Genomic DNA, 72,089 nt, shown 5'->3' on the forward strand with positions numbered 1-72,089 from the left:
AATGGCCAGAAATTGCCATCTGGCTGGGCAGAAACAGCTCTGTATTGTGTTAGGATCTCAGGCCCTTCAGCTTGTTTAGATCATTTTCATCTGTAAGACATTGTTCAGCTTTAAAAACAAACAAACAAAAAATCCAGACTCCATTAATTTTTTTTCTTGTCTCAGTTTCTGAGATAAAGTACTAGGAGGAAAGTAATGGTATTGCTATTGTGCAGTAAGGCATGCCCTGGATTATGAGATCTGTTAGGATACCAGCATATCTGTTTTAAATATGACAATTTATTTATAGTGTATCACAAAACATTTTCCTCAAAGCATCTCTTTGAGGTATGTAATTTAATATAATCATTATTATCTCCATTTTACAAGGAAGTAAACTGAGATACTGAGGCTCAGAACTAGAGAGGGACTTGCCTGGAGTCACAGTGACAGCTCCAGTCCTCCAGCCAAATCTTCTGACTCCATGGCCAAGGAGAGGTCTATAACAACACTAATTCTAGGCTTCCCAAATGTCATTCCGCTTTTAGCATATACTCCTAACTCCCTCAGGATTCATACGAATTTGGGAAATGGTGACCATTCTGTTTTTTTAAGCATTTTATTCCCTTAGTGTCATGCTAATAATGAAATATGGGCAAGTGGATGGCACAATAGTGAGGAAGACCTGAGTTCAAGTCCTTAGACACTTATTAGTGACCTTGGGCAAGTCACTTAATCCTGTTTGCCTCAGTTTCCTCCTCTGTAGAATGAGCTGAAGAAGGAAGTGACAAACCACTTCAGTATCTTTGCAAAAAAAAAAAAAAACCCAAACAAAAAACAAAAACCTAAATGGGATCACAAAAAGTTCGACATAACGGAAACAACTCAATAACAACAAATCATCAATGTATACTTGTAATTAATTGTGACTTTTCCCTCATTTTCTTTTTTCACACCACTAATCTTGTTTAAATGAGAAGTTTTTCAAGGGCAAGGAGCACGGATTGCTCTTCCTTCTGTATTCTCACACATATGATATGGTTTGAACCAGAGTTATTATCCAGAGTTTTTGGACATGGGGCAAGCACCATAGACTAGACCAAGGGCACCCTCAGTTGGGCTGAGGGAGACAGAAGCTACAGGACTTCTCCCAGCTATAGCCCTCCTGTAACAGAGACCCAAGGGCACTACAAGTCAACAACCGGAGAAGATACTTACCTTCCTTTCTATACTACCCCTACTTGATATACCCTGGAAAGAATCTCACTCAGTAGTTTATTTTAACAGCATTTCAGTATTTTTCTGAGTAACTAGGGGCTGAACTCAATTGTTTCTGCATTCTTCTGAGCAGCCCAACTGCTGGGGGTAGTGAAGAGTAATTACACCACTCAAAACTGAAAATGAAAGTCCACAAGCTTTGCAAACTCTATTAACTTCCCCTGTAATTTCTGATGGGTATGAGAAAAGGTCAGTGTTTGATGCAGATAGATAGATGCTGTAGCCTGGGGTTTCTTATACTTTTTCCATTTGTAACCCTTTTGTACCCAAGAGATTTTTATGTGACCCCAGGTATATGATATATAAAATAGGTATACAAATCACAAACTTACTGGCAATAAAGAATAATTTCATGACCTCCACATTCAGTTACAAGATCCCATACAGGATCACAACCCACAATTTAAGAAGTGACTTTAGGGATTGAAAGACAACTGGAAACTAATACCTACCAAACTTTTAGACTATTAAATTATAATTAGAAGGGACCCCAAGGATCAACTCCTTGATTTAATAGAGTAAGAAATTGAATCCTTTTTGAAGGATTAGGATCAACTAAGGGTATGAAGGAAGGCCTAACCTAGGTCCAGTGGACCAGTACTAGGGGCTAGTGAGGAAAAGAAGAAGGAAAGCAGCACACCTAAGATATTGAAAAAAGGCTCATTCAACTCTTATTGAAACTGAGATTGAACTGAGACAGAATCACATAGAGCCCACATAGATTGCTGGAGATAGAAGGAACCTTAGCGATAACCTTGTATTACCTCTCGTTGCACAGAAGAGGAAACAAAAGTCCAGACTTAGAGCAGGAACTCCTATATCACTATTTTTTCAGCCAATCTGTTGAAATTTGGCCTTCTTGGCAGGGATGTTGACTCTCAACATGCAATTAAGCAAAGAGGATGGTTCAATCCTTAGTGTATCTAAAAGTAACCTGGTCCATTTCTCACCCATCCTCCAAGGCCCTGATGGGCAAAAAAATAAATAACTCAATTGAGGATTCGGGAGGGCTAAATTTCAAGGGAAAAGAATCTTGCTCTAGTTGAGAGGCAGAAGCATTCCAAGATAATCCCAAGCAGGGATTTTGGTCCATTTTTCTTTTCAGTAGCAGTTTCCCTTAAACTTCCACTGTCTTTGTCCAACAAAATGGCTCATTATACTTTCAACCCTATCTTCTTGTTCTGTCCTAGGGCTTCAGGCTCTGGGAAGGGAATATAAAACTTATAGTGAGGGAAAATTCCATGGGAGAGAAAAGTAGAGATATTTCCATGAAGGCATGGCCTTCTAATAGAGATTCAGATACTTTTTTCCTTCCCTACCCTTGTCCTATCAGATGCCCTTATTGGTTTTGTTTGTAGGTACCAGTTCTGTGATATCCCTTTTCCTGGACAGTGAGATATTAAGTGAAAGAGCTCTTTGTTCCTCAATAATATTTTATCTTTCCAAATACATGTAAAGATAGTTTTCAACATTTATTTTTGTAAAATTTTGTGTTCCCTCCATTACCTCCTCCCTCCCCAAGACAATAAGCAATCTGATATAAGTTAAAAATATGCAATCCTTTGAAACATATTTTTATATGTCATGTTGTACAAGAAAAATCAGGCCAAAAGGGAAAAATCATGAGAAAACAAATAAACAAAAAGAAGAAAGTTTTTGTTTTTGTGGATTATTGATAGATATTTACCATGTTAGAAGTAAAAACTAATTTTGAATTTGTAGGCCTTCTGAAAGAGCTTCAGAGACCCTCCAGGATTCCCTGGATCCTACTTTGAGAATCATTGATCTAGAGGATAGAGTGTTAGGCCTGAAGTCAGGAAAACTCATCTTCCTGAGTTCAAATCTTGACTCTAGACATTAAATAGCTGTGTGACGCTGGAAAAGTCACTGTTTGCCTCAGTTTCCTCCTCTGTCAAATAACCCCAAATGAGATCACAAAGAGTCTTATACAACCAAAAATACCTGAAGAGTAACAAGGGGTGTGATCGGGTTTAAGCTAATTTCTGATTACTGCTCATTATTGGGGGAGGGAGGCCCCAAGTTTTTTTATCCAAGGCTGGACCCCTTTCCTACCAAATATCAGTTTCACAATGAACACACATTTCATGAATAGCAAAGAAGCCTATTTATCTGATTCATAGCAAAACAGATATCAGAGAAAGTATACACAGGAGAATATATACCAGATAATATGGAGTGATTGAGCTCTCCCATAGGGAGGGAGACAGCTCAGCTCAATCAAGAGAGTCCTGGATTGTACCCAAGGAGGAGTGATTCTATAATCTCTAGTGTAGCAAGTTGGGGATAGGGAGATGATGGAGACTCCCACCTCCTCTCCCACTAGTTTTTTTTCTCAGAGTCTTTTCCTTCAACAACTTGAAATGGGGCTGAGCTCTCCATCTTTCTTTTTAAAGTCAGAAATCAGAAATGCCCAGTGTAATGGCAGGATTTTAAGAGACTTAATTTGAACAGAACTCAAAGACTTTCTGAAGAATTGAAGATGCCTCCTTTCCAGCTTTCTCAGAATCTGCCTCCTTCACATCAAGGTAGGACATTCATCTCTACCCATGAGGAGAGAGTCCCATGCCTGCACTTTGGGAAATTTACTGTCTTGGAAAAAGCCTTCAGACTTGTCCTGTTTATGGGTGCTCTGAATAGGTGGTTGGAGCTGTGTCTCCACAGCATCAAAACAATGGATTGATTCAATTTAAAGAATTAATTTATGTTTATGTTGGTGAAAAAAATCAGCCAAAGTGGTTTATTTAATGTTACGTAAACAAATCAACTGATTGATTAGCTGAAATTTTTTATTTTTCAAACCAGCTGTGCTATGCAGATGGTGTAACCAGCTGGTCAGTAAGGAAGAACTAACAAAAATGATTATAGACTGGTTTGTGGATAAAATATGTTATATAAATACTTTTTTTGGCATTAAGGTCAGCCTTGGTTCAAGAGGAAGACGGAGGATGACTTCTGTGTTCCAGACCAAAAATTATTTCCTCTAGACTATTATACTGGATATTATGGAAAATCTTGTTATTACTTTCTTACCAGAGAGAAGTGTGTTGAGTGATACTAAGTATGTGAAATGATGCTGATATCTCTTTATATTAATAGATTCCCTGGAAGATCTTTTTAGGATTCTTTTAAGGATAGAAAACTCCATGGGGACTCCCTATACTCTCATACCCATTTTTTCAAGTCTGTATCCCATGCAGCACTGGGTTCACAGTCCCTGCCCTTTCTGTCCATCTCTCTGCTCTCATTCCCTTCCCCTTTACCTCTCTCAAGTCTGCTCCTTACTGGCATTTAATCTCTCTGACTTTCACTTCCCTCCTGTAAAATGGGTGAAGTGATTAAAAGATTTCTGTCTATTACATAGGGTTGTTATAAGGATAGAACGACATTAGAGATTACAAAGCTCTTTTACATGCATTCTAAATTGTTTTTATAGTAAGACACCAGTCTGTAGTCTTAGACTGGGTCTAGGAAGGCAAGTTAAGTGTTCAAGTAGCTGGGCTAGTTTTGTTCTAGTCATTTGTATATTTTTTTGTTATCTTCTTAGAACCATAATATCCTGTGCTCCTTTTCTCAAGGTGTGTCTTCTAAGGACGTTGTTGTCTATGTTACTCCAGAGCGAGGTACATAATGCTAGAGGACCAAGTTATACTTGCCCATATGATTCCAGGACTTTAGACTGGAAATACCATCTGAGCTCTGTAGAGCTTGTGTATTTTTAGATAGGTTCATACGACTGTGACCAATGTATGACTTCGCAGTTAACAACCTAATTTTCCCCTCAAATAATATTTTTTCCAATTTTTCCTTTATGCAACAGCTGATGTTGCCATGCAGATTGTGTTGCTATGAGATTTTAATGTTATTCTGCCCCATGATTGGCTAATAATTCTAACACTGTGTTGCTTTCATACTAGCCACTCATCCTGAGCTGTTACTATGGTGAATTGCACTATTTCTTTCAATTGGTGGATTTCAGAAATAGGCCACCAGGTGGATTTAATTATATTCAGGTAAGTAAAAAAAGAAAAAGAAAAAGCCATAAAGACCCCACAAGAAGTAAGACACTTAATGACATCAGGCATTGTCTCTCAATGACATAGAACATTCAAATACAATAGCAAGGATTTGCTTTTCAAACCTTCATTCATGATATAAAACATTTATTTTGAAAGGAAAAGTTTTCTTTCTTATTCTGGGTATGTAAAATTACAAAAATTTAGCTCTGTGTACATCTGTTTATATAAGTGGATCCCAAAAGCATGGAATCAATAGACTGAATAAAAGTTTGGATTGGATTCAAGCCCTAATTTTCTAGAGTTCAACTGTTTTGGGGAGAGGAGTTGGGTTTAGGATGTTAAGAAGATTCATTAGGCTGGATATGATAGAATTTCTTTCAGAGAGGAATTCTAAAAGCCAGGAGGCTTGGCGGGGGTTAAAACTCCTCTGATTAATTTTGTAACCTAGGACAAGGAGTTTCCTTGGTACCCAGGATGTAACAGAGCTGAGAATACTCCTCCAGAAATGACTACACCTGTGTGGTTATGCCTATATATAGTTCTGCCAAGGCCAGAATGTTAAAATCAGTTTGAGATCAACTAAATATTCCTCTTTGCATTCACCTTCTTATTCACCTCCTCCAGGACAAAAGTATACATATTTACCAGGAGTCACAGTGGGATGATGTCAGCCACCTGACTGATGTTCACTGACTCAGTTCATGTCAGCTCCCAGAACATGTACAAAGGCAGTAAGGAGGAGGTGAAGTGAGCAATGAGACTTCTAAATTTGCAATCCAGTTTCCTTTTCCATTTAAAAAAAACCAAGAAAGTGGAGGGAAAGATGGAAGAGAGGGAGAGAGGGGGAAGGATGATTTATCTTGAAGTTTGCAGTCCCATCATTCTATAATGAGTTAGTCATGGATAGATAGGGTGATGATGGCAGCAGCAGGGGATGATAAAAAGATATAAAGGGGGAGGTGGTGAAGAATAAGGGAATTACTCATAAGATGATGTCTGAGATGAGAGCTCAGAGTCTGGGGAGGTCAAGAGACACATGTTTAGCTAGTGGTGTAATTGTTTCTTACTGGATTTGGGATATATAATAGAAAGCTATTATTCATGGGATAGAAAGAACAACAGCCAAATATGGAGTCACAGCTAGGATTAGTCATTATGTTAGATCTCATGGCCCTAACTCAATAAAGTTTAGAATTTTTGGCTTTTTGTTTTGCTTTTTTTTATCTTCTAATGAAGACATTGGGCAGCTGGGGGGGGGGACAGTGATAGAAAGCTAGTGCTGGAGTCAAGAAAACTCATCTTCCTGAATTCAAATTCAGCTTCAGACACTTACTAGCTATGTAATCCTGAGCAAATCACTTCACCCTGTATGCCTCAGTTTATTCATCTGTAAAATGAGTGGGAGAAGGAAATGGAAAACCACTTGGTATCTTTGTCAAGAAAACTCCACATGAGGTCACAAAGAGTCAGACAATTGAAAAAGACAGAATAATAACAACAAAAATGAAAACATGTTCAATTTTCATCAGCCTTAGGCTTCTTCTCTTTCATAAAATATTTATATTCTCTATGGCTTTCTTGCCTTTTAACCTGAGCTACTGATCTACCCTCTCCAATTGCTCTGTGCCATTTGAGTCTTGGGCCACTTTTCTGTCAGGTCTTCTCTTCATTCTAATCTCTTTGACATTAGAAAGATTTAAAGATTAAAAGTGATTTCATCCTGTATTGAACTCAGTCCCAGCATTATATTTGATAATAAAAGAAAGGTTTGTTAAAGTAATGGAAGGTGGAATATTACACTGTGGATTCCATTATGAAAGGAGAGGTGTGCTAAGGTGGGTAAAGAATTGATTAAAGCCATTACAAACTTTCCCAAATTCATTTTTGTTGTTAGATATGGGGACATCTTAAACTTCCCATCTTTTACTTAATTCTACAAATAGAGGTACCCTTAGTAGTTGGAGGATTAAGCGTCCTACTCCAAGATGTCCTCTCTTCTAGATCTGCTGGGATGTCTGAATTTCTTCCATTAAGAGTTTATTCTTAAAGGTTAAACATAGCCCTTTTTAGAGTGCGGATATTGCTGATAGAGGTAAGCCACTGAATCACTGCCACTTTAGTGTAAATGAATTTATTCAATTATTTTCTTCTGTAAACCAGAGGTTTGTTGTCATAGAGAACTTGGGCGTCTGGGAAAGCCTACAAAATTCCTTCTTGGAATATCATTATTAAATGCATGAAATAAAATAAACAGGATTTCAAAGGAAATCAATCATAGTGAAATGCACCTATCAAAAAATTTTAAATACGTTTGCAAATTCCAAATAAAAATCTCTGCTATAAATTAGGAGACAGGAGGAAGATCTTGAGAAAGGAAAGAAGGATGGAGGAAAAAGTTGAAAAAAAAAAAACCAACACAATTTAAAAACTCTTTCCCACTGGCTTGTTGCTAAAGCCTGAAGTTCCACCATAAGACTTTTGTTGTATTAGATTAAGAGTTTCTTCAGTTAAAATGCAAGCAATCCTAAAAGGATAAATTTTAAAATTTACTTTATGCTTTAATATGAATTACTCTAACATATCCTTTGCAAGGGCAGTTACCTCCTGAAAGTAAGCTTTGGCAAAGGTGTTGGTTAAGAAAGCAGGAGACCCAGAGCACCTGGGGCAAGATTCTGAGGCACCTAGCACTGGAGAGGGTGGAGTAAACAGGGCAGAAAGCAGACAGATCTACCCTCACTTGCCTGAGTATAGCCCTGAAAGTGTGCCTTTGCCTAGGGGGTTTGGGTGGGAAAAGGGGGAGAAAGGAAGAAAAGAGAAAGAGGGAGGGAAAAGACCAGAGTGAAACAGCCTCACTCCTGGACAAATGACTCAAAAACAATGTGCCCTGCCGCTGCTGGCTTGTCGAGGATTTCGGGTATCAAGGAAAGCCTGTTATCATCTTGGCATCTTTCTTAAGAAACACAATTCCGGCCAGGGCTGGGGACAATGCGATACTCCTTCCACTTTGTGCCCAGCGAGCTGGAGGCTTCTAGACAGCAGTGACTTTACATGTCTCTGGGGAAAAGACTTAAAAATTGCTTCTTGCCTCTGCTTTAGGCTTGATAATGGCTCTGGCTCCACCCTTCTTAGGATAATGAGCTGAAGGTGGCAGCCCGCCAAGGTGGCTCCCACGCAGGGTGTGTGTGGGCAACTGAGAGGTTTTCAGTGTAGACTTAAAAACCAGGGAGGCTGCCAGCTAGAAGCCCCAGCTGAGATCATTGCTTTAAGAAAATCGGATTCAATAGGAGTCTTTGAAAATTGGTCTGGAGGTTCCAGGCATTGTTCAGTGCCAGCTCCCTTTGTTTGCCCGTGCCATTTTCTAGGCTCACAGGTCATTGCACACACAGCTGCTGTCCAAGGAATCAATCCTTCCTGCAAGTTGCAGAAACTGCACCTGCCAAGAGAGAGAATCAGAGGAGGGTGGGCAGAGCATCAGAGCCCGCATTCCCAGGGAGCACAAAGAGGAGGGGATGGGACCTGGGCTTAGCCATCAATCTGCTGTGCCTTTCAGTGCTTTTTCTCTTTGCCGCCATATGTAATCCAATAATGTTCATTAAGTGCCTGCCTGTGTATGGCACTGTACTGGCTGCAGGTATTTACTCTGTGCATACGAGTTGTGAATATCAAGTCCACAGGCTGGTTTCTTTTTTCTTTTCATGTGTGGCTTGTGAGAAAGCGGTCTCATTACTCAAGTTTTGTAGGTTTGCTGGTGCTGTATTCCTTTTACTTTTTAGTCAACTGTCAATCACCAACCAGCATTTATGAAATACTTACTCTGTGCCAGGCATTGTACTGAGAGCCTTTCATGGCCAAGGATGCCTGCTTCATACAATGAGTATATTTCAGAGATTGCATATGCTCACAATAGATGTATTCCCTCAAAGATGGGTATAACTGACTTTTTGTAAATAAAATCAAATTTTTAATGCCTTGGAAGAGTTAGTTATTTGAATCTAACCTTTGGAGAGGCATCTGGGTAGAGCACAGGAGGTAGAAAACTTGTATTGCTTCATGACCCTCAGTGCCCCCCGAAAGTTTCTGAAATTATCAGTTCCAGAGCATTGATTGAAAGAACTTTCTCCCTGGGAGTTCCCTATACCAATAAAATCATAGGTATGTTCCAAAAAGAAAATTAAAACAATAAAGATAAATAAAGATAATACTATGGTGAATCTTTTGGGAAGGCAAAAAAAAATCATTTTGTAAAATGAATAACCCCACCCTAATTTATCACTTTTATAAACCTGTTTTCTAGAAGTAGATTTCCAATTCACTGGCAGTAAATAGCATTTCCATTATTCCTTTGGGATGAAATGAAATGAGTCTCAGGAGATGAGGTCATAAAGGGTCAGACAGACAGGAAGACAAAGAGACAGGAACAGATTTTTTTTTACCAGGCCACCTGATCATTGAATGCAAAAACTGAGGCCTTTTTGTCCATCCACAGCTTGCAAGCTTGGAAATAACAGTACAGAAAGTACATTCCACTGGGGAGAGCAATGGTTAAAAAAAATGTTTCCTGGAAACAGTTCCTGGGGCATGGGAAGTGGTAGCCCTAATGATACTGGTGTTTCTGTGAACTGATTGAATTGCAGGAAGTGACCATCAAAGTCAGGGAACATGATAAGGGCTTTTCCTAATTTAACTTTTATTTCTTAAAGAATCAAATAAAATGATGCGTTCAGCTCTTCTGAAGCCAGAAATTCCTTTACTCCTTGGCTGGCTTTCCCCCCCCCCCATTTTTATGGGGGAAGATGTAAAAGTACCTTTCTCTTGTCAATAGGAGAAACTTTTTTAAAAAAATAACTAAACTAGATTCAGAAGTTAACTAATTAGCACTAATGGTTATTGGTCAGGCACTTTAATAAACTGTTGCTGAGATTAAAAAAAAAAAAAAAAGCAAACACTCAATACCTGGCTTGTTTCTGAAACTAATAGGAGACTTTGAAGGAGACATTCTGTATCACTAATCTCTTTGGGACTAGGTGGAAGGACTTAAGTAGAATCCAGTTAAATAAAGAAACCTTACAATACTCAAAACCCCTGAATGACTCTCTCAAATAAGGCCAATAATAGAAACTAAGAGTTCCTTTTCTAGACCTTTTCAAGGAGTCTGAATAAATCAATTAGCCATCAGTTACCCACTACTATGTGCAGGAATCAGTGTTAGTTCTTCAAACTTGATATGTGTGCTTGAACATGCTGGTCCTAATTGACCTGGATCAAAATTCTATAAACTACCCACTTGTCCAGTCTCAGGAGACCCCAGCAGACCTCCACAAAGATGACTTCCTTTACTTTCTCTCTTTTAATCTTGTGCTCCATGCTTTTTTGTGCTGATTGTGTGGACCTAATAAAACATCAAGAAATTAGGACTTATAGGATCCTGTTAGACACTAACATGTCTAACATGTTGAAAGCCAAACCTCACAAAATAAAGACACAATATTTAAGAACCAGAAGGAGCTACTGGGGACCTTGAACTACAAGGGTAACTGTGAACTCAGGAGTGACCAGTTGAGATCTAAGAAGGTGAGATGTATGAAGCACATGGCATATCTAACTCAGCAAGACTCTGAAGAACTATAAAGTATGACTCCTAAATAATTAAAATATAATTCTTAATGTGTATCCCAAAAATATAGGTCCACAGGTATTCCTGGGAAAAGAGTTAAAATGGATTCTTTCAACTGGTACTAGTCCCAGGCCCAGGAGGACCTGCCATACATGTCCACAAGTCTTTGACTTTCCCCATTTGCCAATATATTTCTGCCTACTCCATGTTTACTTTTACATTGAAATCAACAAATATCCAAATAGATGTTGATTTAATCTGAAGAATCTCATCAAGTCCTTCATGGAATTTCTCTACCTTTTTATCCTCTGCAACAGAGAAAGGGTCAATATTTAAGAAAGTCAATTCCTTCAGTAGTGTGCCCACTAAATAAAGATCTCAAATTTAGAGTGCAAAAATTGATCTAATTAAAAGAGATAAGGAAGGACACTATATCTTGCTAAAGGGTAGCATAGATAATAAAGCAATATCAATATTGACATATATGAACCAAGTGGTATAGCATCTAAATTCAAATTTAGAGTTCAATAATTCTAGTAAATTCTTAATAAGTGCTTATTAACTAATTGACAGTACCTGTTGATGCTAAATGCTTAATAAATATTTATTGATTGATTAGGAGCCATTTTACTAACATTTATAGACAGTCTAAAATGGTGTAATTGTTGGCACTTCCTCTCTCTACTTTTCTGAAGAAAGAAAGTATATTAAATACAGTTATTAAAATATTAAGAAAAAATCAAATATCACAGATTAAAAATGCTTGCTATAACCTGTGGGGCTGGAGAAAGCCACTTAATACCTGAGGTGGGAAAGGAGGGAAAAAATGTTGAGAAGAGCAGGGAGAATTGATGGGAGAAGGAAGGGAAGAATATAAGGAATCTCCCCCACTGTCCTGCTGCTGATGCTTAGAGTTCCAGCACTGGACTTTTATTTCATTAAATAAAGAGATTTTCCCCAGTTAAAATCCAAGCAATGCTAGGAAGACACATGTACTTTAGTGTGAGTTACTTCATCAGATCCTTTTCAAAGAAGGGCAGTTACTGCCTGAAGGCAAGTTTTGGCAATGGAACATTAATGCAAAAACAGATCAGGGCTGCCCCATACCTTCCCACTGAGGTTATTCTCCATTTGCTTTTGGATGTACAAAGCTCTTTGCACGTTGTGTTTCTAGCTTTCTATGAACTTCTTGAGAGCAGATTTTATATATTTGTCTTTGTATCCACAGTGCTTGGCACAGTATATGACACATAAGTGATTTCCTGAAACATAGTAGGTGCTTGATACATGCTTAGTGATGGATTGACTGTTTGGTGGCCATTTGACATTTTTCTTTGCTTTATGAATTGTCATGGCCAAAGAATTCATCATCAAGTGACTAGTCTCCTGGCAATGAGCCTCTTGGTATTTAGCTAAGCAGATCCCCAGAGAACAGTCATAAGCTGCTCTGGAACTGCACTGGAATGTATGCCCTCCTTCATTCAGACTACTGACCTTTCCTTTGCATCCCAAATAAAAATCCCATCTTTTATTGGAAGATTCCCCAGTCACTCTTAATTTTAGTTCCTTCTCCTGGTTAATTATTTCCTATTTATCACACACAGACACACACAGACACACACACACACACAGAGTTTTGTATATATTTATTTGTGTGTTTTCTTCTCCATTCAGTCATTGAGGTCAGGGACTTACATTTGCTTATTTTTGTACCCCCAATATTAGCACATTGCCTGACACTTAAATGATTGATTGGTTGGTTCTAGCATAGAAGAATTTGGTTAATCTTGGACTCAATGGCTTTTGAGAACAGTCTAAGCCAAGAAGAAGCATCAGAGTATGAATGACGAAGGAGTGAATGAATAAAACACTAATTAGGCAGTTACTATGTGCAAAGAACTGAGCTATGTACTAGAGGATGCTCACCCATTTTCCATCTTCTTCACTTCCTAGTTTCAACTTCATGGAAGAAGATGCTCCATTACTAAGTATCTCTCTCTTTCTCCAACCCCTTTTCCTCCTCCCCTTCCCCATCTTCTTTCATGTGTTATCTCCCCCCCCCCACCTCCTCCTATTAGATTGTGAACTTCTTGAGAGTAAGGACACTCTTTTTATTTTTTAAAATTTACTTTTATTTATAATTTTATCCCCAGTGCTTAGTACAGTGATTGGCACATAGTAAGCACTTAATTTTTTTGGACTCAGTTCATTTTATTGGATTGGATACAAAAAAGTAACATAATGTTTACTCTTAAGGAGCTTATATTCCAACAAAGACATGATACACACGGTACACGGTAGGATTCAAATGGGAGAGTCTCATGGATCTTAGGGTGCAGTGGCTAAGCTGATGTTACCATCACATTTCTTTAATGTCATTCCCACTGATACAATATCAGTTTGTGATGCAGAACCATTTGACAGTGCTAAGATGTAGCACCTGTAGAAGTAGATACTGCATTGCATCTTATACAGGTTGTTTTTCAAGCTGATGGTTGAGGGCACAGGGCTGAGAGAATTGCTTTCTCAAGGTTATCTTCTGAGCTATCTCCTCCAAGATCTGAGGGGAATAGTAGTAGTCAAGGTGGTGGTCTCACCCCTAAGACATGCTGACTCCTATCTCTCTGCAGGATACCTTGCTGCTTCAGCTTGGCTGTCTTGACAGCCCTATATGTATGGCAGTTGATTTTTGGTTGGTGGCTGGTCCCTTTTCCATAAGAGTTGCTTCCCTGGATGATGACTGTAAGAGCTTGTGTTGGAAGCAGGAAGGTTGGTCTGATAGGAACTGCTATTCCCAAGGCTCTTAGGCTCAGAGTCTTGGACCATTTTTATGAGGGTCCGAGAGGAAAGGGCCATCAAGGTGAGAGTGATAGTTTCAGTTGTCTGGTACATGCTGCCTCCTGTCCCTTTCTGTGATTTCAATTAGACTCACATCCCTGCCTGGTATGTGGCATTTGAGTAGGACTTTATGAAAGTAATGGCAAACATTTTTTAAAATAGAATTTTGAGCTACTTCTTTCCCACTTTAAACACAAAAATCCTGCCTAGGAAATAAATATGTGAGCATAACAAACGTGGCAATCCAGGAATGTTGAAGTAATGCCAGTTATCTGCTTGCTTTTTCATATGATCTCACATGCACATTTTAGGCAGATGTCTTATGTAATTAGAGATAATAATAGCTGATATTTACATAGTGCTTTAAGATTTGCAAAGGACTTTTACATGCATTATTATATTTAATCATCATAACATAATTCTAATATCTGTAGTTACTTACTATAAGTATTATCACCCCTTTTCACAGATAAGGAAATTGAGCCTAAACATTAAGTTATAAACGGTCACATGGCTGTAAATGCCAGAAGTAGAATTTGACCTAGGGTCTGTTGCGTTTCTAAGTACCAATATATTTTCCACTGTACCACCTTATTTTTTTAGACGCATTTTCCATTCTTTTATCAGTGCAGGATAATGAGTCCTACTCAGACCTGTCATCCTAGACAACTACTGATATTTTCTAATTATTTGGATTTGGAAAAGTTTATAGAAAAAAACCTTCTCTTTTCCAACCTAGCTTCAGCCAATGCTGGGGTGCCAAGTGGTTTTAGGCTAATAAAATAACTTTTTATTATAAATAAGTAAGCTGGGCAGCAGAGATAGCTAGAAATTTTAACACCAAGGATAAACAGCACCAACTAGGATAAGCACTGTTGAGAAAACCTCAAATCAAATTTATAATTAATGATGCAAATCAGTTTCTTACTTAAAATAGAGGGTTTTTTAAAATATAAGAAGTAATTTATATAAATTCAGTAGATTATGACAAGGAATTAATTGCTCTAGTGGCTTAAGGAATGGAATATCAGTACTGAAAGGAGACTCAGAGGTAACTCAGTCTTCCCTTCAAATTATCATTACTATTATTATATATATAATAATTATATCTGTATATTATATATTATTTATAACTTATATAATATTAACATACATTAATTTAATTATATATAATATATACATTATACAATCATATTATATATAAGAATTATATACAACATATATTATATTATAATATTACGTATTATTATTCAAGTTATTACTACTAATCTTTACTTGCTGCTTATGGAGGGAAGACAGGGGAGAGGCTGGTCAACCTGTAAAAAAATATAGAGAAGGGAAAGTTCTGTATTACAGACATCCTTCCAAGTTAATATAGAACTATTAGTAATTACTCTTTGAGTCTGGTCATTCAACTTGTTCTAAAAATCACTTGATTATAATGTTTAGTCTATATCTTTCCTTGAAGCCTGGAACACTAGATCTAATTTTGTTCTTTGGCCTTCTGATTAAAAATGTATATGAGGCTTGATGTGTACTCACCAAAAGTGTTTACCATCATCATAGAGGATGTTTAACATAGAACCTATATGGGAAAGGGATTCCCTATAAATGATGTAATTCCCTAGATGTCTTCATGACATCGTACTGACTGTATCAATCTCCAGAATATTGCAAACTCTCCTAAATGAGATCCATAATGACTCAAAAGAGTTCAATCTATCTAAATACACAGGAAAAAAACAAGTAGAAGGACTGTTATCCAGATTATGATAGTATATAAAGACATATACTATCATAATCTCTTTGGACAGATACCACTTTGGATAATGAACTTGGCCTGAAATTTATTAGGAGGATGGTGGGATGGATTGCTTTTGAAATATTACACTATGCTTTTAATAATTTTGATTTCCCTGAAGCAAAAAGATCCATTCAAAAAATATAGCCATATTTTTCAGGTGGTGCTATATAGTTTCTTCAAAGAATTAAAGTTGAGGGTCACCCAAAAGGCAATGGAGAGGTTCATGCTCGGCACATGCTCTCTCTCCTTGGCATAGCTTCGACCTTCTGCCCACTGAAAAGACATTCTCTTTTCAGTATTACTCCCTCTTTATTGCTCTCACCTATTTCCCTACAGACCTGTCGGGATTTCTCTGTTAGATCTTTACTTCTCTATTGGGACCTTGCCACTACGGAAGTCAGCCTGAAAAAGCTGACTTCTCAGTTCTAATAATAAACTTCTTTTGCCAGTCTAACTCTTTGGGTTCGTTATTTCATTTACAAAGGATCTGCGCCAACCAGAAGGAGGTTCCCACAACTTCTTGCCCTGTGCTGAACCCCATCATTTGGTTCCCTGACCAGGAATCGAGGGGAGCCGAACCTCATCACTGTGACTGCTACATTTCTACCTTTGCAACATTGAAGATATCTAGATGAAACCTATAGCATTTTGGATGGATATAATAGAATTATGGGAAGATACATGTAAGAGCTGTACAAGATGAAAAGATATAGATGTATTATGATCTGTATCATTGTAGAAAATATCAAATAAGTGAAATCACAATGCCACAAAAGCATTAAAAATACAGAAGTATTTTTCCTCAAGTTTTCTTGAGGATTTTTAAGATGATTTTAATTGTCTTATACAATGATTTCTTAATGCTTTTAAAGTTGTGTCATAGTTGTAGCATTAAGTCCTCCCAAAATCATTAGACAAGTTATTATCAAATTATATTTAACAATATGATATATATGGTAATCACTTATATTAAAATATATATCATATAAGTGCACAAAATTTTTATAAAATTATCAAATGCCTATTATCAAATAGTAGAACAGTGAGTGTATTTCACATCTAGAGACTTCTCTAAAGGAAAAATATGAACCTATACAATTATACTGTAAATTATATATAAGAAAACTATTTAATCTCTCCACCCAAAAGAAGTGCTTAACTCAAGAGACATTTCCATATTAGCAAAGATTTAACGAAGCAGTTGTAATAACCTACAATAAATCTTATACTTTCCTGAGAAGTCAATGTACAAAACATGATGGGAGGAGATTAAAAAAAGAAAAGAAATTGTTTCTTTTTAAAACTATAAACTTGACCTCCCTTTATTGCATCAAAGCCTAAAATATATTAGGATCACCTCAATGATGCTTTATCAAATATGTATAGCCAGCTAAACATTGAACAGAGTTACCTTTGTGGTTGTCTTTATCAAGGAATTTTGTATGATCTTAACATGTAGATGACAAATTTCTATCTAAAGAAAAGTGTTTAAGACTACATTTTTCCCCTATTGTCAAATTTCCCCCCTTGTAATCAACAGTAATAAATGAGAGCTTGAATTCTGAACACTTTTCAGTCAGTTGTGTGCTTTGAGCAGCTATAGGAAATCATCTGTAAAAGCCTGATCTCATTGTGTTTTCAGCAAGAATATCTTCACAAATATGAAAGATTAATATCATAAAAAATAAAATCAAGGCGTGAGAGAGAAATGTACTGGGAGAATGGGAAAGGGAGAGATGGAATGGAGTAAATTGTCTGCTATAAAAGAGGCAAGAAAAAGCTTTTCCAGTGGAGGGGGAAAGGAGGAGGTGAGGGGAAATAAGGGGAACCTTATTTTTATCAGAATTGACTCAGGGAAGAAATAACATGCACACTCGGTATCTTAACCTGTAGGAAAGCAGGAGTAAAAGGGGATAATGGAAAGGGAGAGGGTAATAGAAGAGAGGATCTATTGAGAGAGGGGGTGATCAGTATAAAAGAAGAAACAGGAGGCAAAATAACAGTTAGTAATAGTAATTGGGGAAATAATTTTGAAGCAGGTTTCTCTGATGAAGGCCTTATTTCTAAAATGTATAGGGGATCAAATCAAATTTATTCTTAAAAATAATGAGCCATTCCCCAAATAATAAATGTTCAAAGGATATGAATTATGTCCAAAAGACTATAAAATCATGCATATTCTTTGACCTAACAATACTACTATTAGGCATGGATTCCAAAAGAAATCTTTTAAAAAGGAAAAGAACTTATATGTACAAAAATACTTATATCAGTTCTCTTCTCAGGGCAAAGAATTGGAAATTGAAGGAATGCCCATCATTTGGGGAATGGCTTAATAAATTGTGGTATGTGATTATGTTGGAATGTTATTGTTCTATGGGAAAGGATGAGCAGGATGCTCTCAGAAAAATCTGGAAAGTCCTCTGTGAACTCAAGTAAAGTGAAATGTATTGTGTTCAAAGTAATAGGAATGTTGTGGGATAATCAGCTGTGACTTACTTTGCTATTATCAGCAACACAGTGATCCATGACTACTCTGAAGGACTCATGATGAAAAATGCTATCCATATACTGAGAAAGAACTGATTGTGTCTGAATACAGATTGAAGTATACTCTTTATTTTAAACTTTATTTTCTTGAAAGTTTTTTTCTTGGGGGTTCTGTAAGGGATAAGAGAAGGGAGATCTATATTTTCTTTTACAACATGACTTTTATGGAAATATTTTGCATAACTTTACATGTGTCTTCTTAAAGGGAGGATATGGGGAGGGAGAAAATCCAGAAATCAGTTTTAAAAACAAATGTAAAAAGTTATTTACATGTGAATACAAATATAAAAAATATCTTCACAATATGTGTTGATCATTCTTATAGATATTCGTATAGAAATAAAAAGTAAAATATGGGTTGGCCATTATTGGTATTCTCTTAATTGCTTAATTTAGTGATGTTGTTTGTGATTTTTTCCCATTCTTTTGATATCTTCCTCTCTCTGAGATGTCTTATAAAATGATTTCTTAATGCTTTTAAAGTTGTGTCATATTCATTCAACATATACTTTTTGATAAATTTTAGCATCAGCAGCAGCTCTCAAATTGTTATAACAAATCTTTATAGCCACCAAATAGCATACCTTGGTTCATCATTTTATAAATGTAAATCAGGATATTGTTTAGGATTGTTAGCGTGTAATTAAGTGGAAGTATGAAGGGGGGAATGAGAGATATATTTCTGAAATCTGTAACTCAAAACCTTGTTGATATATTAAATCTATGAAAAATTAGGGTCTAGGGCTTTGTGACCTTGGGTTGATAACCTTAATTCATCAAAAGAAAGTTAAATATTGCATTGTTGCTATTAAGACATTTACTTATAAATTAGAAAATGGGCAGCAAGAAATGGATAAAAGAGGAGCAAGTAGGAGAGAGAGACAGATTGTATATAGGACTGCAGAAAAAGAAAGAGAAGGATGTATTTATTTAATCATTATCACATCCTAAAACACTGCTCTTCTCCCTGCACAACTGCTTTTCTGAGCCTATGAAGCATTGCCTTAACAGTGGCCAGAAAGAAGTTTATATCCACTGTCCTCCCAAATCTGTGAAGATTTTTTTTTTCTTCCCTTCATGTTCTCACCAATATAGTTTTCCTTTGGTCTCTTAGATGAGAATTTAAGTTAGTAATATGAACTCATGGTCTTTCTCCTTAAACTCTCCTTCCAGTTACTGTCCAAGGTACCACCATTCTCCCAGACCCCAGGTTTACAATCTAGGTGACATCCTCAACACTCTCTCTCTCTCTCTCTCTCTCTCTCTCTCTCTCTCTCTCTCTCTCTCTCTCTCTCTCTCTCTCTCTCTCTCTCTCTCTCTCTCTCTCTCTCTCTCTCATTTTTCTCTTCTCCTCAAAATCCAATCTGTTGCCAGGAGCTATTGATTTTATCTTTGTAACATTGCTCAAATTTACTCCTTTCTCTCTAAAGTCTCTCCAACCACCCTGATGCAGATCCTCATCATCTCACATCTGGATTATTGCAATAACCTGCTGGTGAGTCAGTCACACTGACCCACTTCAATCAATTCAGCTACCAAAGTGATTTTTCCTAAAGCACAATAATGACCATATCAACTCTTATTTTACTCACTAAACTTCTGTGACTCCTTATCATCTCCAGAATCAAATACAAAATCTCTGTTTGGCATTCCAAGTCCTCCCTGATCTAGTCCTCCACCACCTTTCTGGTAATTTTACACCTTACTCCCTGCCACTTACTATTCCTGTATCAAGTGACACTGGTCTCCTTACTGGGCCATGACAAAACACTCCATCTTTTGACTCCAAACATTTCCTATGCCTGGAATGCTCTCCCTCAAACTTTCCACTTACTGGCTTCATTGGTTTCCTTCAAGTCCCAGCTAATACCTGTAACCTTCTATTGGAAGCCTTTTCAAGTCTCTCAATTCCAGCATCTTCCTTCTGCTAATTACTTACCCTGCTTATATTGGGTTATATTTGTTTGCTTGTTGTCTCCTTCATTAGATTGTGAGTTTTTTTGATAGTAAGGATTTTATTTTCTTTTCTTTGAATTTCCAGCACCTCACTCAGTACCTGACACAGGGTCGGTGCTTAATAAATGCTTATTAATTGATTGAGAATGAGTCAGAGTTGGATCATATCAAAGGACTCTGACTAAATTGAACTTTCCTTGATTTTGCAGATAAAAGGGGGTATTTTGCCATCTGTGGGGACTCTGTGAGAAGTTTGTCACCATGGAGAGGTCATTCTGAGAAACTAAATGGTCTTTTATAAAGGTACAGAAGGATGGTGATGACAGCATACTATAGAGGGAGAGACTTGGGGTCAAATGATGTGGACAAGATTATGTATACTTTTTGTGTGGAAGGGAGAAAATCCCTACTTCAGTTGTCTTTACCCCAACAACCTCAGTTTATCTGTTTGATAAATGGGTAGATACAACTATGGATTAAATTAGGCAGTGCTCCATCTAGAGCGTTGAACCTAGAGTCAGGGAGACCTGAGTTCAAATCTAGCTTATTTACTTACTTAGCTATATGACTCTGGGCAAGTCACTTAATCTCTGCCTGCTTCTGTTTTCTCAACTATAAAGTTCTCAACTATAAACTTTGATTAACACTCATTTTAACTTTTATAAATATCCAAATTAACTATAAAAAACATGTAAAGGAAGATACAATCTGCATACAGAGAAAGAATTGATGAATAGAAGTTTGTGTAGAATTATTACATACACACAGTTGTGTCTATTAGTAGCCATCTCTAGGGTAGGGGGGAAGGAAAAATTACATAACTTTATTATATATTTAATAAGAATAGCAAATTATACATAATAGATTTTCAGTTTGTGTGTAATTATATTTTTATTATATTATGCTATAGAAATGTTTTATTCCATAAATTAAAAGTGAAATAAAAAGAAATAGTTTTTTTTTTTAAAAAGAATTATCCTTCAGCAACCCAACTTGTGACCATGAAGATTATACAAAAGTAGAGATAGTAAAACAATATCATTGCTGGCTTTAGAAATTTGCACCTAACAAATATTTAGGAAAACATCACTTGGCTGGAATTATATATCAGAAGCTTACTCTTTCACATATTGACACAAAACAATTCTCCATACTGTAAATACGGATATCAAAATATTCCAAAAAAACCCAGTAAACTGCCCTGGAAGTGGATCATTATCATTAGATTGCCTATAATTTCGTGGACATAACAGTGACTCACAAAAACTTAATAACAAATGTTTTAATTAGATGTTTTCAGTCCTTGCAATGTTCAATCTGCAAAGGACAAAAAAAAGTTTTCAAAGCATAAAGACCCGATTGAAAAGATCAAAGCCATCTTCTAGAAATACAGTGAGGAACAAAGAATCCCTGTTGTCCTGTCTTTTCCTGGAGTTATTCCTGTGATGCTTTTAGTGAATTTATTAATAATGAGTTTACATTCTACCATCTTCATAATTTTATCCACCTGTACTATGATCCTGAGAACATTAACTATAAAGGAATGATGACAACAAAGTGGCTTGTCTCAAAATCATTTCTTCCTGAAAATCATCACAATGGATGAGAAAAATGTAATAATACTAATAATTTCATTAAAAATTCAGAATAAAATAGAAAATAATGATGACAGCTGGTACTTATATAAAGTGTTAAAATCTAAAAAGAACTTTAATGGGAATATCTCATTTGTACTTTACAACATACCCCATGAGATAGGACCTATAAATATTATTATTCTCATTTGACATCTGAGGAAATTGAGGGACAGAGTCTGAGTGACTTACCCATGATCATACCTCTATTGTGAGACAGGTTTAAATCTAAGTCTGCTTTGCTCCTAGCATAAGTACTCTACCTACCATCCTTTGCTGCCCTAGAGACTACACAGGAAAGTAGAACTCATTAATAATAAAAATAATATGAAAGCTAATATTCCTATATTTGTTTTAAAATATGATCCATCATTGAGAGCCTTTTTTTTCAAGGCTTTCTTTCTATGATTCATTATTACTTCATGCATTTCTCTTCAGACTAGTAGAAAATAGCCATTAAAATCTTGTATTAGAAGAAGGAACATTTTAACTCAGAATCCCCAGAGATTATACTACACTAAGGTAATGTGCCTACCTTATATGGCAGGGGCAGACACAAGTCCCTTGGATTAATTGAACTCAATTCTTGATTTTCCAGGTTAATGGAGGGACATACAGAATATTCCCCTGTCCCCCAAAAAAGTATAATATAAAATTTATATACTTGAATTTTGAAAATTTATATAATTTTATAGAGCTTGAGTTTTCAAATTATCATCTACTTATAATCAGCATTAAAATTCCTTGACAATCTCTGAGCACCACAAAGTGGATGGGTAGCAGATAAGCCAAACTAAGATAAAGACATGTTATGGAAAATTCACACAATATTTAATTTATATGTAAACAAACAAGAAAGGATACTATTTGGAAATATCTGTATAGTTACCTCATTTTTGGTGTACAATATATGAGGTTTTTTTGCTTAACATATAAGCAGAAGCTTTGTCTTTCCAGAAGTATGAGTTACTTCCCTAAATAGATTAAATGGTTTAAATCCTTTTAAAGAGTGAAAAAAATAATGGTTTCCCCTTAATAACAACAATAATAACTAACAGTTATGTAGTACTTTAAAGTTTGCAAAGCACTTAATAAATATTGTTTTATTTGATCCCTCTAAACAAACCTGCAGGCAGCTGGATGATACAATGGATAGAGCACTGGTCTGGGAATTGGGAAGATTCATCTTTTTGAGTTCAAATCTGGCTACAGAAACCTATTAGTTGTGTGACTCTGGGCAAGTCACTTAATCCTGTTTGCCTCAATTTCCTTATATATAAAATGAGCCGGAGAAGCAAATGGCAAATTACTCCAGAATCTTTGCCAAGAAAACCCCAAATGGGGTCATGAATAGTCAGACATGACTGAAAATGAGTGAACAACCACAAACAGGCCTGTAAGGTAGCTGCTGTTATTATCACCGTTTTATATGAGAGGAAATTGAGGTTAATATTTGCCTATGGTCACATAACTAACAAGTGACTAAGTCAATATTTGAATTCAACTCTTCTGATCTCTAAGGCTATCATTCTGCCTACTACACTACCAAGCTGTCTTACCTAATGCTTTAGCTAGTGATTCGTTTGGAACTAAGGAAAAACACATATTTATTTCCATTTTCTGTTATCTTTTCAAAAGTTTTGGACTCTGAATAAAGCTATGTGACAATACCATGTGACAAGTGCCCCAGTGTTCTAAGAAGAATTCTTAATATAAAGGTGTGTGGTGGTGATTTGTTGTAAGATATCTTTCACCAAAGATAAATCTCGCTGTTTGTGGGTATTTTGAATTGAATTAAGAAAAAAAGAGACTTCTTTCACATATATCTACACATTCATGCATGCACACATACACACAGACTTAACTGTGAGAGAGAGACAGAGACAGAGAGAGAGAGAGAGAGAGAGAGAGAGAGAGAGAGAGAGAGAGAGAGGGAGGGAGGGAGGGAGGGAGGGAGGGAGGGAGAGAGACAGAGACAGAGAGAGACAGAGACAGAGAAACAGAGAGAGATAGAGATAGTAAGAAAAGTAATGATAAAACATTTCCCCCTTGAGCCTGATACAAATTGGTGAGAGGAAGGAACCATACCTTAGGAATATACATGAAAGCACAATGCATATATGAATGCAATGTTAAGATCACACATAAGGCAGAAGAACTCATGCATATAATATTGTTATTATTGCTACTGAAGTCTTTCAAGGTTTTTCAGGTTCAATATTGGAATGAATTGAAGCACTCATAGACTATATAACATTTAATAAAAAAATATTTTCTTAAAAGCATGGAAAGGATTTAATCTATGGTATAGCAGTGATTCAATTGGCCATGATTCTCCTTGTCTCCAAAGGGAGATGGTCCTGGTCAGGAGAGTGTCTTGATTTTCATGACAACAAGGAGTGATTAGGAAGGAGTGATTAACTGTTTGAGTCTTAGACCCCTGGAACAATTAAGTCTCAAAAAGGATTTCGTTGCCTTTTATGAGGAAAAAACAGCCTAGCCTATAGTGACAAGAATATTGCCCTATTTAGCTCTTCATCTCTGACATGAAATCTTTAGCCCCCAGACATCAAGCTAATGCCCTTACCCTCAATCCTTTTTTTGGAAGAGAAAGGGGATGGTATTAGAGTGGTAGTGAAGTAAACAGCCTGTCATCTAGCGAACACTTAGTTTATTGACTGATCAATTGACTCACTGGTGTCTATTTAGGGGTCTCTCTGAGTCAACTCACTCTTGACTTATAGTAAGCATTTCCTGTGCCTAATAATTTTATGCTTTCAAGGCTAGACTATAAATCAAATAAAGGCTAGTTGTTTAATAATTAGCAAACAATTCTGGATTTCAGGGTTTGCCAGTTTTCCAAACTTTAGCCTTCTGCCATCTATGATATATAAGAGCGAATTGGGAAAGTAAACAAATACCAAGGGACAAGGTCATTGCTTCTACTTAACTACATTCCGAGCCTTTCATTTTGGATTTGTATATGTTCAGGGCTTATCTTGTGAAGGAGAGTAAATAAGTGTTTGCCTCTGCTAAAAATGGTGGAGAAAGGATAATGGAAGAAATAAGTTCTAAAGGAAGAAGGATTTTTCAATGTACAAGTCTCCAGCTGAGAAGGAACATGGGATCAATCAATCAGTTGGCATTTGTTAAGCACCTACTATGTGCAGGGACTATGTTAAGCACTAGAGACATAAAAAAGCAAAAACCAGTCCATGATCTCAAGGAACTCAGTCTAATGTGAAATGCAAACAACTACATGCAAATGTATATATATATGACAAATTAGAGACAATCAAGAGAAGGAAGGCATTAAAAAACAGTCAGGAAAGGTTTCCTATAGAAGATGATATTTTTAGCTGGGATTTGAAGAAAACCTGGGAAGCCAGGAAGCAGAAATGAAGAGGGAGAGCATGCTAAGCATAGAGAACAGCCAGTGAAAAATACCAGAGGTGGTAGATGGAGAGTCTTTTGCCAAGAACAGCAAGGAGGTCAGTATTACTGACATGTGATATATAATATAGCATATGGAAGAGAGTAAGATATAAGAAGGTTGGAAAGATAGGAAAAGAACATGTTGTAAAGGGCTTTGAGAGCCAGAGGGTTTTTCTATTTGGTCCTGATGGTGATAGGGAACTATGGAATCTGTCGAAAGGGAGGCGACATAATTAGATCTATGCTTTAGAAAGATCAGTTTGACTGTGAATAGGAAATGGATTGGTGCATAAGGTTTATAAAGCACTTCACAATCATTATTTTATCCTTCAGTATTTGAAAGGTTATCATATGGAAGAGAGAATGGACTTATGTTCTTTGTATGATGTAGTAAAAAGAAAGCTAGATTAGAAATCAGTGAATGTGAGTTCAAATCTTGGCTATGATCACTACCTCCCTGCACTGCAGTTCTTACATCTGAAAAAAAAAAGAAAGAAAAAGAAAAAAATTGGAATTGATGACCTCTAAATCTCTTCTAGTTCAAAGTCTATTATCCTATGTCCACCAAACTCAGAACTAGGAGTAACAGTGCTTGGATATATAGTAAGCACTTCATAAATGATTGTTGGGCAGAAATTGTAAAGAGGTAGATTTGTCTGATATGAGGAAAATCTTCTTAACAATTAGAGATATCCCAAGGCAAATTGGGCTATTTGGGAAGGTCAGAAAATATTTCTCCTCCCTAGAGATCTTAAAGGAAAAACTAATGGTTACTTTTGGGAAGAAGTTATAGAAGGGATTCATGCTTGTGAATGGGCTAAGCAAGAGAGTCTATAAGGTTTCTTATAACTCTGTGATTCTGTGGGATAGATCTCAGGAGGTAGGGAGGATTGAGGGGAGAATCCAGCTGAAGGATGGTTCTCAGTAATTCGTAGCCTTCTTTAAAAAGAATCATATAGATGGGTGACAGGGAGACTCTGTAGAAGGTAGATCAATTCAATGATGGACAGAAACAACTACACCCAGAGAAGGAAAACTGGGAAGTGAATGTAAATTGTTAGCACTACTGTCTATCTACCCAGGTTACTTATACCTTCAGAAGCTAATACTTAATGTGCAACAAGAAAATGGTATTTACACACATATATTGTATCTAGGTTATATTGTAACACATGTAGAATGTATGGGATTGCCTGTCATCAGGGGGAGGGAGTGGAGGGAGGGAGGGGATAATGTGGAAAAATGAATGCAAGGGATAATGTTATAAAAAAAATTACTCATGCATATGTACTGTCAAAAAATTATAAATAAAATTTAAAAAAAAGAAGGTAGATCAATGACATAAGAAAACACCTTTTCCTTCTGCCTTTAAAAAAATTAACTCCTTTATAGACTTCAGACAGATAGAGAGAGAGCACACTTTATGAAGTACTTACTATGTATCAGGCATTGTGCTAAATATTGAGAATTCAAACTGAAGAAAAAAAATTTTCCCCTCTCTCAAAGAACTTGCATTCTAATAGAGAAAGACAAAACATGAAGAACAGGGTGGAGCAAAGCAGCAGGTGTGACGGTGGAACAAATTGGAGAGTGAGCAGGTTTTTTGACTTGTCATATTCCTCTAAGAGACATATAATCCTTAAATTGTATTAATGCTTTGCTTCTAGAGCAACATGTTTTACTTATATGGAGATAGTGTTTTAACATTGTTGCTTTTTGCTCTTCTTCTTCCAAATTATCTTTCACTTCTGTATATTTGTATTCTCTATTGGTTATTTTCTCTTTTGATTTTTGGTAAAACTTAAACCATCAAGAAACCAGTAGCAGTGATGTGGTTCATGCCTCAGGAGCAGAGAAGATTCTCAGTTCTAACACATAGCTTAGCCTGCAGAGAAATAACCAATACAGGAATCCAGAACAAAGGGGAACTCACAATTCTGCTTTTCCAGCTAACTGATAGGAATGGAGTCCAGTAGCAAGCTATTCTTCCACACATTCAAATCCAGATCAGGAACGTACAGAGCTAAGACTCGGAGGCCAGCCATCAAACTTTGCACTATATCAGATTTCTTTTCCAAAAAAATTTCCTGTTCCTCAGTCTGTCTCTGAAACCCTGAAACTACATAACACGCAACACTTTCTATAAGCAGAAACAAGACCAAGCCAGACCCCTTCCCCACTCTAGAAGTGTCACAGAACTCAACCATATTATCAAGTATGAAGTCAGGAAGTAGGCTGGAAAAATGAGCAAATAAATGAGTCAGAGCTCTACAAAGTCATCACCCTCAGCTCTCTCTTCCAGAATCATCACAGGCCAGGAATTGGACAAACATCAAGATGATTGAGATGCAGTGGATGACCAAGCTCTCCACCTGCTTTGGCTGTTAAAATAAATTGTTCTCATCCATCCATTCTGCAGGGAGAAGTTTTCACATGATTGTGATAGACATCCCTTAATTCTTCAGTGGGTTTCCACCAAGCACTGTGAAGCTAGTTTAGCTCTTTTGTTATGATGGTTTACTGGAACATGACCACTGTACATGCGATAGCTTCTTGGAGCCATGGTTGAGAATTGGATGAGAGGTGGATAGTCAAGGTAGGTGAGAAGCTCTGAAAAGAGCCTCATCATGTTTATTAGGGATAGGAATTAGATACAGACTTCACTAACAAAGAGGACACTCAGATAATGAAACCCCCTCCACTAATGCAAATCAGTGCCTTCTCTGCAGTCAAAGTCTTAGAAGGCTGCCAATAACACTGTGAAGCCCAAGGCATCATAGTTATATAACTGACACAACTTGAACCTGGAATTTTCCTGGCTTAGAGACAGATGTTCTACTAATCATGCCGTGCTACTTCCAAGCTTTATTATAAAGGTAAACTGAAAAAATGCATACAAAATATTTTTGTAAACCAAATAAAGCTGGACAAATGTAAGTAATTATTGTTATCAGTACTAATGACAACCCTTCAGCTTTTGTTGAAATCCTTTGCAGGTAAAGATTGAAGCAGGGCTGGCTTGATGAGAAAGCAGAGTAGACAGTGGCCTCTATAGTATGACTTGAGGTTCCTTAGGCTTCCCCTGCCCCAAAATAGTTCCCTCATTAACCTATTTCTATAACATATATTTTATCACTAGAACTCCATTCCTTTGGTTTAAGAGGATGATCCCTCTTAAAATTATAGAAATCCAAGGAGGAAATTGATAAATGGTCAAAGGATATGAACAGACAATTTTCAGATGAAGAAATTAAAACCATTTCTAATCATATATGAGGAGATTCTGTAAATCACTATTGATCAGAGAAATGCAAAGTAAGACAACTATGAGATACCACTACACACTTGTCAGACAGGCAAAACAGGAAAAGATAATGACAAATGTTGGAGGGGATATGGGCAAATTGGGACACTGATGCATTGTTGGTGGAACTGTGAATAGATTCAGCCATTCTGGACAGCAATTTGGAACTATGCTCAAGAAGTTATCAAACTGTGCATATCCTTTGACCCAGCAGTGTTACTGCTGGGCTTATATCGCAAAGAGATCTTAAAGAAGGGAAAGGAACCTGTATATACCAAAATATTTGTGGCAGCCCTCTTTGTAGTGGCTAGAAACTGGAAACTGAGTGGATGCCCATCAATTGTAGAATGGCTGAATAAGCTGTGGTATATGAATGTTATGGAATATTATTGTTCTATAAGAAATGACCAACAGGATGATTTCAGAAAGGCCTGGAGAGAGTTACATGAACTGATGCTGAGTGAAATGAACAGAACCAGGAAATCATTGTCCATGGCAACATTAATATTATATAACAATTAATTCTGATGAATGTGGCTCTTTCCAACAATGAGATGATTGATGCCAGTTCCAATGATCTTGTGATGAAGAGAGTCATCTATACCTGGAGAAAGGAATATGGGAACTGAATATGGATCACAACATGACATTCTCACTCTTTTTGTTGTTGTTTACTTGCATTTTGTTTTTCTACTCATTTACTTTCCTTTTTTGACCTGATTTCTCTTGTGCAGCAAGAGAACTGTATAAATATGTTTATACATATTGGGTTTAACATATATTTTAACATGTTTAACATATATTGAATTACTTGCCATCTAGAGGAGGAGGTGGGGGGGAGGAGGAGAAAATCTGAAACACAAGCTATGTAAGAGTCAATGTTATCAAATTATATGTACATGTTTTGAAAATAAAAAGCTTTAAAAAGAAGAAATCCAAGGAGAAGTAACCCATTAAATCATTACTTATCATTTATACTTTAGAGTGATTAATTAAATCCATTTCCAAATGATATGTGCCTTAGGTTGAGAGCTATTTAGGTGAAGGGAGAGAAGAAGGTAAGCTGGGAGAGAACATGAGGCACTGAATATTTTTGAGTTTGGGTTGGGGAATAGGGATGGCACTCAAAAAGGGATTTTCAGGATGAGAAGGAGAGGTTACAGAAAGGAAGGTTGAAGATACTGAAGACAAATGTGTTTGATTTTATGATTTTTGCAGGGGCTAACTGTTGACATGTTTCTTCACATATGATTATCACTTTCAAATCTTGTTATGCTTGGTAGAAACTTGGAAGTTTCTACAATTATTTGTAGATTTATTTGTAATTATTTGTAGAATTTGTAAAATTTCTATAATACAATACAAGACTTTCTGCCTCCTCCATCTGGTATATACCATTTCCCTCTATTGCAATGCATTATATTAATTTGATGGCTAAGGGACAAGTCACCCCATCATCCCATAATTATCTGGTAATTTGTGTTATAGTAGATAATTTATTATTCATTCATTTCGTTATAACTGATTCTTTGTGTTCTTGTGCACAGTAGCACACTAGGCCTTGTCCATGAGGTTTTCTTGGTAAAGAACTGCAGTGATTTGTCATTTTGTTCTCCAGGGGAATCATCTTTTGTCATAATTCTCCACTATGACCTATCTATCTTGTATAGCCTTATACGGCATGGTTCAGTTTCATTGAGCTACGCAAGCCCCTCTGCCATGACAAAGCAATGATCCAGGAGGGGACAATAGATGCTACCATATAGTAAAAGGGAAACATATTTGTTATTGATTGCATACACTCCTCAGATTATATTAAGTTTCCCTTCAGCTCTTTAAACTGAACTCTTTTGACACTTAAATTGCATTGGGGATAGTCCTTGTAGATGAATGATTTTCTGAGTTCCCTGATGCTATCTATGCCTGAAAGAAGCTATTTTTTGCATCTGCATTTTATTTCAAGATCAATGGTGGCTGATACATGATGTTTATTCTTAGCTACAAAGTGTTTTTGGAGTTTAAAAAAAGTTCTTTTTAACCTTTACAGCACTATTTAGTTGGAAGTTTCTACACACAGGAAAAAATATCATAACTAAATTCCTGAAAGAGTATTTGTTGGTGTTGTTTATTTTTGTTCTCAAAGAAGATCATGACATCTGGGGAGTCTTATGTGCTTTATAGCCCAATGATATTGACTGTTTCTCAAGCAAGGCTTTATATCTCTTGACTGCCTGTTCACTGGCTGCCCCCTATGCCTGGAATTCTCCTCAAATTTGCCTCCTGGCTTCCTTCCAATTTAAGCTCTAATACTACCTTCTGAAAGAAAACTTTTCTGAGGACCCACATGTGCAAAAATGTTTGTAGCAGCTTTTTTTTTTATAGTGACAAGGAACTGGAAACTATGATTGCTCATCTGAATAAGTTATAGTAAGTGAATGTTAGGAAATATTATCATTCCATAAGAAATGAACAACAGGATGATTTCAGAGATGCCTAGAGAGACTTACATGAACTGATGCTGAGTAAAATGAGTAGAATCAAGAGAACATTGTGCATGGCAACAAGATTATAAAATGATCAATTCTGATGGACATGGCTCTTTTCAACAATGAGATGACTGAGGACAGTTCCAATGATCTTGTGATGAAGAGAGCCATCTACACCCAGCAAGAGGTCTGTGGGAACTGAGTGTGTATCACAACATATTATTTTTTACTCTTTTTGTTGTTGTTTGCTTGCATTTTGTTTTGTTTCCTGTCAAGCATGATAATTGTGGGATAGAGATATGAGGCAGAGATACTTAATTTCTTTTATTTTAATGCAAAATTTTTCCTGATACCCCTTTAAGCCTGAAAATACCCAGGCTGAATCAGTATTTAGGGATCCTATCAATATATTTCAAGACCAAAATTGTTCTATGGCCAAAGCAATTTAGAAGATGCTGCTTATATCACTTCTGAAAATGATGCTATTAGAAATGTATGGGCTTTGGAATGCCTTTCCAGGAAAGAGAATGAATAGGAGAAAGTCTCCATGATATCCAATCACATTAATTTATGATATAGTTGGTCAGAATTAAGGATTGCAAGTATGATAATGGAACAAAGCAAAGCTAAGTGGTTCATATGAGGACTGAATGGATTTTAACCACCATTTTGAATAATCAGGATAAACAGTGTGTAGTATTATTCAAAAGGCTGAATCTAGAGATAGGAAGATATGAGTTTAAATCTGATACTTACTGGCTATATGACTCTGGTGGTTGGCTTATGCTAGTAAAATATTTTTAAAATTTTCATCCTTGTTACTTTAGAAATTCTAAACTGTTATTTCAATCTAATTATTATATAGTCTAGTCCAAATCTGCAATATGATATCATGGAAGTAAAATTTCAACTCCTGGGCTTAGAATAGATAGATGGTTAATTTCATTCTTATATCAGATTATTAAGGGAAATTTTTTTAAAAATTTGAAAATATACAAATTAATATCCAATATAAAAAGCCTACACAAGAAATACTGTTTCAGTTTCTGGTTAACTTCTTTAATATATCTGATGGAGAAGGAATCAGGGATCTAATTTAGATGTATAGCCATGTCTTTCAGTCATTTTTCAATCTCTTTATGACCCCTTCTGGGATTTTCTTGGCAAAGATACTTGAGTGGTGTGTAATTTCCTTCTCCGGTTCATTTTAGAGGTAAGAAAACTGAGGCAGAATGAAGTGACTTGGACATGGTCACACAGCTAGGAATTATCTGAGACTGGATTTGAACTCAGGTTTTCCTGACTCCAGAACCAGTACTCGATCCCCTGCAGCACCTAGCTTGCCTCTCATAGCCATGTCTAGAAATCCATAAAACTCATAGAAGATGCACAGCACAAATATATTAAAATCCTAGGGAACACAATATTTCAGGTGGCAATAATACATCTGATGCAGTCCTTCGAGGTAACCTCCCCATCCTTCACCTTCTCTGGGATTTGAGGGCAAGAGCAACAAGGATTCTACCTCATGGCATCAAGGATGAATTTTATCTCTTCCCCACCCCCTTCCCCTTGGAAGTCTTCCACTCTGGCTTTCCTTTGCTCAGATTAAAAATGCTTACATGAGGTAAATGATATGAGATCTCTTTCCTGTGATGTTAAAATGGGGCCAGAGTTGAAATTACTCCCTCTCACTTACCAAATATAACCATTTTTTTTCCTTTCCCAATTAAGCAACTTCATCATGCTTATTGATTTGATCCATAAGAAGAGTAATTCAAAGTGTGGTCTCCTGTGAGTTAGCAGTCTAGCTGCCAACCTCCTGAGTGACCTTGAGTCAATATATAACACTATTTCTGCCATTTCTTCTGTGTCAGTAGACAGTCAAACCACCTTTGAACAAATATGACAGTACAGTCTTAAGACAATAAATGCATTGACACATTTCTTTGGGAGGCCAATTTAAAGAAGGGGAAAAAAAAGTCCAGACTAGCACATGATCTCCACACTGAAATAACTGGGATGCTAATGGATGAGCTGTTCCTTTTGTTTTAGATCAAGCAGAGACTCCATTAACCTGTCATTAGAAGATGTCACTTCATTGGCTTCTGTGCTATGAAGGCAAATGGCTAAAAGAATGGCACATTTTTAATAATGTAATCTATAATTATAGGAGCTATTTTCCAAGGCTGACATCTGATCTTTCTTTAAAAGGGAGGCAGTTCTTGCCACAGAACCACTTTTAGACTTTCCTTTCCCTCTCCTTCAATGAGGAAGTAGAACACATTAATTCAAATAAATATATTTAGTTTAATCTCTTAAACTTAGGCCATTTCTAGAATTTTTAAATGTATTTTTTAAGCCCCAAAGGATCTTCCAGTGAAATTTGGTTCTTCCTTTCTCATGTTGTTTGGTCAACCAGTTACCTTCTGGTATTGTACAGGACTATATTTCTAACAAAATATTTGCATTGCTAGTAATTATTCTTTATATGTTGTTTTTTAGTCATTTTTCAGTTTCTTCACAATCCCATTTGGGGTTTTCTTTGCAAAGAAGCTAGAGTCATTAATCATTTCTTTCTCAAACATATTTACAGAGGAGAAAATTGAGGTAAACAGTTACAGTTAAGGGACTTGCCCAGGGTTACACAGGGAGGAATTATCTGAGGCTAGATTTGAACTCAGGTATTTCTAACTTCAGGCCCAGTGCTCTATCTATTATGCCATGTAACTGCCCATCATTTATATAGTCACTTTAAAGTTTACAAAACACTTAACATACATTATCTCATTTGTTACTCATAACTACCTTGTGAAGTAGGTACTAAAGGTACTACCATTTTGCAAATGAAAAAATTGATGTTCAAAGAAATTCAGTGACTGGCTATTTACCTGTTCCCATACTCCATCTATTCTACCACATTGTTTAATTACAAAGTATTTTTATTATAGAGTTTTATTAGAGTTTTTGTTTTATTATAGAGTTGTTGTTTTATTATAAATGTGCAATTTTTAAGTTTGTTACATTCTAAACTATGGGTTTTTTTTAACTATCATCTTGTGAATCGTTATATTTTTCTGTGGGAATACATCTCTGAAATTATAATGGAAACCTGTGAGAAGATCCAAATTCATTTTCACATAATTTCTTTGGTATTTAATGTAAGCTCCTTGTGGACAGGATAATGTTTCTTTCATAGGACACAGTACAGTGTTAGGTATATAGTAAGACCTAAATAAATGTTAAGGTGAATTAAAAATATATCTTTAGACAATTTTGGAGGGAGAGAATCAATCTCTTAATCTCTGTTTTTTTTTAAAACCTGGTTTGAACTGGGATAGGAAAAGTGGGGTTCCCTATAATTTGAACTTTCTCATTGTATAAGTAAATAAATGAAATTCACTTGGGGAGTTTCACCTTTAACATCTCTCTTCTCTTCTTCTTAGTTCTTTTCCCTTTTCTTTTTTCTTAGTGATCTCATTTCATTCCATGGATCCAATTATTATCTATGCAGAGCACTCATTAATCATTGGAGTCAGGTGTAATATCTGTCTTAAAGTATAGAATCACACCACCAATTGGCTGCTGGACACTTGCACCAAATGTCCTGTATCTTAAACTTACCATATCCCAAGGGACACTATCTTTTTTCATAAGCTGTGCACACATTTCCCTGTTTCCACTGAAGGTATAACCATTTCCCTAATAGTCCAGCTCATTTTTACTCTTCCCCTCCCCTCATTTCAACCTTTCAATCCATTGCCAAGATGGCTCTTTTCTGCATCCACAAAAGACTTATATTCTTTCCTCTTTCTTCATTCATGTCGTCATTCATTCATCATCTCAGTTCATTTTTTTAATCATCTCTTATCAACCCTATTTGCTGTTATTCAAACATTTTCAGTTGTGGAGACACTTCATGAGCCCATTTGGGGTTTTCTTGGCAAAGATACTAAAGTAGTTTGCCATTTCCTTCTTCAGCTCATTTTATAGATGACAAAACTGAGACAAACAGAATTAAATGACTTGCCCAGGATCACATAGTTAGTAAATGTCCGAGGCCAGATTTGAACTCAGATAATGAGTGCTCCTGACCACAGGTTCGGTATTCTATCCAATGTGCCTCCTAGTTTCCCATCAGCCCTATTATAATGTCCTTAATTTATCTCCCTGCTTTTTTCCAATCCATCATCCTCATGCCAAAATAATATGAGATCCAGATCTGAGCAGGCTACTCCCCTTCTAAAAAAAAAAACCTTCAGTGACTTCCTGGGGCCTCCAGAATAAAATATAAATGTCCCCGCCTCCCATTTAAGGTCCTCTGCCATCTCATTCCTGCTAAGGACTCCTAGCTATTCCCCCCAAACCCTGATATTCCATCTCCTGCCTCCATTCACTTTCATTTCCTTCATGTCAGTCAATAAACATTTATTAAATATCAACTATGTACCATGCTGGAGCAGGAAATAGCAACTCAGTCCAGTACCTTTGCCAAGAAAATCCCAAATGAGGTCACATAGAATCAGACATGACTGAAATGACTGAACAACAGAAATGTACCAGACATTGTGTTAAATTCTGGTGATACAAAGAAAGGCAAGAGAGAGACCCTGAATTGAAGGAGTCCACGATTTAATGGAGGAGACAACAAACAAAAAAAAATAAGCGCAAACTAGTTACGTACAAGACGTACTCCCTCCTCAGTTACACCTCTGGCTGATCACACAGGGTCATGCCTTAAAATAAATAACCTAGCTCATGTTTATATAGCACTTTGCAAAATATTTTCCTCACAACAACTCTGTTAAGTAGGTAGTGTAAGAATTATTGCCTTCATATCACAGATGAGGAAAAGCAGAATGGTAGCTAGTAAGTATCAGAGGCAGATCATTTAACTTCATTAATCTCTGTTCCTTATCAGTAAAATAAGAGAATTGAATTAGATCATTTTAAAGGTTTCTTCCAATTTTAATATTCTATGATTCTTAGCAATTCTAATAGATAGCTATATAAGGGGAAAAGAAAAAGCCCACAGGAACATCCCACAGAAGCTATTTCAAGATGTCACTAATGGAATCTTGAAAAGGAAGATTTCCTGCAGAATGACTCTAGTTGCTACATTACATGTGACATTCTTTTAATATCAAAGTTTGTGAGTCTGAAGGAAGTTGTTCTGACAGGCTGGGGACTAATATTACTCCTCGTTATATGAATATTACATTCAGTATCACCATGATGTAAGGCTAACTGGTATTCTAAGTCAGTGAGTGAATTGGTATTCATCATCTCAATCAGCGTATTACTCACAATGATGAAATCAGAGATAAGCTATGCAGTGGTGGAAGGAAATACAGACATCTGAGTTGTAAGGAAATGGCACTTCCTGCTGATGCTAAGCCACTAAGTTAGAGAAGAGACTCAGTTGAAATAAAAAATGGATTTTTTTTCCACTCAAGGACTGATCAGAAGATTCTGATTATCTTGGCAGTCTCTGTAGTATTAGTAGTAGTGGTAATAACAGCAGCAAAAAGTAGTAGTAGTAGTAGTAGTAGTAGTAGTAGTAGTAGTAGTAGTAGTAGTAGTAGTAGTAGTAGTTGTTGTTGTTGTTGTTGTTGTTGTTGTTGTTGTTCTTATTGTTGTTGTCATCCTCCTTTGTGCAGGTTTGGTGGGTACTATGGTGGAGTCACTAAAGGCTATTGAACCCATCATCTGGGGGTTAGGGGGCAGCTAAATGACACAGCGAATAGAACACCTGTCTTGAAGCCAGGAGGACCCAAGTTCAAATCCAGCCTCAGATACTTAATACTTACTAGCTGTGTGACCCTGGACAAAAACAAATAACTGGGCTGTGTGGATAATATGTAGGGACAAGGTTTACAGAAGAATTATTCCTTCTAGTTCAAGGATATCACTTCTTTCACTTCATGGGATAAGTTTGGAAGTCTGACACTGAAGAGAATTTAATAAAAATATACAACTATTTGCCTCCTTCTTCCCTCCCAAAGACTTTTCATAGTTTGGCCTGGACATTGGAAATTAAGTTGATATATACCCTATGAAGATCCCAAGATATCCCTGGGCAGTGTGTCATGATGGGTAGAGCATTATCCTTGTGATCTTGGCCAAGTCATGTCAATTCGGTGAGTCTCATTTTTCTCTTCCATATTTCTCAGCTTTGTGCCTTCATTAACATTCAAATTCTCTTGTGTATTATCTCATATGTACTTATAAATGCACTTGTGTTCCTTAATTGAATAAAATCTCATTGTTACTATATCCCTTGTACCAAACACAAATGCAAGAGGGAATGCTTGCTGATTGATTGAATAATGAGGACAAAAATAATAGCAACTTCCTCATTGGATTATAGGATCATAGTAAAGTGATGGCTCTCAAGCCTTGAAGGAATCTCAGAAACCATCTAATCCAAACTTCTGATTTTACAAATGAGGAAACTGAGGCACACTTGCCTAATGTCACATAGGTAATAAGCATCATCTGAATCCAGGTCCTTTGACTCCAGAGACATTTTTTCTCTCCACTATTGTGAGGATCAAATGAAATCATGTCTCTATAGCACCTTTCAAACCTTACTATATAAGGTACTTAAGGTACATTGTGAGTTATTATTATTATTATCTTAGAATCCAGGTATCTCCTCTTGGTCCTGTCCTAGGGAAGATCTGAAATCTAGGCTCAGCATTCTTGGACTTATTTTTAGCCTTTGTTGATACTATTGGCTGTCTAACTTGTATATTCTTTGTCTCAAAATAAAATCTGTAAAACAAAAAATCTTCTGAGGACACGTGAAGTTAAAGCCAGGAAATTCAGCAACAGTCTTAGACACCTGACAATATTCCTTACTCTTCAGTTTTCTCAGACAAGCACATTTTTCTGTCTCAGTTTTATTCAACTTTCAATGAAAACTAATTCATCTAGAAATAAGATTCATGAGAGTTTTAAGGGCCATAAGGATTAACTTTGAATAGGGAGTGCCTAGTCCTATATTCTAGTTGCTACTGATTCATGGGTAATATTAAGCAAATAATTTTATTTTTATTAAAGCTTTTTAATTTTCAAAAGATATGTATATATAATTTTTCAACATTAACTCTTACAAAATCTTGTGTTTCTATTTTCCTCCCTTTCCCCCCAACCTTTCCTCTAGATAGCAAGCAATCCAATATATGTTAAACATGGTAAAAGCATATCTTAAATCCAATATATGCACACATATTTATACAATTAACTTGCTACACAGGAAAAATCAGATCAAAAAGGAAAAAAAATTAGAAAGAAAATAAAATGCAAGCAAACAACAAAAAGAGTGAAAATACTATGTTGTAATCCACATTCAATTCCTACAGTCCTCTCTCTGGCTCTCATCTTCAAAAGGTTATTGGAACTGGTCTGAATTACCTCATTATTGAAGAGAGCCACGCCCATCAGAACTGATCATTGTATAATCTTGGTGTTGCTGTGTATAACGATCTCCTGGTCCTGCTCATTTCACTCAGCATCAGTTGATGTAAGTCTCTCCAGGCCTTTCTGAAATCATCCTGCTGATCTTTTCTTACAGAACAATAATATTCCATAACATTCATATACTGTAACTTATTCAGCCATTCTCCAACTGATGAGCATCTGCTCATTTTCCAGTTTCTGGCCACCACAAAGAGGGCTGCCACAAACATTTTGGCACATACAGGTCCCTTTCCCTTCTTTAGGATTTCTTTGGGATATAAGCCCAGTAGTAACACTGCTGGGTCAAAGGATATGCACAGTTTGGTAACTTTTTGAGCATAGTTCCAAATTTAAGCAAATAATTTTAGTTCGTTCTATTTGAGTGTCCCAAGTTATATGTTGGGAGGATGACTTTTGCCTCCTTTGTATGATGTGAGATTTCAAAAGATAATATCCCTGAAAGCACTCTATCATTAACCCCTTGTTGACTTTACTCCTACCATAAACATTCCATTACCCATGTCCCCTCATGTTTTTAACTTATTTCAGTTAAAAAAGAGTTTTAGTCCCTTGCTTAGGAGAAAACACTGCTTTCAAAATACAGAGGGAATACAGTTCTGTGGTAATGAGATGAAAGGCACAGGGGTAACCAGAAAAGATAAATAAAGCTGATGTTAGATCAGCCACCGCTGAAGTTGCCAGAGTGACATTTCAAGTAGTAATTATATCAGAGATCTCGGTCCAAGTCTGTCTCAAGAAGTTTTGTTCTAACAGACTTGCCTAATACTGGAAGACTAACCATATAGTGAAGTACCAAGTATAACTCTCGTCAGAGAGACAGAGACAGAGAGAAAGATGAACGAGTCTCTATGATATAGTGACTAGGAGGGTAAGAACAGAGCTGATAAATTCTACCTGCTCACTAAAACATTATACGAGAAGGACTATAAATGGGAGTCTGTGTCCTAGTTCCTTTTTTCCTGCCATACATACTGACATGGAACTGATGAGCGATTGATGATGATTTTGATCTGATTGTTTTTGTCTGAATTGGGCGTTTTCTAAATTCCCCTACACTATGGTGGAACATCTGGGTAGTAAGGGTGAACTAGGACATGGGGCAAGCTTTACTAACAACAAGTTCTGGGAGATAAGTTGGGGAAACAAACACACTTGTTCAGCCTGGCAATTTTCTGAGAATGGCAGCATAAGAGAAACATGCAGTAATGGACCCATGTCCTTGAAGTCTCCTGAGAATTCCAGGATATAACCATACTCTTCATCAACTCCAGAATCATCTTCTAAATTTCCCCAACTTGTATACATTTCCACACTAGTGGTTAGTCCACTTACCCCCAGGGGCACTGTTCCAACCGCATGTTGGTATCTATATTGGCAGTGCAAAGCTTGACTGCAAGTATTGACTTGGCTCCAGGTTCTCAGCTTCCTCAACATCCCTAACTGGGTTGCTGACAGATAGAAGACAGATGTATTATGAAAAACTATATTAGTGAGTCAGTTTCTTTTCATTTTAATATTTTATTCAACATAGTTGATCTCACTAGTCCAAATATGGGAAAGATAAATAAATTGATAGCTCTTTCTTGCTTGTGTGGGTAGTTCTTAATTGCTTGTCTGATGTATCTGACTAATTTCTAGCTAACTTAAGTTTCTCTATATATACCCCTTTTCCAGGTCACATGGCCTTCACATGGCCCTTTCATCTCATTCTAAATTCCTACCCCTTAAAATCACATTACAGGATCTAAATCAAAGGAAAGTTGTAGCCTTTGAATTCTTCTATATCTTTTTTTTTTTTTGTATAATATACATCTGGGTCCACAGTGGCAATGGGAGAAAAAGTTACCTGGAAGGTGGGAAGATGAAAGGGACAGAGAAGCAGAAACATGGTATAAAGAAGATCACATTGACTCAAGACATAGAAAGAGACCCAGGCTATATAGTCCAATCTCTGCCTCTAATTAACCACATGTTCTTGGTTAGGTCACTTATCTCTAAGCTTCAGTTAAATAAAATGAGGAGTTAAATTATATGCCTTCCAAGACCTTTCTAACTTTCATTTTAAGATCCTGGAATCCCTTCTAGGTCTGAAATTATATGAGACATTTCCAGAAAGTAAAGGAAAGTGCAGCAGTTAACTAAAGAGGCAAAGGAATGAGGAAAAAAACACTCTACAAATTCCTGACCTGGAGGACGGCTTCTGCAGCATCCTTCACCTTTGGCTGTTCCCACTAGAAAATGACAAAAATGTAAAATCCCATTGAATAAAAGCCAAAACACAGGTATTGTCACAAAAAAACTGGCAAAAACAATACTTGGAAGGCTAATTACAGTGGAAGTGCTCACTGAGTCTTTGAAAAAGCTTTGCTGCAGTGTGTGGGTATGAACAACAGTGCCCCACTCCTTTCAAAGTAGTCATCTTTGATAAGTAAGGTAAAAGTCTGCATATAGGACTTTCTAACCATTCATCTCCATATACAATGAATTAGTCATTATGGAGCTTGGGTTGTTTCATAATTAGCCCTTGGGGTTAATTTCTGAGGAAATTACAATGCAGTGAGGTGGGAACTAAGCTGTGAAATTACAACCAAACCCATCCTTTTGGAAACCAATGGGCTTACTTCCTACAGTGTTGAGTCACTTCTTGCCTCTTGTTGCTATTGTCCAATGTATACTAGAGTGAACAGTCTTTGGGGGTGGAAAACTCAAAAAATCAACAGGGCATTTACCAGCTTCACCTTCATTGCCCAAAAGAATCGGACCTCCTCTTAGTGCTGAGCATGCTTGGGATTTCCTAATTTCTTTTAAAGCTTTGGTAGATAAATGCTCCACTTTTCAGATCTATACCTTTGGGTAGAGCGTCAGCAATATCTCACTCTTGCCCACCCCCCACAATGTGGGTCTTTTCATGTCTCCAAAGTGGGTTTGCTTCATTCCCTCCATTCCTAAAGGATGATCCCAATCCATTGGTGAAATTACCATCATTCCTCACTTTCCACCACAGTAGAATAATGATAGGAAAGAAGGAAAGATGGGAAAATGGAAGAACCTCTTCTGAGTCGTGTCCTGGTAAAGGTTCAGATATTCTTTATCTTTAATATGAATGACTTGGACCAATTGATTTCTTTTTTTTTCCCCCTGAAGCAATTGGAGTTAAGTGACTTACTCAGAGTCACGCAGCTGGAAAATGTTAAGTTTCTGAGGCCAGATTTGAATCCAGGTCCTCCCGACTTCAGGGTTGGTGCTTTATGGACCAATTGATTTCTGAGGTTCATTTTCAGGTCTGACCCTCTGACTTGGCTCTATTTTGAGAGGGGTCTCCTATGGGTCAGGAAAATGTTTCTTAATTTTTTTTCTTTAGATGAAAAATTAAGACTATGTGATAGAGTGGACAGAGCTCAGATAGGACATCAGGAGACCTTTATTGTTGCTGTTCAGTAGGTTTCTTTGTGATTCCATTTGTTTGTTTGTTTTTGGCAAAGATACTAGAGTAATTTGCCTTCTCTAGTTCATTTTACAAATGAGGAAACTGAGACAAAGAGGATTAAGTGACTTGTTCAGGGTCACACAGCTAGTAAGAGTCAAGAATTCAAGAAGATAAGTCTTCCTGACTCCAGGTCTGGCACTCCGACCATTGCACTACCTAGCAGCCCCATCAGGAAATCTAGGTTCATATAAAAACTCTGCTACATCATTGAGGTGATTTTGAGCAAGTCACTTAACTCTTTGGGCTTCACTGCTTTTTTCTTTTCTTTTTTTCTTTTTAAAAAAATCTATTTTAATAACATAGATTTTTTTTTTCAAATTACATGTGAATATAGTACTCAATATTCATTTCTGTAAGATTTTGAGTTCCAGTTTTTCCCCCTCCCATCCTTAATTTCCCTCTCCCCAAGACAGCAAGCAAACTGATATAGATTATATATGTATAGCCATTTTTAATGTGTTTCCAAATGAGTCATGTTAAAAGAAAGAAAAATCAGAACAAAAGAAAGAAAAAAGAGAAAACAAAACAAAAGGTGTAAAAAAATATGCTTTGATCCGCCTTCAGTCTCCCTAGTTTTTTCTCTGTATAAAAAAGGCATTTTCCATTCAAAGTTCTGGATCACTAGATTTCTGAGAAGCGCTAGGGCTATCATTGTTGATCATCACATCATCTTGCTGTTACCGTGTACAATTGTCCTCTTAGTTCTATCCATTTCCCTCAGCATCAGCTCCTGAAAGTCTCTCCAGGCTTTTCTGAAATCATCCTGCTCATCATTTCTTATAGAAAAATAATATTCCATTACATTCATATGCTATAACATATTCAGCCATTCTCCTTCTGATGGATATCCATTCAAGTTCCAGTTCCTTTCCATTACAAAAAGACCTGTTGAGGGGCAACTAGATGGTGCAGTAGAGAGAGCACCAGTCCTGAAGTCAGGAAGATCTGAGTTCAAATCCGGCCTCAGACACTTAATGCTTCCTAGTTGTGTGACCTTGGGCAAGTCACTTAACCCCAATTGCCTCAAAAAAAAAAAATTAGTAAGTATAATCCCATGCTGATTTATTTAGGAATTAGAAACTGACCAGATACATTTAAAAACATTTTCTGGTTAATATGTCAAATTGATGTGCACATGTTTACCAAGCACTTCACATGTGTTATCTTGTTTAAGTACAAAGTATTGCCCCTTTCTTATGTGGACACTTATTTACTAAAAGGACAGAAAAAAATAGGTAAGTTTGAGGAGAGACACAATTATGAAACAGTCTGACTGAAAAGTATGTCCTTTTTGATGTTGTTTTTAAGCTGCAATGCAATGTTTTCTAACAGCTAATTTAGATATTGGAGCAGGCAGGTAGTGCAGTAAATAGAGTGCTGGGCTTGGAATCAGGAGGTGCAATGGGTAGAGGGCTTGGAATCAAGAAGATCAGAAACTTCCTAGCTACATAATCCCGAGAAAGTCATTTAATCTCTGCCACTGGAGAAGGAAATGGCAAAACCCTCCAGTATCTTTGCCAAGGAAACCCCATGAACAGTATTGTCACACTACGGAGTACAGGGTCACAAAGAGTGGACATAACTGAACAATAAAACTAGGATAGAAGTAAGTCACTCTCTACACATGAGAAGTCCCTGATTCGAAGCAGGAGAAACATGAGAAGCCAGGGCATTTGAATGTAGAAACAAACAAGAGAAGATGCTTACAAACAGAATAAAAGAAGGGTTTATCACACATAGCAGTCAACTGGGGCTGAGAAGTTGACAATAGAGCAGAGTAGCTGAATCCAGCTAACTGAACGTGGGGAACTGGAGAAAGTTCTGATGCGGGTGCTTTGCTGTTTGACAAACTAGCCAGGGAAAGGCTGCTGTGAAAGGAGGGAAAGCTTCTCTGAGGCTTGCTGGATTATTGCCCTCTTGGGCTCAAGATGAGGAAAGTCCTGTAAATCCATAGAGTCAAATTAGTTGTTCAGTTGAAGTATTTATCCAAGACAAATATACTGAAGTATGCATTGCCACTCAATATGAGACAAAGAGGGAGGTCTCCAGGAAGTTGAGTAGATCTCATCCCCCTCGAAATTATACGGGATATGATAGACAAGAGACAGTCAATCAACAAGCAATTATTAAGCACCTATGGTGTGCCAGACACTTGGGATACAAAGACAAAATAAAACAGTCCAAGATCTCAAGCACTTATATTTTATCAGGGAGAATACATAAGTAGATTCACATATATGCAAACTGATTTGGAGTGGGTAGGAATAGAGAGAGAGTAGGAAAAGCCCTATGGAGAATCTGCGGCTTAAGCTGAGATTTGAAGAAAGCTAGAGGAGAGACACAGAATGGGATACATGCATATCTTTCTCTGTGTGTGTGTGTGTGTGTGTCTGTCTGTCTCTGGCTCTCAATCCTTCTGTCTCTCCCTCTCCCTCTCCCCTTCTCTCTCCATCTACATCTCTCTCTTTTCTGTTTCTGTCTCTGTTTTTTTGTCTCTTACATATATATATGTACATATATATTCATATACACATGATATATATGTACAAGCTATATATGTATACATACATATTTATACATGTACATATGTATATATAAGCATGTGTATATGTATGAGATATTTATGATCCCAACCCAAATTAAAATCAGAAATTCTCAATTCTTGAAAAGCAAAAAGAATTTATTATGATACCTCGAGGAGAAAGGGCAGTTTCTAATAGACAAGGTGTCAATAAAGGAGTGCAAAGCACAAACTGCAAAACACAAGATATAGACCCAAAACAGAAGTCCCCACCACTCCTGACCATTTCTCCCTTTGTCTGGTGGAGTTCAGGCTTACACCTAAATCTGGAAATCTATCCCAGAAACAAAGAATACTGATAAATAATAAACTTTTACCCATTAAGTACTAAAATGGTAATTAAGAAGTGGAGGGAGACCAGAGAGGAATGTATGTTTATCCAAGATAATCAAACATCTGTAGCTTTTAGCTATAGCACAACTTGTTATTGCAAAGTTTCATGTCACAATTAGGGCATAGGTTGAAGCCACATCCTTATGAGAGGTCTTTATGCAGTTTATCCCATTCATATATGTGTGTGTGTGTGTACAGAGAGAGAGAGACAGACAGACAGAGACAGACAGACAGACAGACAGAGACAGACAGAGAGAGACAGACAGAGAGAGAGCAGAGCTCCTACTAGCTATTCAGTTACATTTTTAAAAATGGGATTCTTTAGTTATTTATCACCCACAATTTGAAAGAGGGATTGATTGAGTCCAAGAGAAAATCTTGTTTTCCTTGCACAAAGCTTTTCCTTTGCAAAAACCCACAGCAGTTAGGGACTTTCTCCCTCCAGGTTATATATGTTATGTATACATTATCTCCTTGATAGAATGCATACTGCCTGGAGGCATTTTAAACTTGACTTTAACTTTTGTCATTGTATCTTCGGGGCATATAGCTGACTCAATGAAAATTTGTTGTTTGATTAAGATTACTGAGTATGAGGCATACACAAAATATATATCTGGAACCTTTAGGGAATAACAGAAAGTGAAAAAAAAAAATAATAAAATGGGAAGAATGAAGTACTTACTATCTATAGCCATATGAGGAAAAGTGAATGAATGAGCAGAGAATCCTGAATTAAAGAAAATTATTAAAATAGTGTTATACTATGTTGAAATTATTACTTTAAATGTATATTGTTACTAAGCAAGCATATTTATCCTCATATTTAGTGTAGATTTTCTAATAAAACAGTTTATTAAAAAAACTGAAATCAATTACAAGATTAAAGATAGAATCAATAGGTGTAGGCAAGATAATATGAAATCAATAGCAAGATTAAAAATAGAATCAATAGGTACTGGCAAGATAATGTGAATATTACTTTCAGACAGAGACAAGATTGAGAAATAAGGAGGAGAAAAAGCAATGCTTTATGTTTTTTGGGCGGGGAGGGGGAACCATACATATTTGTTACAAAGAAAGGTTGCTATTTAGAGATGGCATGGTGAGTTGGTGGGTAGTGAAGAAGAGGAAGAATAAAAAGGAAGGAAGGAGAGAAGAGGAGAGGAGAGGAGAGGAGAGGAGAGGAGAGGAGAGGAGAGGAGAGGAGAGGAGAGGAGAGGAGAGGAGAGGGAGGGAGGGAGGAAGGAAGGAAGGAAGGAAGGAAGGAAGGAAGGAAGGAAGGAAGGAAGGAAGGAAGGAAGGAAGGAAGGAAGGAAGGAAGGAAGGAAGGAAGGAAGGAAGGAAGGAAGGAAGGAAGGAAGGAAGGAAGGAAGGAAGGAAGGAAGGAAGGAAGGAAGGAAGGAAGGAAGGAAGGAAGGAAGGAAGGAAGGAAGGAAGGAAGGAAGGAAGGGAGGAAGGGAGGAAGGGGGAGGGAGGGAGGAAAAAAACTTTTAAAAATACAAACCACAGATAGGAGTAATCTGATGCAAGTAAAATGGAGGAATGGAGAATCTGGAGCTAACCAGCATGAAAAGTAATGACCAATGTTCTATAAGACCAAGACTGACCAGAGTCCTTTGCAGATTGTAGGGTTAAAAGAGGATGGCAGCTGCTGCTTATTGAGAGAGAAACTATCACACAAAGGGGTTAGTCAGTCTACAGTGTGTTCCTGGCCTTGGACCAGCACCATTTTAGGAGACAAAGTGAGGCTTCTTTACTAAGGCATGTTCTATAAGAATACATGGGGATGAGTGAGACTTGAGCTATGTAGAAAGATTTAGTTCTGGAGCAGAATAAGCCAGCAAATGGGAGGCTAATATACTCTAATGGGTTTAAGTGATTTCCCCCACCCCTTCCTCTGTTTTCCTTTTTCTAGTCCTCCTCATCCCCTTTAAAATGGCTTGTTTGAAACCTTTCAGTCCACCTCCCTTGGCATCAGTCAGACAAAAGACCTCAGTTTGGCCAGTGCCAGAGCCAGTGCACCTGCCTGCTGCCTGGTGGGGTGCGTTTTCCATGAAACAGCCCCCAAAGGAAAGCCAAGGGCTCAGAATGCCACTTCTTATCTGGCGAGGAGTGGGTGCAGGAGAGTGGAAGCCACAGGAAGGCTTTTTCAATAAGCAAACAGGCCAGTCATTCAGAATTCATGTTTTATGCTGACTTCATCACTGTGGTACACTGTTGGGGGAGCAGTCCTTGCTGCTGCCCTAGGAAGGTCTCCATAGAAGGGAGCAGTAACACAAAGTGGAGGAGCTGCCAGTGGAACAGAGGGGAGATTTCAGTCTTTGGATACTAAGAGACCTTGACATACCATCTGATTTGTTTCCCTTGCTAAACAGCAATGTACCTAACACTTTAAAACGGGTCCTGAAAATAATCTTTACAGAAAGTATCTCTGATAAAACTTCATTTATCAAAAACAAAAACAGAGAACTAAGTCAAATTTATAAGAATACAATTAATAAATGGTCAAAGGATATGAACTGTTTTTTTTTTTCACATGAAGAAATCAAAGTTATCCCTAGGCATATGAAGTCTAATTCATTTTTGAATAGAGAAATGCAAATTAAAACAACTCTGAGGTACCACGTCAGACCTATAAGATTGGCTAAGATGACAAAAAAAAAAAGGGCGGGGGGAATGTAGGAAAATTGGAACACTAATTCACTATTGGTAGAGTTATGAACTGATCTAACCATTTTGGAGAGCAATTTGGAACTACACCTAAAGGACAACAAAACTGCGTACTTTTTGATCCAGGAATACCACTCCTTAGTCTGTATCTCAAAAAGATCATAAAAAAGGAAGAAAGACCTACATGTATAAAAATACTTATAGCAGCACTTTTCAGAGTGGCAAAATATTGAAAACTGAGGGAATATCCTCATTTATTGGTTTGCCCAACTTGTCAAAATTACTAACTATGGCTCTGCCTTGTCCTCTATCAGGCTTTTGATTTCAGCTAGTAGTAAACCAGCCTTCTCTCTCATAGGCTGAAGAAAGCCCTGATAAGACTTACTGCTGTCCAAAAATATTTGCATTTTGATGAAGAATCTTAGAGATCCCCAAAGCATTCAAGACTCAAAAGTGATTAAGTTATAATTCAACAAACATTTATCATGTAAATATTTGTTACTTTTACCCACCATAATTAGGGTTCTGAATACCAATCTTAACAAAGAAATGGTCATTATGTTAAGGGTTTAGTTTCTGTTAGGAGTTTAAGCAGATACAATAACAAATAAATGCCAGGGAGTTTGAGAAGGAAGAGTGCATGAACAGTTGGGAAAGCAGGAAAGGCTTCTCAGAGAAGGTAGCTCTTGAACTGAATATAGAAGGAAAATAAGAGAGACAAATGAAGAGAGAATGACTTCCAGGCTTGTTCAAATGTGTAGAGGCAGGAGATGGAAGTACCCCCCCACCCATCCTCCTCTCTTCCTTGCTTTCCTATTACTGTTATTTCCCTATTCTACCATCTCACTCTTTTTCATCTCTCTCCCTTCCATCTCCATATCCATGAGGGCAAATTTGTAGAAGAAGAAACAAAAGTGAAGAGAGTATCTTTGCTGATGGGAGGAAGGAGCAAAACAAAGAGGGAGCTAGGAAGGAATCTTTAAACTAGAAAGAGAAGCAGGTCACACAGGTAAAAGGATCAACTTCTGGGACTGCTTAAAAGGTCAAGAAAGACTAAGATAAAGAAAATGAGCATTGGATTTGGCAATGAACACTTTTTCCGGTGAGCAGTGGGCACAAAAGCTGAATTATAGGGGATTCAGGTTCTGAGTGGGTGGTAGAAGGATGTAGAAACCATTCATACAAGTTTTATAAAAGGTTAAGAGAAACAAACCTTGAGAAGGTGTTGGAGTCAGAAGGGTTTTTGTTTTTTGTTTTTGTAGGATGTTGATTCTTAAACATATATGTAGGTAGAGGTGAATGAGTCAGTAAAGAGGAAAAGAATATAAAGGAGAGAAAAAGAGGGAATGATAAATGGAGCAAAGTCTCCAATGAGACAAAAAGGCTGTCTAAAAATCCCCCCCAATATCTTCATTTAAAGAGGGCTGTCAGACCAGCCATTTCTTCATATCCTAGTGCCTGGCACATAGTAGGCAATTAGAAAATGTTTACTGACTGGATAACTGGTTTGGACTAGACAAAATGGAATCACTGAGAAGAAGAAAAATTACTTTTAGCACAGAGAAATATCAGAACAATCGCAGAGACTGGAGGAAAGCAAACATACAAGCATGGGTTAAAAGTTAGAAAGTTTTTCACATGTGGAGGAAGGGAAGGAACTCATGACAGATGTTCTTAATCATCTCAGTAAAGTAGGAGGCAAGGTCATCTGCTGAGAAAAAGCGGGAGGAATAGGAAGAGATAAAGGGGCTTGAACAGAGAAATTCATAACATCTGCTGTGAGGAACGGAATGGGCGTCTATCAGATGCGAAGAAAAGGATTCAGTCCAGCCAGGAGGGACAAGCTGAGTTTAGATGTCACGAATTTGAAGTGGGCTATCAATATAATTTTGTTTCTTCCTCTAGTAGTATTTGGTGTTTTGGGATTAGGAGCAGGGAAACTAGATGACCAAACTATAACCCTGACCTCATTAACATTTTGCTCTACTGCTGAGAGGTTTTGTAGTTGCTGTTTGTGATTGTGACTGGATGTTTTTGGTTTTTTTGGTTGTTGTTGTTGGTGATGTTTTGCCTTAGACAGTCCCTAATAACCCCAGCCAGCAGGCTTGCAGATGCCTACCATTGATCCCAAAGGTAATTAATTGGGTGAAAAGTTATAAACAGATCAGGCAATTCATTACTATCACTAGAAGAGATAATTCCAAATGAACTCCCTACTGATAGAGTGGGTTATAGTAATGTTAGCTCCTCATTACCTATGGCCTGGGCTACTGCTGTAGTCTCCTTATTGATCACAAAGCAACCAAAGTAACACTCCTAAAATCTGAGGTCAGATTTGAATTCAGCAATATGAGTCTCCTCTCTCCCAACCTGGCACTTTATCCATTGAGCCACCTTTTTTGCCTTAGAAGGCACTTAATAAAGGCTTATTAATTAACTTATTGGACAGCATATTTTAATTATAACAACTAAATATGTTCACCTTCAAAGAATGACAAGATTTACCTCAGTAGGAAGAATTTTTTTCTCTTTGAATTAAGCAGTGACCTCTCTCAGCCACAGTTGTACTTTTCCCCCCAGCTTTGGAGTTTCTACCAGTGTATTCTATTGGAGAGACAAAGACACAAAGAGAGATAAAGGCAGAAAGATAGGCAGAGAGAGAAGGAAAGATAATATAGAGGGGAGACTTGCACATGTGCATGCACGTGTGTGCAAACACACACACACAAACACACAAAGGATCTATTCTTGCTAAGTAGATAGGTTTTCCCTCTCCTCGTTCCTCCCTTGTCTGCTGCTTTGATTCTCAACAGCTGTATTGTTGGTTCCCCTGACCTTTTATCCCTTTTGTCTTTTCTTTTTCTTTCATATAAAACTCATTGGGAGGTAAGGCAGTGAGTCAGAAATCAATGTAACCCCTGGCAGAGAACAGAGCACAAGATCACAGAGACCGTGAGAAAAATGTCAAGTAGCTAGTCTGACCAGACATAACCCGCCTGTCCCAAGGAATTGAACTGGACCTGGCAAAGGAGATGTTCTTCTTCAACCTTTTTCCTTGAGGACTGTTGGATCTTGTTTAATGATCAGGGAAGCAAAATTTGGGGGAGGGATGGTCATTTACTCTGCTTCTGGAACTTTATCTATTTTTCATCTCAGTGCCTCTACAATTTCTGCTAAAGTCACATTTTTTAAAAATTGATTCTGATCACAGGTGAAAGATCGTAAATAATAGGTCTTAACTCTCTAAGTTGTTTAGCAATTATGCTTCTTTGAGTTAACGTTGGATCTCTGGTAAAGTGCATGTTATACCACGATAACCTGTGTTTGAGAAGGAGCTCAGTGTGAGGTTGCAGGACGGTCTTCTTGTCTGCATGCTAAGAAAGCCTTTGGGGCAAGCCAAAGTTGGAAGTCTTGTCTTTTTATGTGGATGTAGCAGAGAACTGGAGACATAGAAATGCTCATGGAGAGAGTTAGAGGTTCTCTTTTCTTCCTGAATCATGATATAAAAGTGAATACTTTATCTTTCCCAGATTGTGTGACCTCAGGAACATATTTTTGATAGAAGTCTATGGACTAGGCTGAGTTCAATTCTTATCAGTAACTATTTGACTCTGGTAACTTGAGCATCTTAGAATCCATCTCCGTGTTTCTCCAGCCCGAGAAAGATGCACACAGACAAGTAGAGACCTGTAAAAAAAAATCACCAAAAAACTCCACTTTCTTAATAACCCAGAAACTTAAATCTTAACTTTCCTGGACTAGAGCCCAAGACACCATTGCAGAAGGAAACTTGTAGACTCACAATACAAAGTAAATGGACAAAAAACAAACAAACAAACAAATAAGTGAATGAACAAATAAATAAGATCCAACCCCCAGCTGCTGCCTGGATGGAGCTCCATGTTAGAATGGATCCAAACACTCACTTCACAATGATCTAACAGGTGAGAGAAAACCTAGTTCTCGGTAAGGGAAAGGAAGGAGCATTTTTAATTCCTGTGCTAGGAATTGTGCTAAATGCTTAAATATTATCTCATTTGATCCATACAACAATCTTATGAGGTAGGCTATTATTAAATCCATTTTATATTTGAAGACACTGTGCCCAGAGTCCCAGGCAGTAAGTGACTGAGGCTACATTTCAATTCAGGCTTTAACTTTCTATTCACTGAATAGAAAGTTAAGAAGTATGGAGGAATGGTAGAAGTATGGAACTCTTTGTACTATGTCCTAAAGCTACCACCACATCACTTCCAGATGGGAGAGTGCTGCTTTATTGTAGAAATATTATATACACAAAATATGACACAAAGCAGTGATACCAAATTCAGATAGTAACAGGGACCTCTGAACTGTTCATAAGATCTCCGCAGATGGCATTTTGATGTAGAAAACCACATATTAACATTATCTATGTTCTATTACATTTATTTATTTTATCAAATATTTTTAAATTGCATTTTAATCTGGTTTGTCACTCTAGACTGTTATGATAGCCCTCAGACTTTGATTGAGAACCCAGGTGATCATTTCCAAACTTTGAGGTACATGCAACTATTTCTTCAGTGCCTAAACTCAGACAGTAACTATCTTCATGGACCAACCAAGATAGGAGAAGGTGAAGGTTTGGATAAAAAGGAAGAAACAGATAAAGAGACAGAGAAAGAGACAGGCATAGAAAGACAGAGAGAGACAGAGAAACAGGTGTAGAGACAGAGAGATAAAAACAGAGAGAGAGAGAGAGAGAGGTGTAGAGAGAGACAGAGACAGAGAGACAGGCATAAAGCAATAAAATGGATAGACAAAGACAGAGACGAAAAGACATACATAAACTAAAGAGACAGAAATAGAGACAGGAGTAGGGAGAGATGGAGAGATAAAGACAGACAGAAACAGAGTTATTAGAGAGAAACAAAGATAGAGACAAAGAGGTAGAGATAGAGACAGTGAGAAACAGACATAAAACAAAAAAGGCAAAGAGGTAGAGGTAAATGCACACAGAGACAAAAAGACCCAGATATAAAACAGAGACAAAGAGGTACAGATAAATGCACACAAAGACAAAAAGATATAAAACAGAGACAAAGACAGAAGTAGACACAGAGAAAAAGACAAAGAAATACTGAGAGACAAACATAAAACAAAGAGACAGAGTCAGAGAGAGGTAGAGAGAAAAAGAAAGAGGCAAAGATGCAAAGATAGACAAAGACAGAGAGCTGGAGCTGGATAGAAATTCCACTTTCCTGCCCAGTGTAGGGGACAGCTAAGAAATCCTACTCTCTTCCACTTTGAGGCAGTTCCCAGAGAAACCCCGGTTCCTGCAGTTCCCAGTTAGAACCAACCGTACAATTTCTCCTCTAGCTGACTAGGATAGCTTCCTCACTTGGTCTCCTTATCTTCAGTCTATCTCCTCCAATCCCTTTTGCACCCTCCTGCCAGACTAATTCTTCAAAATTTCTGCCCTTTTGCTCGTCACTTCCCTTGTCTGAAATGTTCCCCCCTCCAAAAACTTTATCCAGATCTTCTATAAGACCCCTTTCAGCTAAGGGCCCCATGGCCTAAAGGAAAAAAGACCAGACTTTGTTGTTGGAAAGACTGGACTCAGAACCCGATTTTGCTACTTTTCATTGTGTGACCTTAGCAAATCACGTATTTTCTCTGATCTTCATCTGAAAAATGAGAATTCTGGATTAAATGATCTACGGGGCCTTTTAAATCCTCTAATTTTCTAAATCTTTATTTACACATCCTCTATCAATACCCACCTATGCCTCTCCTTTTTTTTTTTGGCTGTTGCCTATTATTGATACTACATATTTTTTACCCAAAATTTGTTGCAATCAGGATACTTTAAGAGGTAGTACAGCTGAATGGGGTCAGAACTTTGCCTTGAAACTAGAAAAACTGGAGTTCAAATCTTACCTTTGACACATATTGACTATGAGAGCCTGGCTAAATCACAACTCTTCATGCCTCAGAAAACTCATTAAATTTGATTGAATGCCAAATAATGTTCATTTTAGAACAGATTAGGGACAGAGTTCCCTAAAATGAAAACATAGCTTAGTGAAACAATGGCAACAAAGATGGCACTGGATTGCAATTTGTTGTTTTGTTAATCACTCTTAACAATTTTATGAGCATATCACTTGATTCCCCAACTAGATTAAAAACTCCTTGAAGGCAGGAACTGACTTTTATTTTTTATTCCCAATAGAATTTTTTATTCCCAATATTTAATTCCCAATTGTGGAATTAAATTAAATGTTTTTTTTTTCCCATTAGTAAAAGTGATGCTTAAAAGTGACCTTACTGGCATCAGGTATCCGAATCCACAGCTTTATCAGTGCAGCTGAACCCAAAGGAGATTTGCTCAATAAGACTATGCTCAATATCAACCTAAGTCATGGTAAGGAATATAAAGCCACAGCTTTGCAAAAATACCTTGTTGTGCTGATTATACGAGTCGTATATCAGTTATAGCAGTGATTTAGCTCCCTGAGCCTTAGATCCAGTTGGCTGGCTGATTGGTTTTTGTCCCTCATTCTCAAAGAATTAACAACATGATGTCACTATGATGAGGTCAAGGTGTTTGTGGCTGATCAGACCAACACAAGCTCAGAATGCTCTTCCACAGGTCAAGTACAAATGATCCATAGAAGCATTTAGAACAGAGATGTCCAAATTTGTGCATCTCACTTCTTTTGTTACTGCAATTCTTTGATCCAGCACAACATGCTGGGCAGTCCTGTGCCAGTGTCTCCCATGTTTCACAAAGTTCTTTAGAGTGACCTTGAAAGTATCCTTCTATTGCTTCTTCTGACCTCCATGTGAATTCTCCGTAAAGTAGTCTTTTAGGCAAATGTATGTTGGACATGTGAACAATGTGTCCTGCTCATCGGCGTGTTGTTCTCTGAAGCAGAGTCTGAATGCTTGGCATTTTAGTCCAAGAACAGACCTCAGTGTCCATACCTTATCTTGCCAGGTGATCTTCAGAATCTTCCTAAGATAATTCAAATGACAGCACTTCAGTTTCCTGGCATTGCGCTGGTCCACTATCCAGGTTTCACAGACACACAACAATGAGCTCAGCACAGTGGCTCTGTACACCTTCATTTTGGGAGGCAGACTAATATAATATCTCTGCTCTCCTACACTTTCCTTTGGAGCTTTCCAAACATCGCACTATCCTCTCGGTGTGTGTATCAGGCCCATCATTTATAGGTGTAGCCCTGGAAAGTATACTGCCAAAGAAAGTGAAGTTATCAAAAGCATTCAACATCTTTCCATTTGCCGTAATAGTTCCTAGCATGGTTTAGTTCCAATTAGTGCAAATAAATGAATCCCCTGAAGTGGTCATATGTATTCAAATTTACACTACTTGAAGTTATAATTATATAAAATATAGTCATTTGTTTCAGTCTAGTGGACATAAGTAGCACAATTTTGAATAAGTAATATGTTGAGGAAAGATATTTACTGGCATCTCAGGAAATTAGAATGAAGGTAGAATGAAGCTCTGAAGACATGGTAATGCTAAGGGTTATTTTACTTGTCTGCAAGAAGCAGCCTTTATGCGCAGGTCTTGGTTTGGGTAAATTGATTGTGAAATTAGCACATGGAACTGCCCTGGGTGGAAATAGGACCTCTAGGATTCCTGGACCAGAGTGAGTTGCCCCATAAATATTATTATTACTCAAGTTTAATACAATTTTTTCATGCTTCAGAAGACAGTTCTCATTGGTAGATCCCTCCTTTCTAACAGTTGGGTTGCATTGTAAGTGTGCTTGGTTGTTTCATATTTCTTCCTGTTTTATCTGAACCTTGTAAATGTTTGTTTCTTTTCTACACAAAAAGGTCATCTAGCTGCATGCAAGATATCTACAGAATATTTAAGTATCTTCTTCAAGGACCAGAAGAACTTCCAAGGAAAGGAGAAAAAGACACTTTGTGGGGATGTTCTTTGGATTGTAGCCAGCCAGCTTCTCTTCTAGGAATCAGACTGACCTTGCATTTTTGTTTAATGTTTTGATTATGATACTTTGGATTCCAATATTTTCAAATCATGCAATAGATTTTCATGCTACACAAAGAGGTAAAATAACCTGGCCTATGGTCAACCAGGCAAGGGTTCCTCCTCTTTCAAGGGAGAAAAACTATGATATCTTCAGAGAAATCCTGCCATCTTTATAAAACCATTTTCCCAAAACCATTTTCCCAAATATCAAACCACCTGAAATTGATTTAATAGATAGGTGTTCTCTTTATCACTTCAGACTACACTTTCAGTAGCACTCATGTAAGCAATTGTAGCAATATGTTTTTCACTATGAATAAGGAGAGGGAGAAACTCTTCCTCCTCCTTTCTTTCTACCCCTGGATTGGCCACCTCCCAACGATACTCCATGATATATCTGTTTCTGACTTTTGAGATCCCTTTGTTTTAGGAATACATCTAAAATGGTCATGGTAGTCAAAACAAATGACAAGTTCCCACTTTGATGTAGACCAGTGATCCAGAAGATCAATACCTTGTTTTCCAAGTGAGAGAAAATTACAAAATACTCAGAATATAATCACCACGTTCTCTCTCAATACTGATGGTGTTAGTATATGGGATATGGGATATGGTCAAATAAGGCATCTTCCAGTCATTGCATAAGATTCAGGGATGATCATATTGCAGTTCCGGTATTGCCAGATGCTTGTTGAAAACAGATGGATGCCATATAATCTCCAGCCGGACCTCATCTGCCCAGAGAGCTTCCTCCCCAGTAACAGGATTATTGAGAAATATTGTTATAGTCGAGGCAAAGAATTTGCTCTTCTATAGGCCCTAGGACAGTGTTATCAATCTGGATAATCACATCCAGGCAGGATAACTCTACTCAATGAAAAGCCAAAGAGCGGCCTTAGGGGAGTTCTTTGAAAACAACAAAAAGTTGTTGTTCTGTCCAGCAGAGAACTAATATTGATCATTAAAAAGATAAGCAGGCAATTATGACTGACATAACTATCAGGCCATGTCTTAGTGCTATTACTATCCAATCTTTTCTACCCTTGATACTTGACCTAATGGACTGGCAGTAGCCAGTATTCACCAGAGGGGACCTCTAGGGAGCCTACAACCTTTCTATATGTAAAGGAAATAATGAACGAATGAAAGATAATCTTGGTACAGCCTCTATGAATACTGATTATGCCATTTAGAGGGCACAACCACCTTGAAGTTTTCCATATGTTCATAAATCCAATGTTCATCTATCTAGAATCCATCTTCATCCTCTTCCAGGATCCTACCCATCACCTATAATAATGGAAGCTATTGATCAGATTAAAAGAAATCTCAATTTGAGAAGGGTATGAATGTGAAGAAGATGAGGGAAGTTCCCAAAACAACATTCTATTGCCTTGCAAGGAATCTTTATGGAATTATGTGAAGTAGAAGCTGTTCTGCAATGAAGGTTCCCATTTCTGTGAAAGATTGGTGTTTCAGACAGTTAGGTAGTACAGCAGAATGTACCAGCCTGGAATCAGGAAGAGCTGAGTTCAAATCTGCCCTGAGACATCTATTAGCAGTGTGATCCTGGGTAAAGCACTTACCCTGTATTTACCACAATTTCTTCAGCTGTAAAATAGGGATAGTAATAGCACCTTACCTTCCAAAGTTATGAATATTGAATGAGATAGTATTTGCAAAAATTTTAGCACAGTTCCCGGTACTTAATATGCATTATGTAAATATTAGCTATTATTTGCAGGATACTATTTCTTCACCCCCAGGTTTTGTTCTAGGGATGCCTCTCACAGATATAATTAGGACTTAGTAGAGGTAGAAATGTTGTTTATTGACTTAAAAAGAGAAAGAATTGAATTCAGCTTTTTAGCAAATCACTTAAATTTCTCTGAGTAAAAGGAGGAGATTGACTAGATAACCTTTCTAGTCCCTTCTAAAGTTTTAAAACCATAATTTTGAATGTAACTGCAGCAAACAGCTTACTGAGGAAACAGACATCCCTAGTGTTCTCATTAGGTCATCCTTTCACCACACTCTGGCCTTACATTTATTTCTACAAGTTAACCAATTTAAGAAAAATAAAATAAAAGCTGAAAAGCTAGAGTCAAAGCTATGTTTTAAGGTTTGAAACTACCATTTCTCTTGCTGTAATGATGATTGGACCAATATATCCAATCACAGAACTTTGTTATAATAAATTTTATATACTTGCCTACCGAGAATTTGCTCTTTTATGTGTACAATGCATATTACATGTCATAATATGCATAAAGAAAAAACCAAGATCAATGGGAAGAGTTGAAAGGTGTCCATGATGATTTATAGTGCTCCTTGAGAAGACAAAGCAGGATAAAAACATGGACCAACTGGGATTGTACTGTCGGAGACTGAGTATAAGTGACCTGGTGTGGTTATCTTGTTTAACCTTGCACTAGCAGACCTTCGGCCACACCATCACTAAGTCAAGTAGTTTTCTGATAGTCATCCTCCACATTTTATATCCATTCTATTATTTCCCTAGGCTTTATTGTAATAAGTTCATCTCAACTGTAAACTATGATCTCCACTTCTTTTCCCATCATTACTAATATGGTAAGGAAAAATAAGTTGGATATGAGGATTTCAGAAAAGCATGGGAAAATTTATATTAATAGATGCAGAAAAAAAAGCACCAACAAAACAATTATCATAATTACTACAACAATGTTAATGAATTTTTAGAAGATTTTTTTTCTGAACTTAAATAAAATGAGTATTTCCATTCACATAGTGGAACAGAATAAGAGAACTGTATATGAAGTTTCAAATTTTTATTATGGCCTACTTGTTATTTTCTTTTTTCAAACACAATGAATTTGGCATGTAACTTTCAAAGATGCCCTATATGTCTTCTCTTGTTCTTTTCGATTCATTAAAAATATATTCAATGACCCTCTGGGAACAATCTATTTTTCTTTCCCCTCTTAATATCATCCCCCATACAAGAAAAAGAAAAAAGAAAAGCTTTGTCACAAATATATATAATCAAGAAAAGCAAATTTCTCCACTGGCTATGTTCCATATTGCATGTCTCATCCTACACCTTGAGTCTATCTCTGCTCTGTCAAGAGATGAGCATCCTGCTTCATCACTGGGCTTCTAAAATTATGGTTGGGCATTGAAATGATCAGAGTTACAAAGTCTTTCAAAGTTGCTTTTCTTTATATTGTACAATAGTATAAATTAAAAGGTCACTAAAATGAAGTTGAATTCTGTGAAAATAAAATAAAAGATAAATCAGAGAAGATCCTGGAGGAAACAGAATAAAACATATCTACTATACTCTCCCCACAGCAGAGGGATGGGGGGCCTCTTATACAGAATATTATATACATTGTCAAAATTTCTATCTTGGATATTTGCTTAATTGCTTTTTTTTGTCACAAAGAAGGATTTAATCTGAAGTGGAGTGACTGGAATATAGAGGCCAACAACAGCACATAATTTAACATTTTAAAAACTTTTAAAAATATCTAGATCAGCTCTTAATTTCATAGATCTGATGATGTACCCCACTGGACAGATTTAGTTCCATACCCAAAGAGAGAATACCAGAACTACCAAACACTCCAGAGTAGATCGAGGTCTCGCTTATTATTACATGATCTCCAGTTCTGGAATCACCCTTTGCGAGAAGGAATTGTTTCATACTCTCTTAGATCCTAATTTTGACAGGATAATATCTCTCCCCCTTATACCAAACCCAGCTTAGCTCACCTCCAAGCTTATCCAGAGCTCTAATGACTTCCCTTTTCAGAAACTATGATACCAAAGATAAGAAGATGGTTGTTGGGGATTATATGGAGGGAAGACAGGAAATGGATAAGCCTGGATGAACCAGATTTAATTTAATTTTAAGCACATTAAACAAATAATGATGACTACACATGACTTCTCCATAATGTAAAGAACCTTCTTCCTGAATGGTCCATCCTTTCATGTTATGTGGAAAAATATTAATAAAATCTTGCAAGAAATAACATTTACCTGAGTAGCTGGTTCTTCAGACATGATTGCAGGGTCATTTATAAAATCAGAGAGGAAGCAAGTGGAAAGTTGAGAAGGATTAAAGGCAGAGGTTGTCGTGTGGCCTGCTGACATTGAATTAGCCAATTGTTTGATGTTCCCAAGGCCAGTTTTCAGATCAGAGACTTCTAAATGTACAAACATAACCAGATTAACAACAAACATCAGAACTTGGGTGACTTCACAACTTCATTTTGTGGATTGGAATGCCGAAATACATAGAGGTCACACGACTTCAGATCACCAAAAAAATAAAATAAAATAAAATAAAAATACAGGGTCAAGATGAGAAAAGGTCTACTAACTTTCAAACCCCTTTTCCATCCATTACTGATATCCCTCCTGATGGCTTATATGCATTTCTGCTTTTCCTTTCCCCATTCCACTGAATGAAACTGATTTTTCACAGGAGAGCTGAGCAGTAATAAGTGGTCCTGAGAAAACCCTTTGAAATATTAAAAATGCATTCTTTGCGCTAAATCTGAATCTGTCCCGACCTGACCTAGTTGTCAAAGATACTCCTTATCATACAGTTACTTTACTTCCTCAAAGAGAGGGATAGGGGACCCCTAATGAAGAATATTATATTTATTGTCAGAAAAGCTTTCTACATTAGATGTTTTTGCTTTGACGTTTTTCTTTATCACAAGGGAGGGTTTAATCTGAAGTGGAGTAGGAAATGACAGTGAAGCAGAAATTAGATGCATATGTCTTATCTATATCATCTTTCCTCAAGTTATTGGATCATAGCTAAGGGAGTCTAGAAAACAGTTAGAGTTGAAAAGTGGGATTGAAATACTAAGTGCTAGCAGAACATTGGAGAGAGGAACTTTAAAGAATGGGAACCCAGCAATTGAACCAAAGAGAGTAAGCACAGAACCCAGTTCCGCACCTTCCCCCAACCCTGCCCCTGCCCCAGCCAAATGTTTATTCTACAGCATGCGGAGAGGAAAAAGAAGGAACCAGCGTTTTGTCCATGGAGATGCCTTGATTCCACGAGTTTCCCAGCACATCCAGTTCTGAGAATGACAAGTCCTGTGTTATCAGGAAAAACACACAAGATGGCATCTGAAACAAAAGCTGCCAAAGGGAGGGAAGGAGGAAAGGAGGAGAGGGACGAGAAGTGGAAGCGATGGGGCTGGCATCCTGTATGTAATGGGCTCGTGGGGAGAGCTGCTGGGGATGTTTCCTTTCCCCGGCATGTGGACAGCTCCTATTGACATTGGCGAGTGATCATATACACAGCCTTATGGAAACATTCTGTTTGGAGCATTTCTTTTTTATCTGTTCCTCACAGAATATGGACAACTCAGGAGATATTTCTAACTAGCTTGTTGATGAGCCGTGGGGTTTCTGCAACCGATTCCTGATTGGGTGGAATGGTTGCTACCCCACTGAGGCGCTAAGGACATACAGCAAACCCACACATGGTCAGCACATGGAAGGTGGGCGGGAGGATGTCTGGGTTGCTCAGCGATGGGGGGAGGAAAGCAGCTCTGAAACTGTAATTTGGAAATAATAAGCTGATGTCACTGTGACATTGTGTGCCTCCAACCCCACTGTGCTGCTGAGGCCAAATGGGAGTAAGGGAACCATTCCATTTCTGCATTTGTTTCTCCTATTTAGGATCTAAATTTCTCCTGCAGTTGCATGGAAAGACAGCTCTTGTTCCTGGTTGAGAAAGGCTCTGACATAATGCCTGAGAAGAAGGAAAAAGAGTCAGCATGTTAATAAAAAATCACCTGCATGCAATACTTTACAGATGCATTTCCTGGTTATCTCCTTTGACTCTCTCTATGAGGTAAACAATGCAAGTGCTGGATTCTTTTACAAATGGAAATACTGAGGCTTATGGAGCCCTGATGACTTGCTCAACATTAAAGTAACAAGAACTCTAACTCAAATTTTCCAAGGCCAGAGTTCTGCCCACTGTGCCCATTTTCTCTTATGAAAGAGAACTTACTATAAAAGTTTTTCAGTTCTCTCCACACCACTGGACTATGACAAGTGGCCCATATTACTTTAAAGTCATTGAAGATGATGTATCACCGTAACATCAAAGATACATGTATCCTGCCATCTTTTAGTGATGTCATGATAACCTCTCCAAGTTCTATCCACCTTGAGAACAAACTGAGGGACTGCTCAACAGCAGAATTTATTAACTTCTAGTGAGAACCTGATCTCTTTCTTTCTTCCCACCCCCTTTTTTTAGTTTCTTGTTTTCCTGACCCTTGGCAGATGGCATTGTAATTTACCTTTGCACAGACATTCTCCTTGAAATTTGTCTGGCCCCCCATTCTCTTGTGAAAGTTTTTGTCTCATCTATGAATTATTCCACCAAGAGCCTAGAACTCTGAATCCATAGAAGACTTTCTGGTGCAAAAGTAAACATTGCCTAGAGTTTCTATACAGAAGGCCAAGAGCAGCACAATTCCATGGCCTGAACAGGAAAAATCTGGCTTCCTCTCCAGTTTCCTTACACAGTACCAGCTTTATGTATTTTAACAAGTTCGTCTCTGGTTGAAATCACAATTTTCAGAATGTTTGTAACAGATACGCAATTTTTCTGTAAAAGGTCAAAAACTGGGTCAGTCTCCCAAATGAGCACATTCGTTTGATAGCTTTTGAAGTAACCTGCATATTTCTTTTTTCCTAGAGATGGGGCAAATGGGTAATAGGAGGGTAGATGCTTTAGTGGTGTTCTAAATCTAGGCAGCCAAATGATGTAATAAAAACACTGCTGGATTTGAAGTCAGGAAGACCTGAATTCTAATGTGACCTTAGACACCTACTAGTTGTATAATTTTGGGCAAATCATGTAACCCTGTCTCAGTTTTCTCAACTGTAAAATGGGAACAATAATAGTATCTATCTCTCAGGGTTATTATGAGGATCAAATGAGATATTTATAAAGTGTTTAGTACAGTGCTTGGCACATAGTAGGCACTACTATATATAAACAGTATCAATATATATTGATATATATATATATAATATATGTATATAATATTTATGTTGTACCTTTAAGGTTTTTCAAAGTATTTCAATAATAGCTAACATTTATACATTGCTTTAAAGTTTGCAAAGTTCTTTTCATTATTATATATTAATTTCATTAATTATATATTACCTTATTTAATCCCCACAACAATCCTGTGAGGTGGCTTTTATTATTGTACCCAATTTACAGATGAGAAAACTGAGGCAGAGAAAAGTCAAGTGTCGTATCCAAGGTGACTCAGCTAGTAAGGGACACAGAATTCATAGCTGTAGACAGAGTAGCACATAGAGGCCTACAGTCCCGTTATTAAAGCAATCTTCAGGCCTAGGTCACAGACTTATTCTGGTAGGCTAAGAGGCTCTGAGCTTAGATTCAGAGAACAAAAGGGATCCAGAGGCTTTAACTTAGGTTGAGCCAATTCTAACTGTCTTTAAAATAGAATAAAACAGATATAGAAGAATTCCATGTTTAACTTACGTTGGATTATTTGCTGTCTAGGGAAGGGAAAAGAGGGAGAAAAACTTGGAACACAAAGTTTTGTAAGGATGAATGTTGAAAACTATCTTTGCATATATTTTGAAAATAAACACCTATTATTAAAAAAGAATAAAACAAATAAAACTCAGGAATTGGTAAGATTCTTTGGAGTTAGGAGTTATTCCTATGGAGATTCATCATTCTGCTTGTATTCATCCCTTTTCCAAGTGAAGGAAGGGTCCTAATGATTATCTATAATCATGAAAATGGATTTTGCTTCCTGTGAAGTTTAGCAAATGCTGTGTCTCTCTCATGCCAAGTTTCTGGGGCTGGCGGGTAGGGGGGTGGAGAGAAAGGATATGAAGAATATGGGGGGAGGGAAGAAGGACTGAGAGCTTTAATAGTACCTAAAAGATGATACCCATAGCCCTCTCTGAATCCTTCCAACTGTGGAGGAAATAATGTGCAGATGTCTACAGTTTGCCAATGGTGATAAGAACATGACTGTTACTCAATGATTTCTGTATATCCAGAGTTGGACAAGATCCTCATGTGTAATCTAAATGAGGAGGCAACAGCCAGAACAGAAAGATGGCTGGGAATGTGCTCTAGGGGAATGAAGGTCCCAGCCAAAAACAGAAACCATGGACATGAGTTGCCTCCAAGAGAGCATGTCTGCCCAGAGTCCCCAGCTATTAAATCAGGATCTGGTTAATCTGGTTTAATTTGGCCGTCTCACCACTTGCCTACACTCTTATCACATAACACTCTCTCTGTGTCTGCCAGGATGCTTGCTGACAAGGCCTATGATGGCCCTTCTCTGATGAGGAATTTTACTGACAATTTCTACTCTCCACCTCTGTATATACTAGATAATCTCAAATCTTCAGCAAAATGAAGAATATCTCCTGCCACTAAAACACTGGGTATGCTGATGAATTCAGTGAGAGAGTATAAGGTAAGTTCCTAAAACTATGTCACCCACCAATTATGTGGATGTTATTCTTTGCTACTGATACAAAATTTAAGCAATTTGTTAACATGGGTGGATCTAGGGGAAAATGAAGAGTTTCTAGTGGGATAAGGGCAAAGGAAGCCAATGAGAATATCTAGAAGGGAGAAATAGAGGGAAAAAAATTCTTGACAGGGATTACATGCCCCTGTTACATATAGATTAAATACATAAGTAAGGGGAGGAGTTTAAAAAATTAATTCATGTATTAATGGAGTATGGCTGGGGAAAGTTTGGACTTGAAGTTTCTGAGTTATATTCCTCCCCTCATCTCCTAGCTTGGGCAAGGTACATCTGTAGATATTATAGTCTTCATCTGTGAAGTCTGATCAGAGGGACTGGCTTAAAGGGGTTGAGGATTCAAGATATCAGACGCTTTGGTGACAAGGTTGATTTTTTTTAAAAAGGTGAAAGAGGAACCAAGATGGAGAGTGAGTGGCAAAATGTAGGATGCTTTCTGATGACTTTGCCCACTCCAGCCTTGGCTTGCAGACACAGAGGATCCTTCTGATCCTTCCCCTCCTACAGGCTAAACCACTGGTGAGAGCAACAGGAAGGAGGTGGAGGTTACAAAGGTCCCTGACAGCTACTCCATCAAAAATGATTAAGTAGTGATAAAGAATTCCAGGGAGCATCTGGTTCACATGTCAAGCTCATTGTAGCCCAAATTTCCAGCTTTCTCAAAAAAAAAAAAAAAGGCTGAGAAATCTCCCTCTTCCCACTATAAGAAGGGAGAGGGGGGTTTACAGTTCTTAATTTACATCTGGAGAGCAGAAGCAACGAGGGAGTAGGTGAGCGTCATGACCACCTGCCCTAGTGTTTTGAAAGAGATGAAGTAGCTTATTTGGGCCACTGTCCAAACACTTTGAGTGCTGGTATATTTCTTTCATATCCAAAGACTGGCTAATAATTAATACTAGTTTAAGCAAATGGTTCTTGTTCTTTACGACTGATACGGAGTTTAAGCAATTTGTTAACACAGGTGGATCTAAGGACAAGTGAAGAGTTTCTAGTGGGGTAGGTGCAAAGCAAGACAATGAGAATATCTAGAAGGGAGAGATGGGGGGAAGGAGAATACTTGACAGACACTACATAGCCCTGTTACATATAAGAGTTTATAGAATTAATTTCATGTCGAAATGGAGTATGGCTGGGAAAAGTTAACACTTCCTAAAAAGATTAATTTAGGAATGCAAAAATAGCTCAACACAGGCTGCCTGGGACTTCCAAGGAGAACACTGAGACTGCCATGGTTTATCAGTTTAGCAGACTTTTGCAGTGATAAGAGCTGCTTTTGATAATGCAGACAAATGCTACTTTTGGGAATTAAAAGAGAATAAGGAAGCCAAAACCCCCCCACAGGTTTAGATCCAAGTGGGACTTGAACCCTGGACCAGAAAGTGAAATGTCACTGTGCTTCTCACTAACACCAGTGTTTCTTGATTATCCTGCAGGAATGGGACCTGAATGTTTGGGAGTGCAGTGTTCTTAAATCAAGTTATAGGAGAGGGGCCAGATGGTAGATCACTATCCCAAGTATGCCAGACATCTGAGTTTAGAATAGAGCCCTTCTGTCTCCCCTGAAATCTTGGGTGCCCGGGCAAGTTAGCAACCACAAGAATAATCATGAGCGGAATCTATAAAATGAAAGAATTGAACTCGGTGATCCCTAAGGATCCTTTCTGTGCTAACATCCTGTGCTTCTGTAGACCATTTTTCAGTCAGCAAGTATTTATTATGTGCTGAGCACTGGGCTGGACCTGATTCCTTTCCCAAAAAGAGCTCACTTTCTAAGGAAAGAATTATTGTTGTTTGTCTTTATTCAGTTATGTCCAAACCTTTGTGACCCCCTTTGGGGTTTTCTTGGCAAAAATACTGGAATAGTTTGCTATTCCCTTCTCTTGCTCATTATATAGATGAGGAAACTGAGGTAAATAGGCTTAAATGACTTGCTCAGTGTCTCACAGCTAGTGAGTATCTGAGGCTATATGAGGTTTTCCCCAACGCTCTATCCCCTGAGCCACCTGGCTGCCCTCTCCTGAAGGAGACATCATGTAGCTAACTATGTATATGTAAGAGGCAGGGTCACATCTCAGCAGAAGGGAATAAGCATTTATACAGCACCTGCTATGTGTCAGGCACTGTGCTGAGTACTTTTTACAAATACTATTCTCCTTTGATCTTCACAACCCTGGGAAGTAGGGACCATTATTAGTCCCGTTTTATGGCTGAGGGAACTGAAGCAAACTGTGATTCTCTCATGGTCACAGAGCTAGTAAGCTGCTGAGGTTGGATTTGAGCTCAGATCCTGTCTCCAGGGGCCCAAGAGCCTCCTGTGTCTCAGAGAGAAGACACTAGCAAATGATTTTGTGATGTGTGTGTGTGTGTGTGTGTGTGTGTGTGTGTGTGTGTGGTCTCGTGAAGAAGGTGGGATTTCAGACAATAGAACGAGTCGCCGAATGGTTCTAGGACTGGGGTACTTATCCTCCCTCTGGTCCTTCATTTTCTGGACCTCCTAAGCTGTTCTCTCCTCTGGGAGATGGGATTAGAGGGATAAAAAGGCTTAGGAATGACTTTTAAAATTCCAACACCCCTTTGACAGAACCAAACCAAAGCCTTTCCAGATGGGAACGAGTGAGCTTCAGCACATTCCAACAAGCAGAGGAATGTATGTTCACTGTTAGTCCCTCCCCTTGAGATGTGGCAATGAGGCCTTAGTTCATCAAGTTCAAAGTTTGGGAAAAGAAGCATGGACACAAGAGGACCCTTCCTCCCCGCCCCCCGCAAAAGCAAAAAGCAGCTACTCAAAAGCATCAGAAAGTTTGGGGAATGTATAGTATTAGGGAAGAAGGCAAATTTCGGTTTGCCTTGAGAAGTATTTGATTCAATTTAACAAACTACAAATTGCTGGGTCCCCCAATAAGAGCTGGAAGAAGTCCCTGTTCTCAAGGGGTTTAAATGCCAGGTACTTTGAGGAGGGTAGAGAAAAGGCTTACAGAAAATGAAGGGGAGCTTGAGACATGATGGAAGTTAGGAATTGGAAGGGGGGGATATCCAGCAGGGCTGGTCACCATGGGCAAAGACATGGTGGTAAAAGATGTAACATCAAGCTTAATGGACTCTCAGTAGCTATTATGAGACATGTATGAAAAGCGATGGCAGCCAGGTAGCACCACGGTGCACAGAGGGTTTCCCCATCCCCATTCCAACTGGAGTTAAGATTCCTCTTCTTGAGTTCAAATCCAGCCTCAGACACTTATTAGCTGTGGGATCCTGGGCAAGCTACTTAACCCTGCTTGCCTCCATTTTTTCAACTATAAGATGAGCTGAAGAATGGAATGGCAAACCACTGGTATTTTTGCCAAGGAAACTCCAAGTGGAACCACAAAGCATTAGACATGACTGAAACTACTTCACAATAACAAATGACTAAATGATGACTATGATGGGACTATGACTGTGATAAAAACTATGACTTAAAACATTTGTTGACTGATGGATGTCACAGAGAAGATTCTTGTTCAGTTTCAGGTTGGACTCTATGGCCTCTGAAATTCCTTCCACCTTTGAGATTCCTTAAAAACATTTGTGGCCTGACTGATTTTACAGGGAAGACTCTTGTTCAAGTATAGATTGGACTAACTTGAGATTCCTATGAGTATACAGACTTTATATCTGTCTATATAAAGTCCAAGTTTATATCTCTCTCAGAGCCTAGTATAGTATTCTGCACACAGGATGTACTTAGTAAATCTTTCTTGAATCATTAATTACCCTTATTGAAAACTAAGATTTGTGTGATGTCTTGTTAGGGGCTCTAAAGAGTTAAGCAAAAACAATATGGCCTTTGCCCCACAGAGCCTGATAAATAGGATAAATTTAGATCATCCCAAACACAAAAGAACATGTAATTAGGATCTGTAAAGACCGTGTAATACCTGCTTCTGTAGAGCTCCATCAGAGTACTTAGGGCTCTTTGGGAGAGAAGCGCTATATAATGGAGGGTGATATTAATATTCTCATCATTATAATTAGAAGCTGCAAGTAGGATCTTGAATGACATTAATAGCATGTCCTTACTTGTTTAGCTCAGCTTCCCAGAAAGAGAAAACAAAATAGAGCTAGGCGTTAATAATCCAAGCAAGAAATAGATGGGTGCCATGTGTCACGGCTGCCATTCTGGAAATAGTCCTCAGCTCCCTTATTTTAAATGTGACCTTTGGGCTTTGGTTATACTGGCTAGTTAGAAAGAGCTTAAATAGCACCCACGTGGAAGATTTTGCATGTGTTTTTCTGGCATTGAAGAGATTTCTAGGAAGAGCCAAAGTTCTTCATTCTTTGAGTTCTAATCCAAGAATGGCTAATCCAGGAGTGACATTTCTTAATCAGTATTTGCTAGTCCCTTAAGAATACTATTGTTATCTCTTTTATAGATTAAAAATTGAGGAAAAAAGGTTAAGTGACTTACCAGAGTCACACAACTAGGAAATGTTTGAGGCTGGATTTGAACCAAAGCCCATTGCTTTAACCAAAGCTGCCTGCTTTCTGTGACTATTTCCAACGTATATAGTTTGTGCATTGTTGTTTATATATTGTCTCCCCAATTCTATTGTGATCTTCTAGAGGGAAGACTGTCTTTTGCTTTCCTTTGTCTCCTCACCACTTAATACAGTGCCTGGCATCTAGTAGTTAATAAATGTCTATTGATTGATTGAATAAGTTTATGAAGTGTTTATAAATGGTGGTGGCCAGAACTGAATACAATCAATACTCCAGATGTGGTCTGGCTGAGGCAGCTTTGAAGGGAAGAATGTTGAAAGTGATGTTGAAAATGTATTTTTTGATTTAAATGTTCTATCCTTTCCTCATTTGTTATAGCTTTGAAACGTTGATTAAAGCCTGCTTGATGACCCAGCACTTGATGTAGTTATAAAAACAAAAACTTAGTCCATGTGAAGGAAGTAATTAAGCTATGGGGTGATAGATCCACAGTTTTCTAGGTGACCGTGGTGCTGAGGAAAGAATGCTGGATCGGAGACTTTGGTTGTCCTTCTGGCTCTGCCCCGCGCTGCGGAGGGTCATCTTTAATCGTCCTGATCTATCTCTGGCCACGGGACCCAGCCAGCTCTGGAGGGGAAAATGAGGTTGGGTGACTTTGCACAGTCCTCCTTCACTCAAATCCAATTTATTTGTATGTCCTGGTATCACCTCCCTGAAATCATGGTCTTCTTCGAGGATGAAGGACAAAAATGAATCCAAAAATGAGCCCCATACTGCCTGTGAGAGTTGGGATAAGCCATTGATTCTCTCTGGCTTTCACTTCCCACCATTCAAACTCAGGAGGTTGGGTTGGATGATTCCTCAAGGCTTCTTCCCACTCTAAAACGATACTAATCTCATTTATTGTCATAGAGTGGGTGACAAGGATCAACCAGGCAGGTGGGTAATGGTGACATTATCAACCTCATGGCTCACCTTAGCAACACTATAAAATAGGTCGGGGTTGCCTTTCACCTGCGCTCTTCTCATTTCTCATTCCATCCCACTTATCCCCTTACCCAGATTCCCAGAAAATCATCAAACTCAGAAAACTGTGAAAAAAAAAAAAAAAAAAAGTTGTTCCAACTGTTGTTGGAAGCAATCTCATCAACCATATAATGCAATTCATACCTAAAAAGAACTGTACCACACACCTGGTCGTACAATCTTTGCCGGAAGGGAGAGCCTCAAACCTCATGGGTCTCACTTGTTTTTCAGTCATGACCAACCCTTTGGAACCTCTTTTGAGATTTTCTTGACAAAGATACTGGAGTGGATTGCCATTTCCTTCTCCAGCTCATTTTATGGATGAGAAAAACCATCACCATTATCAATAACAATTATAAGCATTATATAAATGTTAATGCTTACTATGTGCTAGACATTGTGCTAAGTGCTTTACAATTATTACCTCACTTGATCCTCACAACAATCCTGGAAGTAGGAGTTTTTATAATCCCCATTTTACAGATGAGGAAAATGAGGCAAACAGAGTTTAAGTGATTTGTCCAGAATCACATGGCTATCATGTTTCTGATTTGAATTCGGATTTTCCTGATTGCAAGCTTGGCACTCCATCCACCACACCACCTAGCTGTATTTTTGGATAGCTCTGATTAATAGGAGACGTCTACATGGCACAGTGGACTGAGCACTGGACCTGGAGTCACGAAGTCCCGCTCAAAAATGAAACCCAGAAGATATGAAGGTAAACATTCTAATGTGGATGAAAAACAGGATATGTCTGAAAATGATCATCTCAATGGGGCCTTCCTGCTCACAGACACTTGTAGGTGTGTGTGTCTCTTTGCAAGTCACTTCACCCAATTTGCCTTAATTTCCCTCATGTGTAAAATGAGCTAGAAAAAGAAGTGGCAAACCACTCCAGGATCTCTGCCAAGAAAGCCCCGAATGGAATCACTGCAAAACTGAAACAAGTGAGCAACAATAAAAGCCATAGGAAGTTTTTTTTTAAAAAAAGCAATAGGAAGTTTAAAAAAAAAAGTCCCTGGTTCTGTTCTCTGGGACCAAGCAGAACAAATCTAATAATTCTTCCACATGACAACCCCTAAAATACTTGAAAATAGTCATCGGGTCCCCACGAACCTTCTCTTCCACACTAAACTAAACACGTCCACTTCTAATTAATCAATCTTCCTATGGATTCCAGGCCCTTTACTAGCCCAATTACCTTCCTTTTGATACTCTGCAGCTTTTCATCATCCTTCCTAAATTGTGATGGCTGTAATTGAGCACATAGTATTCCTAATGCGATGTGGACAAGCAAGAATCCAGTGGGACTATATCCTCTCCCTTCCTGGAAGCCCTTTCCCTCTTAATGCAGCCTGAATTTAGATTACGTTCGATTTTTTGATGGCCACAGCATCCTGTTGACTCATATTGAGTTTTTCAATCCATTAAAATCCCCAGATATTTTTCAGACAAGCTAATATTTAACCCCATCTCATCCTTATAAATTTGATTTTTGAACCTAAATATAAGATGCTACATTTTATTTCATTTTGTGCAATTCAGCCCAATGCTGCAGGCCATCCAGACTGTTTTAGTTCCTGACTCTGTTTTCCAGGGTATTAGCAATCCATTCCAGCTTTGAGTCAATTTCAAATTTGATAAGAATACTCGTCAATTCCTTTATTCATGTCATTGATACAAATGTTAAACAACATAGAGATCCCTGTGGACACTCCATTAGAGACCTCCTGCTCCATGGATATTGAACCATTAATGAATGACAGCTCATTGAGTCCAGTCATTCATCTAACTTCAAATCAATCCTCTGGGAGATCTCTTTCATTTTTTCCACAAGAAAGTCATTTTACAAAATATATAGCTAAAATCTAAGTAAACTACATCTACAACAGTCACGTAATTTGCCAACGTAATTACCTTGTTTAAAAAAGGAAATAAGGTCAGTTTGGCAGGACTTATTCTTGATGAAGCTATGGTGACTTATAATCACATTTCTTTTTCCACATGTTCATTAACCCACTCTTCAATAATCCATTCTAGAATTTTCCTATAAAAACCCAAGCTCATGACGTACGTTTACATGTTGTTTCTGTTCTCTTGTTTTCCTCTCTTTTGGTCACTCCCTTCTCTAAGGAGTTTTGTACATACTTGCCAAATTACTATTCACAGGTTTAGAAATAGAAGGCACTTTGAAGTTCATTGAGTCCAAACCCCTCATTTTATAGAGAAGGAAACTAAGACTTGTCGTCAAATAACTAGTAAGTCTCTGAAGCAGGATTCAAATACAGGTTTTTCCGACTCTCAATTCAGCATTCTGTTTATACTATGATGCCTTTCAAATTATATAAGCCCTTTAAAGTTTGCAAAGTGCTTATTGTTATCTCATTTTTCAACATTCATTTTTTAATTTTTTTATTAAAACTTTTAAATTTTCTTTTCTTTCTCTCTTTCTTTTTTTTTTTTTTTTTTTTTTTTTTTGATGAGGCAATTGGGGTTAAGTGGCTTTCCCAG

At 37.6% G+C, this 72,089-nt stretch overlaps 1 long non-coding RNA gene across 1 annotated transcript; it reads left to right on the plus strand.

Annotated features, from left to right (window-relative positions):
- The first annotated feature begins 3,638 nt into the window (after positions 1–3,638).
- Positions 3,639–57,707, plus strand: LOC141554766 (uncharacterized). Its single transcript, XR_012485941.1, has 4 exons — positions 3,639–3,803; positions 5,193–5,288; positions 36,921–37,055; positions 55,332–57,707. It is a non-coding gene; the product is annotated as an uncharacterized LOC141554766 (long non-coding RNA).
- The last annotated feature ends 14,382 nt before the right edge of the window (positions 57,708–72,089 follow it).

The sequence above is a fragment of the Sminthopsis crassicaudata genome, chromosome 2 (genome assembly GCF_048593235.1).
Source record: "Sminthopsis crassicaudata isolate SCR6 chromosome 2, ASM4859323v1, whole genome shotgun sequence".
In the NCBI taxonomy this organism is placed as follows: domain Eukaryota; kingdom Metazoa; phylum Chordata; class Mammalia; order Dasyuromorphia; family Dasyuridae; genus Sminthopsis; species Sminthopsis crassicaudata.